Source organism: Bidens hawaiensis, unplaced genomic scaffold (genome assembly GCF_021521415.1).
Source record: "Bidens hawaiensis isolate Kalapana, Puna unplaced genomic scaffold, B.hawaiensis_p1.1 tig00019072_1, whole genome shotgun sequence".
In the NCBI taxonomy this organism is placed as follows: Eukaryota; Viridiplantae; Streptophyta; class Magnoliopsida; order Asterales; family Asteraceae; genus Bidens; species Bidens hawaiensis.
In genome coordinates this window covers 211,791-283,879 of record NW_027492893.1, presented here as the reverse complement: position 1 = coordinate 283,879, position 72,089 = coordinate 211,791, and the positions used below count along the sequence as shown (strand labels likewise).

General features: G+C 36.3%; 4 protein-coding genes across 4 annotated transcripts; 2 read left to right on the top strand and 2 right to left on the bottom strand.

The window, feature by feature from the left end:
* Positions 1-11,321: 11,321 nt before the first annotated feature.
* Positions 11,322-17,727, bottom strand: LOC143557609 (glycosyltransferase BC10-like). The gene is made up of 3 exons (XM_077046646.1): positions 17,460-17,727; positions 16,606-16,862; positions 11,322-11,969 (listed from the first exon to the last, which is right to left on the bottom strand). The coding sequence occupies exons 1-3, from the start codon at positions 17,725-17,727 to the stop codon at positions 11,322-11,324; spliced, it is 1,173 nt and encodes a 390-aa protein (XP_076902761.1).
* A 10,979-nt stretch (positions 17,728-28,706) lies between these two features.
* Positions 28,707-32,244, top strand: LOC143557606 (uncharacterized). Its single transcript, XM_077046643.1, has 4 exons — positions 28,707-28,863; positions 29,056-30,374; positions 31,198-31,324; positions 31,404-32,244. Exons 1-4 carry the CDS (start codon positions 28,707-28,709, stop codon positions 32,108-32,110), a joined length of 2,310 nt encoding a protein of 769 aa, XP_076902758.1. The 3' UTR covers positions 32,111-32,244.
* An 18,829-nt stretch (positions 32,245-51,073) lies between these two features.
* Positions 51,074-54,281, top strand: LOC143557600 (uncharacterized). The gene is made up of 10 exons (XM_077046638.1): positions 51,074-51,092; positions 51,353-51,448; positions 51,522-51,606; positions 51,673-51,794; positions 51,880-51,904; positions 52,650-52,733; positions 52,824-52,853; positions 52,933-53,038; positions 53,115-53,179; positions 54,064-54,281. Exons 3-9 carry the CDS (start codon positions 51,525-51,527, stop codon positions 53,176-53,178), a joined length of 513 nt encoding a protein of 170 aa, XP_076902753.1. The 5' UTR covers positions 51,074-51,092; positions 51,353-51,448; positions 51,522-51,524; the 3' UTR covers position 53,179; positions 54,064-54,281.
* Positions 54,282-54,750: 469 nt separating this feature from the next.
* LOC143557599 (elongator complex protein 5-like) lies at positions 54,751-58,239 on the bottom strand. Its single transcript, XM_077046637.1, has 9 exons — positions 58,058-58,239; positions 57,692-57,784; positions 57,440-57,597; positions 57,324-57,370; positions 57,162-57,231; positions 56,870-57,078; positions 55,225-55,314; positions 55,073-55,148; positions 54,751-55,001 (listed from the first exon to the last, which is right to left on the bottom strand). Exons 1-9 carry the CDS (start codon positions 58,222-58,224, stop codon positions 54,826-54,828), a joined length of 1,086 nt encoding a protein of 361 aa, XP_076902752.1. The 5' UTR covers positions 58,225-58,239; the 3' UTR covers positions 54,751-54,825.
* Positions 58,240-72,089: the final 13,850 nt, after the last annotated feature.

The window sequence follows — 72,089 nt, the reverse complement described above, 5'->3', positions numbered from 1 at the left end:
TAGTTGTCGACGTGACATTGGGAATGGCAGTTTAGAAATTTTGTTCATCATCTTCGTTCTTCATTCTTTATCATAATTATCATCGTCATCATCATCATCATCATCTTAGTTCTTCATTTCATTTCTTTGAATTAGAGAGAGAGAGACAAAGAGAGAGAGAGAGAGAGAGAGAGAGAGAAAGTTAAAGAAAAGTGGGAGAAAAATAAAAGATTATGCAAAAATGGGATTAACTATAGTGAGAGAGAGAGAGAGTCAAAAGTCCATTACAATTCTACCCTCATTGTACTTTATATGATTTTTTAAACAAAAAGTGGTTCAGGATTTTTTTTTATCATCATCTCATCCTTTGGATAACATAGGGTTTCAATGGTTTTCATAACTGGACAAGGTTTTCATTCTATACTTTCTCTCTCTATTAATATATATAGGGTTAAAACATAAAGGACAACAGAAGTGTGAGAATGAATCTAATCCATTGATTTTAGATTTAAATGGTGGAGATTTATTTAAGAATAAAAATTGATGAGAAGGGCATGAAGGTAATAACTCACTTATGATGGCTTTCTCTCTTCACATGTAAAGCACATGTAAAATCTGTGACATTTGTCAATTTTGGGTTATTTTATACTTGTATTCTTAATGTAAACCCGACCCGTTTTGTATCCCGAACCTTTCGATATTATCAAAATGATGAATTGTATGTTTTATAGTTGTTGGATAAAAAAACACCCTTTTCGGTTCTTAAAATTCCCCGAAAACGCTCAAAACGAACTCCAGGGACTAAAACTACCAAAATGGAGACTTGCAGGACCCATTTGTAGTTTGTGCTTTCTTGGGTCTATAACCAACCCATTTTCATGAAACACCCTTTATGAAAGACCCATTCAACTTACCCTATATATACACACCCATCTTCTTCATTTGTGCTTGCTCGTTTCTTCATTTCTCTCTCAAATTCTTGAATTCTAAGGTTGTTCTTCATAAGCTAATCTTTCATTTTAACTAACTTCTCAATACTTAAAGCTTGATGTTACAGCATATATATAATATACACTCCTTGTTTACCTTCGGTCTTTCATTTCTCCGGTCTCGGCCGGTTGAAATGTCGGACTAGTAAGGCAAGGTTACATGGAGGACTTTGTAGTCCTTGTTTATATATTTAACAAATCTAACCATATAACTTGTTATACTTGCTTAAATTCTACATATTTTAGTTTATTTTTCATATTTGTCAAGTTCCATGGTATTGGGTATGTGGTAACCATCCTCGGTCTCATCCCGAGTTGAGAACCGAACCAAAAACCGAACTTTTGTTTAAAAGCTTTATTGTTAACTTTTTGAATGTAAAACTTGAGTATTATTATTTATAAGTTATTTTACAAGTTCCATGGTAATTGGGGGTCTTATTCCGAGTCAAGGACCGAACCAAAAACCGAACTTTTGTTTAAAAGCTTTATTGTTAACTTTTTGAATGTAAAACTTGAGTATTATTATTTATAAGTTATTTTACAAGTTCCATGGTAATTGGGTATGTGGTAACCATCCTCGGTCTTATTCCGAGTCAAGGACCGAACCAAAAACCGAACTAAACCGAGTTCACTCGCTTAAGACACACAAGTGTGTTTTTAGCCACCAAAACTCATATTTTTCTTCAAGATTATATTTTAAATCAATTTTAGTTAATTTCTAAACATACTTGGCATGTCGGTAACCAACTTGATCTTATAACAAGTTCGAACCGATAAGGTCGTATACTCGCTTAACGAACGTTAAGGTTCTTCACAATAGAACTACATACTTGGTTAAGTTTATTTTGATTTTATTGAGTTATCTCATAACATTTATTATTTTGGGAAGTTAACTGTGAGCTTGGTCAATTATCAAGTCTCGAACCGACAAACCCGAACACTCGTTTAAACCTCGTTTTGGTATTCTTATAACCAAAGGTTTTGCAATATCGCATTTTAACCCACATTATTACTTAACATAGGTTGAGTAAAAAAAGAAAAAAACTAATGAATAGAATACATAGACCCGGTTTCGAGTAAACTTATTTTACAAAACTCGTCTCTTTAATTTCTCAAATATTTACATTTTAAATTCCAAACTTTATTTATTTACTTTATTTGTCATGTATTTTATTTTAAACCCTTCCAAGACTACCTACTAACACAAGACCCGTTTAATATAGGTCTTGCTCGTTAAACCGATCTCTCCGATTATTCACGACACTATCTTTCAAGTTACTTGTTAATGTGAGTACTTTTTCATCCCCCGTTTTCCATCTTTCGTTTTGGGGGTGGCATTGCATACTTATTCAAATTCAAACGATTTATACTTGAGTCTTAAACCACAACACGTATTGTATATGTTTACTTAAATAAATGCTCGATTTGGTGTTATATGCTTTACATGATTATGTGCAAATTCTTAAATGCTAAGGCGGGTAGCCTCTTGAATGCTAAAGCGGGTAGCCTCATCAAAGTATGATCATACGTTAATTCCGAGTATATATGGTATCCCCATATAGAAAGGTGTCGTCAATGTATTCTTATTGACGATTTCATTATTGTCGTCAATGTATTCTTATTGACGGTTCGTCAATGTATTCTTATTGACGGTTTTATTTTCTAAATTGTTGCTATTATTTATTGTTTTCATATACTAGTTGTGGATTTCATACTATATACTTATTGTCCAAAACTATGAAAATTGCTCACCAACCTTCGTGTTGACAAACTCTATTTTATGCAATGTTACAGGTTTGATGTTAGCTTGATTGGATTACTTGAAGAAACTTATTATCTTGGCTTTAGGATATTAGAAAATAAAAGAACAAGTTATTTGTTTATCTATCTATTTGGCATTTTGTATGAACAATTGTTGTATTATTTATGATGATATGGATTTAAATGAGTTGTTTAAATATTCTAACTTTATAGTGTCATTGTGCAATGAGCAATCATGTCGCGCCTCGACGTTTCCGCCTTCACTGGTCGGGGTGTGACAAAATCCTCCATCATTATAAAGCGTTTATAATTTTTTCATACGACATTTTTTAGAAAAAAATTTCACCATAATAAAAAGCATTTTTTATCTTTAATATGAATATTATATTGTTATATAAAAATAAAAAATGGTGGGTTTTTTTTATATTGTGTTATTAGTTGTTCATTGTATTTATCTATGCATTATGTTATAGATTTTGGTCATTGTGGTTTTCAATTGGTACTTATATTAAAGATAAAAATTAGAACAAAGACTACGTCACTGTCTTTTTGTTCGTCATTGTGTCTTTGTGCTCAATATTTGTCTTTTACTTATCATTATGTTGTAGTCATTGTGTAATACATTCAATGTCTTTTGCTTGGGATTAACATGTGGCATTCACTTAATTTGAGAAAAATATTATTACGTTCATTGTGTATTACGTTCAAGTTATTGTGTAATATGAAGTTTCAATTATGTTTTACGTTTCAGGTCATTGTATTATATGTATTCATCATTGTGTCTCCCGTTTCAGGTCATTGTGTTATATGTATTCGTCAGCGTGTTTTACGTTTCAGGTTATTGTGTAATATGTATTCATCATTGTATTTTATGTATTAGATAATTTGTTGTTATTTTATCATTATATTTACATATTATTATTACAAAACGGTGCTATTAATATTTTTTTTTTAAAATCAATGAGTTGACAGATACAATGACAAACAGAAAGACACGATGACGAAAAAAAGACGCAATAACGTAATTTTTGTTTTAATTTTTATATAACAAAATCATACTCATATTAAAGATAAAAATGCTTGTTATTATGGTGAATTTTTTAAAAAAAAATCATATGAAAAAGTTATAAATGTTTTAAAATGATTGGGGAATTATTATGTGACTTACATGTGAAAATAGAAAATAAGTACTATTACTTTTATACCATTTTTTCTTTGGTCCTCACTTGACACATGTCAATTAATCATGGTTTCTTGCATTTCTTATTTTTGTTGGCCTTTGTAGAGTATCTCAATAGAGATGAGCTCGGTACCATACCGGTACCGAAAATACCGATCCCGAAAATTGCCAATACCGATCCCGAAAATTGCCAAATCTTGGTACCGGTACCGGTACGGAAATATTCGGTTCGGTACCGGTACGGTACCAGTATTGAAGGTCAAAATTCAGGAAATACCGGTACCATACCGTACCTTACCGGTACCGTACCGATCCCGAAACTCAAGACCTTGGTACCGATTCGGTACCGACGGTACCAAATCGGTACCAGTACCAAATACTAAATGCTCGTCCCTATATCTCAACTCTATACATATATATATAGGGGAGATTAAATTCAAGAACCCTTTTGAGTTTTAAGAACTTGAGAACCAAATACTTGGTTCTCATTACACCACATCATTTTCTAATTTAATATACATAAGAGTATTATAGTATTTTTTCTAAACTCCATCTTTTTTAAATTCTTCTAATCTCTCTCCAATCATTTCACTTTAATTAATGAGTAATGATTGTAGTTATTGAACATTAGAATTTTAATATTTTTAATATTAATGTATTTTAATTATCATTAAATATTAATGTATTAATCACTATTAAAATTTAACAAAAAGATAACTCACATCCATGTCATGACAAACCATTAAATTCATAACAAAATTATAAATTAAAGGTAAAATCAATATCCAACTTTTCTTGTCTCGGAATCATGAATTTGCACTTGGCTACGATGACATGAAGATACTTTGTAATTGGCTACGATGACATGGAGTTAACTTATACATTCTTTATGGGTTATTTTTTTAACAAAAAATTATTAGTTATAATAGCTTTTTATATAAAATAATTAAGGTTTGTTATAAAGTAATTAACTTATACCATTTTAAGATTTTGTAAAGTCGTATATTTTAAATTATGGTTTTTACTTACGCATAAACATTATATTTATACAAACAATGATATTTAATGTAATACGTAAAATTTGTGTACCTTATATAATATATGCAATTTGTGTTGTGTAATTTATGTATCTTTTGTAGCATAAGTAATTGGTAATTTATAAAATTTTGTGTATATCGATATCTTGACTAGGTAGTTAATGTAATTTGGTTAATTTGTGTAACTGATTTATATATAACTCGGTTATCTATGTAATACGTATATAATATGTAACTTGTATAATATGTGTTATTTGTTATTTCATTTATGTAATTTATGCATTTGTATATTGTATGTATTTTTTGTATGTATTTTGTATAATTTGAGTAATTCATGTACTTTATGTAATATGTGTATTTTGTGTTGTGTAGTTTATCTACATTGTGTAGTGTATATAATAGGGGGTTTATGCAATTTTGTTTATTTTGTGGCTGAGTAATTAATGTAATTTTGGTAATTTGTGTAATTAGTGTATATGTAATTTGGGTAATTTATGTCATTTGTGTATTATGTAGTATTTTGGGTAATTTATGTAGTTTGGGTAAGCTATGTTTTTCTGTATGTAATTTCCTACACGTGTATAGAGATAAAAAAAATGGATTGTCTAGAATATTTCAAAACGAGTTCAAACATAAAGATAAAAGATAGCAAGAAAGGTGTCGATTTGAATGGATCGGTTAAAATGAAAAAGAAAGCATTAGTAAAAGAGTTTTTTATGTTTTTTTTTTGTAATAGCTCCTAGGTATTTTTGTTTAAGAAAAATAATATGTTGTTTTAAATTTGACTTTATTAAATATATATTTTACATTTGATTAATTTAATTAAAAAAATCATTTTTTTTTATAAAAAACAAATTTGGTTAAAAAACAATAATTAAATATAAAAAATTAAGTAAGAGAATATGAATTGATATTTTGTCTTCTTTTGTATGTATTTTACTTTAATACCCTTTCCCCAATTAATAATATTTATTCTCTCTTTTTATTTAATTTTTTATTATGCTGTAATTAACAACCACAAATACCATACACAATTAATTAAACATGTGGTTCATATTGAGTACTCAAAGTTCTTACAACTTAAGGAAGTTCTCAAATTATCCCTCCATATATATATATATATATATATATGCTGAGTCTAAAATGAAAATCCACTTGAGTTGTGAAAACTTTAGAAACTCATTCTCAACCACATGTTTTTAATTAATATTTAAATTTTGTGGTCCACAATTAAAGTGAATAAAAATGTAAATATAAATATAACTTTTTCTCTCTCCTGAAAACATATAAAAAAATTAATAAAAAAATGTTAAAAAAAGAAAAACATTTTTTTTTATGTTTCGAGGTTTTGTATTAAATGTTACAACATATATTACATGTAACAAAAAAAACGATGTTACATATGGTTTTCGCGGGTCTTCACAACTCAAATGGGTTTTCATTTTAACCTTACCCTATATATATATATATATATATATATATATATATATATAGGAGAAGTATAGTTTGAAAACCCTCTTGAGTTGAGAAAACCCGTGAAAACCCTATGTAACATTGTTTTTTTTTTGTTACATGTAATATATGTTGTTACATTTAATACAAACATCGAAAACATAAAAAATATGTTTTGCTATTTTTTTTACATTTTTTAGTAATTTTTATATACGTTTTCAGGAAAAAAAATGTAAATAAACTTTTACATTTTTTATTAACTTTAATTGTGGACCACAAGATTTAATATTTAATTAAAACATGTGGTTGAGAATGAGTTTCTAGAGTTTTCACAACTCAGGTAGGTTTTTATTCTAACCTAACCCTATATATATATATATATATATATATATATAAACAAAACCTTTAAAATCCTATGTGTCACGCTCTAGTCGCCCCCATCCTTATGAAGTCACTAGATTCCTAGATTTGTAAATGGTGAGCTCTCATTGATTTATCCCGGTTTGACCCTAAAATAGGATAATTTGAGAACCTTGTTGAGTTTTAATAATATAAGAACTTCATTCTTAACCACACATTTAATTAAATAGATTAGATTATGTGGTTGGGATTAAATTTGATTAAAAAATTAATGTATGAGAGAGAATAAAGATGTATAGTGATTATACTAATTTAAACGTTCGTTACACCTATGTAAATAGTCGACTCGGTGCGAAAAAAATATTGTAATTTTTCTACGTACATGTAACCTACGTATATTACATACATATAAAAAAAATTAAAAAAAAAAATGTTACGTTGAGTTCTTTCGAGTTCTTAAATCTCAAAGTGGTTCTCAAAAGAAATCTCCCCTATATAATGTAAGATAGCCCCCGTAGTACTGAGATAAAAACTAGTATGTATGTCTTAAATATAAATAAACAAAAACATTAAAAGCTTTCTAATTGCTCCCTACATTTTCTCAAGTCGTCAGATTGATTTATTTGTAAATAGAGACTTCTCATACATTTGACTCGAATTCGCGGGTATGTGTCTCACCAAACCCAGATAGCCTTTAAACAGGTTATAATATCTCGTTATATTCAAAAATAATCTTACCATATATTTTATATGAAAATCCTATAAAATATGATATACTAAAAATTAATATTCAATTAAAAAAAAGATATTATTTATAATCAAGAAACAATTTATAGTTTAAAGAAATAATATACACACACACACACACACACACCCATACTAGTTTTTATTCCCTGTACTACGGGGGTTGTCTTACATTATTCGTTTCTAATATTTATATATGTTTTTAGATTTTAATTTTATTTATTGTACGGAATCTAATAATATACTTAGGGTTGATGATGAAAGGGTTACACATATAAATAAGATGCTATAACCCAGTTTAAAATCTATCTGGATTTGGTGAGACTCATGACCGACTTATTTTATTCATTATAAATTGTTTCTCAATAATAAATAATGTCTTTTTTTTAAATCGAATATTAATTTTTAGTATATCTTATTTTATAGGATTTTCATATAAAATATTTGGTAAGATTAGTTTTTAATTTAACAAGATATTATAACTCGTTTAAATGCTATCTTGGTTTAATGAGAGCATACCCGTGAATTCGCGTCAAATGTATGAGAAGACTCTATTTACAAATAAATCAATCTGGTGGCTTGATAGAATGTAGGGAGCAACCAGAGAACTTTTAATGGTTACGTTTATATATATTTAAGATTAAGATTAAAATGTGTGTGTGTGTGCAAGATTTTCTAAGTGTGGTTGTGGTGGTGGTGGTGGTGGTGGTGGTAATGAAGAAAGATTATCTGTATGTGATAGCGATGGTGGTGATGGTAATAATGCTGCGAATGGTAATGAAACGCTAAAAATAGAGGTTTGAACGAAGACAAAGAGACTTTGAATATAGAACGAGCAAGCGAAGTAATTAGGAAGCCGATCAAGAAGATGAACAAATGAAAAGGTGAATTTTTAGAATGGAAAAGATTCAACATTTTTAATGGGGAATGTTATTCTTGTGTGGATAGCAGCCATGATTGTTTGCATAAAAAGAGTACTAACTATTATACGTATGAAATATAATTAAGGGGCTATTGGGAGAGTTGAAATTAGTTAACTTAGGGGTTTTCCCATAAATTTTGGTAGGTAGGTTGCATGTATTTGTATGTATATGCGTACACATATAAGAGAAATATGAAATTTCTTATCTAGGCGGACCATAGCATTTACAAAAATAGGTATGGAAAAATATTTTTCAATATTAGACAAAATCAAATAAATAATAAAATACAGCTGGTTAGGCACCGGCAACGATATTATAGCTAAACGTTGAAATCCAGAAAAGCATATTTGGCATAACAACAATATATGACACATGTCGCGTTTAGGCTATATAGTGAAGCCTAAATGAAACAATCTGTCTAAGATGGAGATCTTGACCCCATCCTGGTCAATTCAAGCCACAAATCAAGTCGACTTAATTCAACTGTAATGGTGCCTGATTATACATTTATACCGTTTTGACTAAAATAATGCCTGAATCATACGGTTGGAAGCATTGGCGCGCCTACCTTTTGGTAAGGGGTTCGTCGTTCTCTGTGAAAAAAAAAATAGTAATATATAATTTGTTAAAATCCTGATCAACCTCTGTGAAATTTTGACACTAACTCCGTGAAATTTCAAGAAAAACACCATGACCACTATGGAATTTCGAGAACGACCCTCATGAAATTTCGAGACTTATCCTAGTTAAAGAAAATTTACATATTTGCAATTATAATTATATAAATGTGTAAAAATAATTTAATCAATTAAATTTAATTCAAATGTAAGCCTAAATGTCCAATGTGTCAATACTCAATGTTTTAACCCAAGTCCAAAACTCTTAAACCAGTTTACATAAATGTTATGACGACATAAGTAATATATCATGTGAGTTCAATAGATTAGAAGCTTAATTTAATATAATAATGTTTCATTTTCTATATATATTGTGTCGCTCACTAACTTCATTTGCATTGATGTATCATTGAAGTTACCTCTGATATTAACCATTGTAACCGTAAGCCTGGAAAGATGCTTTTCGGCGATGAAGTACAAGAAATCTTATTTGCATAATTGAATGGGTTGAGAATTTTAACGATGGTTGTATTCGCTTCAATGAGAAAGACTTACATTTCTAATGAAGTTTCACACACTTTTTTTTTATTTTATGATATTTTGTTTGATTATCTTTTTTTATGATCCAACCCGATTACAGGCCCAACCTAGAGCCTGTGCAGGCTAGGCCACCGCACAAGACCTGATTGCGTGTGTAGAGTGGTAGAAAAAGTGTTAGTTTTTCAAAAGGTTTTTTTCACACAAAGTTAAATTTTAAATTTATAAAATGATTTTTATCTTAACTAGACTACACACAAATATGCAAGTGTATCTATAGTATATGTAGTATAGTATGGGTAAAAACCAACTATCGATTCACGGATACACTTGTTTGATTTTTACTACTAAATAGTTTTATTTATTTTAACCAAAAGTAAACATCATAGTGGTTTTGATTTAACAAATAAATTTCAAAGGAATTTAAAAGCATAAATTAAAGACAATATTTTTGGATTTTTATATTCTTATAAAAATGACCAAGGATTAAAGTGTACAATCTTGGTTAAAACTCTTATTAACTTGGTTTAATAATTAATTAGTAAACATGTGATATAAACTTGCTTGGTAATTAAATGTGAGAATAACACCTTATTCCTAAGTCATGTTATTTCATAATAGTTAAAGAAAGAGATGCATAATTTCATAACCTCTACAAAAACATCATTTTATATAAGCAGGTTGGTTTATATCAAGTATTTATAAAGTAACTTACTTAAAAGATGAGACAATCCCGTAAATTATTAAGTGAAGTGTCCTTGATATTTTAATAAAATAACCTTTATATTATACTTAAAATACCAATTAAGATTAGTTAAGTTTTAAAGGATTAACCTTGAGTTACCAAAAATTAACCCGCACAACTCTTGGACAATTATAGAACTTTGTAATAACCACAAAAGAGTTGTTTAAAATAAATTATGTTGTATACTCACTTGACAAGTAATCAACCAATCCTAGTGGATTAACCTTAACAACCGTTTTCACATCATTGTCAACGTTGCCATTTTAAAGATGATTAATTACTACCAATACTTCGTTTAATATACATTCATATTAGGATTTATGTTTTATCAACCAAGACCTTACAAGAATGGCAGTTCTCAGGCTTATCATCAAGATCGGTACTTGGTGTCTCTTTTAAAGGTGATATAACATTTCTCATCAAGTGATAATTATAAAATAGTCGTTACTTTTTATAAACCAATCACATGTTTAACTAATATTATTAAACCTTAGTTAAGAATCAATATAAACCAAGATGGCACCGACTAGAAGTGTATTATTGTATTTGTTTATCAGCTTGCAAGTAGCTATAAAGTTATGATGAGTCGGCTCTAAAGGGCCTATTTGTTCTACCTTTGATTTGTCGTATGTTTCAATGTATCTGTTCATAATTGATCAGTAGGATTCTAAAAGATAGTTTGCTGTTGGCGTCTTCGACTTTTGTGTTGTTATCGTACCAAATTAATTTCTTTCCCACTTGTTGAAAGTTGTGGTTGTAATTTGCGGTGACTTAATTCCACTCTTTGGTGGCCGACAACCCATTCAAGACCGTTATTGCTTCTTTTAACCTTCGTAGATGTGATTAAAGAATGACGGTTACGCGTTGAGGGTTGAACACACGAGCATAACACAACTAATAGGTTATGATTTGGGTTGTAAAAAAAATTATAAAAATGAGCTCAATTGAATTGGGTTTAAACATTAAGATATAGATTTCATATACTCACAAACTGGTTTTAATTATTAGTACCAAACAACAAACTAGAAAACGTCAACAACGGATTCAAAGTACTTGGTGCAAACTTCCTAGCAAACAACACACACATAGGTGTCGTGTTATCGTTATAAACACATTCGGTAGAACCAAATCTGACCGAGTTCAATAAATCTTTCGTAATCTCACCCCCTCCAAATTTTCTTGGATGTGGACCCACAATAGACCAATCAACATATGTGATAGTTCGGTTTGAATTTAACCTTCCATATAAGATATTCACCAATGTTGATAAATAATGTTCGTCGTTGTAGCATGGTGGATGACAATATTCTTTGAAAAGACTATAGTAGTTTTGGTCAGCAACAATCGCAAGAGCAAGATCACGATTTACTTCAAACCATTGAGACCCTTTTCGCCAATCTTGAATGGTGATGTTGGGTGCCATTTGTGGATTGTAGCGACCACGGCCAGATTTTCGTTTGTCATCAAAAGAAGCTATGTAGCTTAAGTTTGAGTTAACAAGATAATTATAAGTTGTGGTGAAGTTAAATAATGGAATGCATGAGTCGGATAGTAACACGAATCTTTGATTCAACGGATCAAGGAGAGCGTTTGCTAGCATTCTTCGTTCGGCATCTATCATTGAAATATCGCCCCAATACACAGGCTTCAAAGTAAGACAAAAGCATCCATCAATGGATATGTACATGTGTACCCTAAGTATTCTATAAGTATATGTGAACTTGTATATATATACTAGTACATGCAATAGGAAATTTCTAATCCTGTGCGTTGCAACAGAGGGTAATCATACAACGGGTAATTTATAACGCATGTCTTAAAATTAATTTTATATGTAAGTGCAGATAAAAAGTTTTGGAACTTTCTAACAAAAGAATAAATTGTGTTACTTTATTTGGAAAAAGAAAAACCGACACCGTTATATAGATCTGATTACTTGTACGTTTGTGATTTGAATAAATTTTATGTTGAAGTGTGCGACAACTACATGTTAGCATTTAGAAAACCTCCACCCCTCCCCCTAGCTAAAGAAACCTATCCTCACCTCCCACCCCCCCCCCCCCACCTCAGAAACTTGTAACCCTCAAATAATCTAACCCTAAAAGTTAAACTAAACCTGAAGAGTAAACCGATAACATATAGATATTTTTTAAATGAGGGATGCTAGATAAACATTTTGTTTTTTTATTCTTTCATTTTTATAATTCTTTTAATAATTTTTCTTTTACTCTTCTAGGTTTTTTTCCTTAAAAAAATGATGTGCTGTAAATGATCGATGATGCACCATAAGATGGAGGGAGATAATCAAAGGTTGAGTAAGGAGTTCTCCGGTTTCCTACTTTTTTAAAGTTCTCTTTTAAACATGTGTGCATGTACAGGGAAAAAATCAAGAGAGAACTCCTCTTTAGAAAAAGAATTAGAGAACTAATAAATAAATATTTTTAATTTAATTAAAAAACATTTTTTTTCATCCTTCTTATATGTTGTTATTCTCCACTACAAAAAATTATAAAAATTTTATAAAAAAAATTAAATAAAAAACTTGTTATAGTGCAGATTTGCAATACATCGACTTTTTTTAATGTATATATGCAATAGTGTGTATTTTGATGTGCAATAGTGTTGAATAACGTATATACAATTGTTTTTATTATATATGTACAATAGTGTTATATTATATGAAAAAATAAAAAAAAAATCGATATAGTGCGTATGTGAAGTAGTGTTGTATTACATATATGTGATAGTGTGTATTGCATACAATTGTTAATACTGTATTTGTATATATTCAACAGTGTGTATTGTACAATGCAATTATATTGTACTACATGCAATAAAACACTATTGTATATATGCAATACATATTAGTGCACATATGTACTGCAACGACAGTCCTTTTTTTTAAAGGAAGGTGGAAAGGAAAAAAAATCACAAAATATATATTTTTTTAAAAGTTAAAAATAATATTTTATTAGTTTCTAGTTCTTTTTAAAAGATGAGTTTTCTCTCTGTCCCACCTAAAGAGGAGTTTTCTCTATCCCACCTATATATATATGTGATCAGGATCATGTGAGAATTTTTTAAGAATTGAAAACTATGAGAACAATTTTTGACCACAAAAAAACCCAAAAAAAAATCATAAAATAAAAAAAGTAAAAAAACTAAAGTTCTTATTTATCATTCCGGTTTCTAAAAAAAAAGAAAATTTTTTTTTCTCGGCTTAGCTAAATTATACATATATGGATAATATGTGTATATATGTACACATGTGTTTTTTTATACACATATGTATAATTTAAGGTAAATGATAATGCACATATGTGTACATTACTAGTGGTGTTCTTCGGGTTCGTTTTTCAGGTTTCGGGTTTTTCGGGTCAGGTTCTTCGGGTTTCAAATTTTTAAATCTTAACCCGAAATCCAACCCAAATCTCTCACGGGTTTTTCGGGTTCGGGTTTTTTCGGGTTGGGATAATCGGGTTTCGAGTATCCTAGAAAGAAAATGAAACAAAAAGCAAAAAAATTTAAACAACTTCAATGGTAAAATTAAAATAACATATTCTTCTTTGCTCGTAACACAATAATCAAATAATAAACCATCATAACTTGATAAAGTCATAAACAATTCAAAAGAAGAGTAAAACTAAGTAACTAACTCGAACCATAGTCGTCTTTAATCAGACGTGATTTGTTTGTTCGATTATGGTTTCTATTAGTAATAAACGAAAAACATAAATTAACAATAAACAATCGATCCATAATAGTTGTAACGACAACAGTCGATTAGGCTCAGAGTCTGATAACTTTAGTGACCAAGGGTAAGCTTATTATACCTAAAAATATATTTCATTTCAAAACTAAAAGTTTATTCGGGTTTTTCGGGTTGACCAAAAACTTATGAATCAAACCCGAGAACCAACCCAAATTACTTCGGTTCGGGTTCGGGTTAGTCTTTTCTCGGGTTCGGGTTTTTTGGGCCGGGTTAGTTCGGGTTCGGGTACGGGTTTTTTCGGGTTGGGTTTCGGGTTTCGGGTAAAAGTAACAGCCCTATACATTACGTAAACTAGAGATTAAATGAAAGTATACATATGTGTATATGCATAGTATGAATTAAAAAAAACGAAAATTTTTTTTTCTCGGTTTAGATAAATTATACATATATGTATAATATGTACATATATGTACGCTGTATAATTTAAGGTAAATGATAATGTATATATATGTACATTACGTAAACTAGAGATTAAATGAAAGTATACATATGTGTATAGGTATAATACGAATAATAAAAAAATTCATTTTTTTTTATTTTTAATGAAACCGGTATGAAATATATAAATTTGGTTTTTTTACTTTTTTAAAATTTTCGTTTTTTTTGTTTTATAATTTTTTAAATATTTTTTAGAGATTTTTTAGTGGTTCAAAATGGTTCTCAAAGTTCTCAATTTACCAAAGATTCTTTTAGGATCCTTACCCTATGTATGTATGTATGTATGTATGTATGGGAGGGATATTTGAGAACCTTGATGAGTTTTAAAAACTTAAGATCTTCATTTTTAACCACACATTTAATTAAATAGATTAGATTATGTGGTTGAGATTAAATTTGATTAAAAAATTAACGTAGGAGAGAGAATAAATATGTACAGTGATTACACTAATTTAAACGTCAGTTACACCTATGTAAAAAGTCGGCTCGGTGCGTAAAATATTCTGTAATTTTTTTTACGTATACGCAACCTACATATATTACATATGTGTAAAACAAATTCAAAAAAAATTGTTACGTTGAGTTCTTTCGAGTTATTAAAACTCAAAGTGGTCCTCAAAAGAAAATCTCTCATATATATATATATATATAGGGTTAGGTTAGAATAAAAACTGATTTGAGTTGTGAAAATTCTAAAAACCCATTTTCAACCACATGTTTTTAATTAAAGATTAAATCTTGTGGTCCACAATTAAAGTTAATAAAAAATGTTAAAGTTAATTTACACTTTCTCTTTCATGAAAACATAAATAAAAATTAGTAAAAAATGTAAAAAAAATAGCAAAACATTTTTTTTATGTTTTCGATGTTTTGTATTAAATGTAATAACATATATTACATTTAACAAAAAAAATAAATGATGTTACATAGGGTTTTTACGGGTTTTCACAACTTAAGTGAGTTTTCATTTTATACTTTACCTCTATATATATATATATATATATATATATATATATATATATATATATATATCTTAAATCTTAAATATATATATAAATAAAACATTTAAAATCTTTCGGGTTGATTTCTAATATGAAATATGAAATATATTAATTATTTTGTGTACGGTACATTCTTTTTTAAGTCAATTTATAATATGTTGCCCAATGCCCATATTCATATTAGATCTTGGGCTATCTTTAATTGTTAGACTAATAATGGCTTTGAATGTTCCATTAGTTTAAGACTTTTACTATTAGGATGATTTTCTATGGTTGACTGGTTCTATGTTTAAAATTATTTAACAGTTTAGATGCTTTATTATGGCCTTTAAATTTCGATTTTAGGATGCATATATTGTGTTTGTTTATTATGGCCTTTAAGGACTGTTTAGATCCGGAGCACAAATGGGAATAAAATTCAGCCCAAATTGTTTCGATTAATATGGTTTGAATCAATTTGCTTGGTTTAACCAAAACCACACCTAATTGAATACGGTTCGATTACGCTTTGATTACCCCATTTCCGAATTCGATTAGGTTTAGTTTTCGATTAAAGGTACAAATAGCTTATAACTGAACAAATCAAACTAAACGATGAAATAAGTTGTTAGCCAAACCGTTGAACAACCATAAAATAATGGCCTTATTGTCCCCAATTCTCTCTTTCTTACCGGAATCTTACAAATATGGCCCCGCTTGTCCATGCATGTTCAATATAACAATTAATATCTCCATTCTAAAATCTTGGTATGTAATTTAGAAAAGAATTAAAAGATAAAATTAAGTTATAGACACTGTATTATTATTATTATTATTATTATTATTATTATTATTATTATTATTATTATTATTATTCACACATATAGGTAATAGCACAAAAAAATGTTGGGAAATTTTCCAAAATGTCCCATTTTCCGTGCATGGTTTCATCGAATTAGTGACAGTGTGTGTTAAAAAAAACAAAACAAATAATAGAAGAAACATTCTAATCAATATTAGCCAGTAAACCATTTATTGTCAAATTAGCAAACTGAATTCATGAAATAAACTCATCTAAAATTACAGCTCACCTGGCTTGTAATTCTTGTGCCGTAGAAGACGGAGTCTTGAGGGAAGGTGTCATTGTAAGATGGATGGGGGTGGACATAGATAGAGAAAAGGCCTTCATGCCCTTTAAAGAACAGTTCCCACAAGGGTGAGAGTGGCAATGGCCCTGGTGTCAAGAACATAAATGCAACCTTATAACTAGTGGTGGTCGTCGTTGAAACTTCCATCACACTCTTCACCAGCTCTTCATCACTCATATTGTGCATCATGGGTGTTTTTTGGTCTATAGAAACCCTAGGTGGTGATAGTAACGATGGCGGTGTCGCCGGAGAAATAGATTCAGACAAAAGTGGTGGTGGTGCGGCAGGTGGTTGTGATGATCGAGATAAGGATAGAGTATTTGCATGTGGTACTGATAGCGGCGATTGTGGTAGACTTGGATTTAGTGGTGTTAATGAAGAAAGATTATCTGCATTTGCCAGCAATGGTGGTGGTGCTGATGTTAATGAAGAAAGACTATCTGCATGTGGTAGTGGTTGTGTTAATAAAGAAAGATTATTCGATTGTGGTAGTGGTGGTGGTTGTGTTAGTGAAGAAAGATTATATGCTTGTGGTAGCGGTGGTGGTTGTGTTAGTGAAGAAAGATTATATGCTTGTGGTAGCGGTGGTGGTTGTGTTAATGAAGAAAGATTATCTGCATTTGGTTGCAATGGTGGTGGTGGAGTTAATGAAGAAAGATTATTCGTTTGTGGTAGCGGTGGTGGTTGTGTTAGTGAAGAAAGATTATATGCTTGTGGTAGCAGTGGTGGTTGTGTTAATGAAGAAAGATTATCTGCATTTGGTTGCAATGGTTGTGTTAATGAAGAAAGATTATCTGCATTTGGTTGCAATGGTTGTGGTGGTGTTAATGAAGAAAGATTGTCCGCATGTGGTAGCAGTGGTGGTGATGATGCTAATGACAATGAATGAAAAACACTTAAAATAGAGGCCTGAACAACCGTACAAAAACTTTGAAGGTAAAATGAACAAATGAAGCCGATTGGCAGGCCAATCAAGAAGATAAACAAGTGAAAAAGAGAGTTTTTAGAATGGAAAAGATTTAAGATTTTGATGAGGAATGTTATTCTTGTGTGGCGATCAGCCATGATTATTTGCATGGAAAGAATAGCAATTATTATACATGCAATATATAATGAAGTGGCCACTTGGAGAGAGTTGAAATTAGTTTTACATGGAGCTTAAGTTATGCTATGCTGCATGTGTCTTAAGCATCCTATTGCAACCTACGACTGACCTTTTAAGGCTACAAAAGACAATGTATTTGTATGTTTATGCACACAATGATAATAATACAGTGTACCGTTCACGTCAATATCTGAACTCTTTGTGGATAATGTGAACACTTCAAAACTAATGAACTATTATTTATTTATTTATGTAAGTAGGTTGATATTTTACGTGATCGGTTTATATTGTATAGGTTTCTTATTTCAGATTCACCCAAGTGTGCTTTCGTGGGCTTAAAACATAAGTTGATTTTGATTTTTGAGTGAAGTTTTCTGAACTATTTTCAAACAACGAGTGATTGGACTTTTAAAGAGCTTCAAATCTTAAGGTATAATTGTTATTTAAATCTAACTTATTAGAAAATTTAACGGAAGCTAACCTAAGACAACATATTACAAAATCGAAAGTGCAAAGGAGATTTGCTACTTTCAAATCTTCGATTACTTTGCTCAAATCATGTGTAGCATATGTATAATTAACTCAATAAATAAAGAAGGAAGTATAATATATTGGTTAAATAATAATTAGTAAATACAAAATAAATATACCTAACACCATTTTATTAGGTATTTTTCAACTGCTATACAGTCTTGGCTTTCGATTCTTGTCAATGTCATCATGACATAGCGTATTTGACCCAGTCAAAATTTTGCAATGGGATAGTGACAGCATGATCATATGAGGTGATGCATTCCGAGGATTTAGTGTTGTCCTAACTAACTTTAAACGCACCTCAACTTTTGAGTACCAAGTCAATTCTCTATCGCAAACTTTATTATATTCTTCGAAATTAAAATATTTTCGCCCTTTGAATATCTACTGAATAATGTAGCCTTTTTTTTTAATTAAAAACATCCGAGTACGATTACCCATTAATCTCTTTAGAGAAGTGTTGGAACACATAGTATTTTAGTGTTTAGGCTTGATCAATGTGATCGGTTCATCTCTATTTATTGTAATTACTGTTCAATGAAAGCCTTTATCATTTTACATAGATCAACGACTAAATGATTCTGACAGGTCGTCTGGGAGGGAATGCAAGATCTGACTGCCGTATACGGCTCGCAATCGGTTGTGATATCCTAAATTTATATATATAGATAAATGATCCAGCACAATAATTGTTTGTCATACATTATATACACGACTACCAACACACTTGATTTAAGAAAACACGCACTGGTAAAATTGTAATTGTTTCAATTCGTTTTCATCCCAATTAACCGTTAAGACCATTCAACCGTTATTTTTATTCACCTTTATTTTTAAATGTAGTTTTTCTATTAGTTAATATATTATTTATTTTTGTTTTATATTTCTTATACATTTTTTATTCGATAAATCTAATAACTTATTTTTTATCAATCAACCATTTCTTATTTTTTTTACTAACTGGTTTTGAATCCATTCTTTTGATTTTTTTCTCATATATATATATATATATATATATATATATATATATGGGATGAATATTTTGATAACATTGTTGAGTTTTAAGAACTTAAGAACTCCATTTTTGGCCACATATTTAATTAAATGGATTAGATTATGTGGTTGAGATTAAATATGATTAAAAAATCAAAGTATGAGAGAGAATAAAGATGTAAGTGATTACACTAACTTTTACGTCCGTTACACATGTGTAAAAAGTCGACTCGGTGCGTAAAAAATTATGTAATTTTTTTACGTATATTTAATCTACATATATTACGAATGTGTAAAAAAAATAAAAAAAAAACGTTGCAAAGAGTGAATTCGAGTTCTTAAAACTCAAAGTGGTTCTTATTTGAAATCTCTCCTATATATATATATATATATATATATATATATATATATATATATGAGAGATTTCAAATGAAAACCACTTTGAGTTTTAAGAACTCGAATTCACTCTTTGCAACGTTTTTTTTTACACATTCGTAATATATGTAGGTTAAATATACGTAAAAAATTTACATAATTTTTTACGCACCGAGTCGACTTTTTACACATGTGTAACGGACGTAAAAGTTAGTGTAACCACTTACATCTTTATTCTCTCTCCTACTTTGACTTTTTTGCCAAATTTAATCTCAACCACATATTCCAATCCATTTAATTAAATGTGTGGCCAAAAATTGAGTTCTTAAGTTCTTACAACTCAACATGGTTCTCAAAATATCCCTCCCCTATATATATATATATATATATATATATATATATATCTTTTTGTTTAATTATATTCATTTTACGAATCAACATATTATTTAATTTTCATATGGATTTGGTTAATCTACTATCTAATTTTATATCATATTTCTTACATATTTTTATATCCAATCAATCCAAAATGTTTTTATTTTTACTTTTTAAACAGCCAACATTTATATATTTTTGGTAACTCGTTCTAAATTTTTTCTTGTAATTAAAAAAGAAATATGTAATTAAATTATGTTGAAGAAAAACCAACAAAAAATCGATGAAACCTGGACGTTAGTAAAACACAGGCGTTGCAGCGACTATTCGACGAGAATTCGTAAAAATTATCATATTTAATATAAAAAAATCGCTAAAGCCAGGGCTTTGGTAACAACTAGGAGTTGTTGTGGCTATTCGACGAGAATTTGGTCAATATCAGTTAGGTTTGCTACGGTATTGGATCTAAACCAAAAATATAAACTTGTGAAATGCTCATATTTAAAACAAAATAAAACAACAATTTAAATCGGTAAAATACGAGCGTGGTAAAACGTAGACATTATGGCGGCTATTTAACACGAACTCGATCGATATTGATGTGGTTCATTACGATACAAAATAAACCCAAAATAAATTTCGTAAAATGAAATATTTAAATAGAATTAAAAAAAATATTTGAAAAAAAATCATATAAGAAAAGAAATAAAAAAAAATTCTAGAACGAGTTATTTAAAAAATAATAAAAGATTGATTGACAAAAAAAATATAAAAATAAGTTGTTAAAAAATTATAAGAAATATGATAAAAAAAATAAAAAGAAATTAAATTTAAAAGTTTAAAATGAATGAAAAACACTAAAATAGTAAATATTTTTCCCATGAAAAATTCATATTAATTATTTCATTTCATTTCATAGTGACCAAAGGTTAAAAAGGAAACACTTTGTCCAGGTGACCACTGACCAGACGTACGCCGGATCACTGCACCATTTGGATGAATGTTTTTGTCTTCTTGCATAAGATTCCTCTGTCTTGTCTTGCCCTCATTCCTCCCGTGAGATATGTTCTTTAACATGGGAATGGAATCAAATTTATATTTATTGAAGAAACACTAACCGGACCCCGGGCAGATTACTGGTAACCTGGGGTTAGATAGATGTTTCCCACGAGGGGTTAGACCCTGAGAAGATGGTTCTTCTGATAACCTGCAAAACAGACACCGTGAGCTTGTCACTGAGAAGGGGGGGGGGTTCCTCCTTGTGACCACCCTCCGGCGTGAGAATCAGACTAGATTTCTCTTTAAATATAAGTGTATATTAAGAGATTGCTAGAGCAGATATCAGGTATAATATGATGATACAAGATAAGATATGATGAGATGAGATGATCATACCATTTGTGGTATTTATAGCCGAAGGTAGGTTTCCAAGGAGGTGTGGCCGGCTGCAACAGTGTTCCTGTTCTACCAACAGTGGCCTACGCACGTGCCCTGCTGGTAGTTGGTGGGTAGGCAGCGGCTGATAGTGACCAGGCCTGCTGTGTACTATTCCTTTTCCACCAACTGCCGGCTACGCACGTGGTATGGCAGTAGTTAGTGAGTAGGCAGCGGCTAATAGTGACACAGTACAGGAGCATGCTGCTCGCCATACTGTTGTCAATAAGCTGTCGTATCTTTAGTCAGATCTTTTTCCCATACCTCGTCAGGTACAGTACAGAAGATCTTCCCGTATCGTACGGACTGGCTTATTTGGGCGGGAGTATTCCCCCTCCCGCCCTTGTGCGGGATTGTTCCCGGCTTTGCTCATTCCTTCAGGTGACACTGAATGATTGAGAGCTAAGTGCCTTGTGCGTGTAGCCTTGCTGCGCGGGTGGCCTTCCCTGATGGCTTGTATCCGAAGCTGCGGGAACAGGCGGAGTCCTTCACCATCGGGAGGCCTTTCCTGCGGGAACAGCTTGCGTACTGTGCGTAAGGACGTCACGTCTCTGAGCATGGTTGGTCCTGCGGATCCAGTTGGTTTCTGCGCAGACGTCCTTCTTCAAGGTGAGTCTTGCGGGTCCAACTGGGCTCTGCTGGGACCTACCTCTTCAAGTCCCCCCAGTCCAATGTTCTTCTCATGAGTGTTTAATAAAGTGAGGTGAACTTTTGGACTTAAGCAAAGGGTTGTTGAAAAGGGTTTTTTAAGGTTTTCCATGGGGATTCCTCCCGCGGAAGTCCTTGTCACTTGCAGAAATTCCCGAGTTTCCTGCTTGGTCTTTGGGTATGATGCGGGTAGGTCTGTATCCTCCTCGTTTGTCAGGAGCGTTGAGTCCCGCTTGTGTGGATTCTCCAGGAGGTTTTGGTCGTTTTGAACATAGTGATCAATTATGTTAAAACCACCAATTCCATCCTGGAGCTTCAAACAACGTAGTTCTCGATGTTCCCGCTATGCGGGGATGTTATTTCCGTTTCCGCAAGCATTGCCCAGAAGATCCTTCTTGGTTTCAATTCCCAGCGGAGCGCTAGGTATGTGAAGGGTTTTGCCTTAACACTGTACCTGCGCTCGTCTTACAGTTACTTTACTTCCAAGATATTCCTGGCGTCAATTCCCTGCGGGTGCTAGGTATGTGAAGGGTTTTGCCTTTACACTGTACCCGCATCCGTCTTACGGTTACTTGTTTGCCAAGGTTTACTTGGCTTCAATTCCCTGCGGGTGCTAGGTATGTGAAGGGTTTTGCCTTAACACTGTACCCGCATCCGTCTTACGGTTACTTGTTTGCCAAGGTTTACTTGGCTTCAATTCCCTGCGGGTGCTAGGTATGTGAAGGGTTTTGCCTTAACACTGTACCCGCATCCGTCTTACGGTTACTTGTTTGCCAATGTAAGGGGTATTTTCCCGCTTACTTTTTAATCTTTTTGAATTTTGAATTTTGAAATTCGAAGAGTTGGTGGAAGGATAAGAACAGTCCAAACTTCTGAAACGTCGTGCGACGGTTTCTTCTGACTGTGTCAGGACGTGCAGGAAGTTATGGTGACGTGACAGTACATGGTCGTTCCAGACGCTTTTTCAGGCGCGTGGGCGCGATTTTTCGGGCGCGTGGCCGCGGAATTAATGGTATGCGTCCTGTCAACAGCTGTTGCCAGCTTGCTTTTTGTCACGTGTCATAGTTTCATTGCACCTTCGTTTTCTCTCTCTTCCGCATTAATTTCATCGCATTTATTGCGATTAGTATATAAAGGGGGAGAGGGTTCTTTGTAATCCACACTTTCATTCTTCTCTTCATATTCTTTGCGATTTCCGGCGAATACTCACCTTTTCAGGCAAGCATTCTCCCGAAATCGTTTTCTTCTTCTTTTACAAGATGTCTCGTGATCTCGAATCCACGACCGATGACAAGAGTACTGCTGGCGAGTGCCAGTGTGCTCTGCCTGGCTATCTGTATCGGTACGTCGTCAGGAAGTTCATGCTCGAGTCTCTCGAGCCTGAGTTTCCTGAACCCCACCAGACGGTGTACGATGCCCCCAGAGGCAAGATCGGGGTTTATGCCGCATTCTTTGTTTATGGGAATCTTAGGTTCCCATTGACAAAGTTTGTTTACCGTGTCCTTGAGAGACACGGTGTTCATTTGACCGAGTTGCACCCCATGGCGATCGCCAAGATTCGCCACTTCGAGTGGGTGTGCCGGATTTTGGGCATTGAGCCCTATGTTGACCGCCTGATGACCTTCTACACTTGGAGGTGCATCCAGGGGTGGTATACCCTGACAACCCGAATCAAGGGTTTGAAGATTTGCGCGACCGAGCGCAGTCTTCGCGCGTGGAAGCGGGAGTTCTTCTTCATCTCCGCTCGAGCCATCCCCCTTGCCATGAAGTTTAAGAATGGGCAAGCTCTCCCAAGCCTTCACGCCTCCAACTACCAGGAGGCGGAATGGTTCTCGAAGATATCTCGGGTCCAATCTCCGGTTTACCGGTTTGCGGAGTCCGGGATGGTGATGCTGGGGATGAGCCGGGTGTGGAAGGCTGCCGATGCGCAAAAGATCCCAATCGTCCTCGAATACGGTTCGAACTCTGTTCCTTACGGTATGCTTTGTTTCTTTTTGTTGATTTTGAATTTCTTCTAACTTCTTTCCTGTTTATTTCAGAGGGGAACGACTTGCAGTCGCTCCTGAACCCGCGGGAGGCTGACGGTCCCGCTCGGATGGGTACTCGCGCTCTAGACGAGAACGAGTTGCCCATCCTAGAACAAACGGCGGATCGGTTCGTGGAGGTCTATCCGCTAGGCCATGAGATCCTTAGCGCCCGTCGGCCAGGTAAGGCGCTATTCGACCCTCGACCCCTCAATGTTGAAACCTCTGCTGGAATTCCTTTAATCGTATGTTCTGATGAGGAATCCGCAGATGGTCCTCCGTTGGTGCGGAAGAAGAAGGCCGCCGGCGTGAAGGGGAAGGAGAAGGTGGCCTCCACTGCCGATCCTGCGCCTCGGTCTGATTCGGAGACCGAGAGCGAAGAGGTGGTGGGGAATCCCGGTGGTGATAAGACCGCCGCTCCGGAGGCTGCGACGATTGTCACCTCCGGAGAGCCAAGGATGACAACGGTAACCGGCGCGAAGAGGCCGGCTCCATCGGGTTCATCCCCGCCCGTCCGTACTTTCAAGCTCAAGAAAACCCGTAAGTACATACTTTATCTTTAACTTTTATCTTCATAGTTTAATATCGTTAACACTTATCTTCTTTACGCATGCGTGGATGTTGACGCATTCCAGGGTGGAGCGCAGAGGAGTACCTCTCCGCCAATGACGGCAGGCTTGGTCAGCCTACCTGAGGCGTCGACCCAGGCGCCTGCGCCTGCTTCCGCTGGTTCAGTTGCTCATTCCTTTGAGCCGACTGTTCCAGCTGAGATGACGTCACCGCCGGCCGTGAGTGCTATTTTTACAGCATCCTTCACTGAGCCGGCGGTTACTATTGCTGCGGATTCTGCGGCTGCGACCGCGGCGGCTGCTACCATGCCCCCGCCATCGGCAACGACGGCCGATCCATCAGGTACGCATGGGGGTTCTCGCCAATCTCTGCCACCTTCCCATCTGCCTGACCTCTTGGATGGATTTCCTCTTGGTTCAGGTGATGGGTTTGGCGGCTATCGGCCTGTTATTGACCCTACAGGTGCGTAGGGTTCCTTTGGCCCATTTTATATATATATCTTATTTATAATCTTTTTCCTAACTGCTTTATGTTTTTTGCAGTGTCGGATTCCAATGAAGTGTATGTTCCACGATGGAACATTCGCCGAGGAACAACCCTTCGCACCCCTGTGGAGTGCGTGGAATGGGCTCGTCACGCTGCTCCCAGTGGTGCGTTGGGGGAAGCCATGGCTAGCTACCAGAAGGGTAGGCTAACCAATGAGCTTCGGGTTCTCCTGGCTCGGATGCAGCCGCGCGTCGAGCTGCTTTGTCGTGAAAACGACAAGTTAAAAGCAGCTCGCCTTAAAGAAGTGGCTCAGGCGCGGGCTATCCGGGATGAGAACCAAAGGCTTTCCGCATTGGCTGCGGAAAAGGAGAAGGCCTTCAAGGCCCTCGAGGTTGAAGTTCAGGCACGACTCGAGGCCCGTTCCAAGGCTGCCCAAGCTGTTAATGAACAGCTTCGGCTGGCTAAGGAAACTGCAAGGAACGCAACCGAGAGGGCCACCAAGGCTGAAGCTGTTGCTGAGCCTCTACGCGTGGAGAATGAAGAACTTAAAGCCAAATTAGAGGCTCTCCAGCAGGCTCATGATGCCTTGGCGATGGAAGACGCCAAAAAGCTCCAGGAGATCTTGGACCAGAGGGGGGTGCTTGACCATACTGAGCGGAAGCTAAAAGGCGTCGAAGAGGCTGCGGCTAAAGAAGTGTTGCTTGCCAACCTCAACAAGAGTGAAGCCGAACGCGCCCGTAACGAAGCTCAAGCTGCCCTCCAAGAAGCTCTGGTTGCCAAGGAATGGCTTCTTCGAGAAGCGTTGTCTCAGGTATGTTTTTCTTGTCTTTACGCTTTTCTTTGTAAATAGAAAAGGTTTTGACACTTGTATATTTTCTTGTAGGTTGTGCATCGGGTCTTTGCTGAGACCTCTTATGATGATGCTATGAGCGCAGCCCTCAACGCTTCTCACGAGGATGGTGAAAAGGTCGGCTTCCTGCTTGGTCTAGGGTTCGTTGAGAAAGGCATCCCGCCCTCCAACTTCCCTTTGTACAATGTTGATACTGAAGCTGTTTACGACCAAGCAGTGAATCAGTACGCCGCCTTTCCGCATCCGGTGGTGGAGAAGGTGAATGAAGTTGCTGCTGCTGATGATGGGCTAGCTATCCTTAAGGCTTTCCTTGAACTGCCACGCTCTACTGGCGGTGCTGGTCCAAGTGGAAGTGGCCTTGAAGCCTGATCCTGAAGATCCCTTCCCACTGCTAGGATAGATTTAGCTTGTATAGATATATTTTCTTGTAGGCGGGTAGTTACCCGGCCATTCTTGTAATGAATCATTGTGAAATATAAATCTTTGTGCGGGTAAGACCGCTTCTTTTATTGGATTCCTTGCTTTATAAACGTTATGACTTGAATACTTTAGTTTAAATTAGCAATTTTCCAAGTGTAGAATAAGTTAACCTTTGAACGTGGTAGATAATAGGTTAAAGTTTTGCTTCCTCTTTCGTAATTGTGCGGGTAGGACCGTCACTTGCACTTAGTAGGATGGCTAAACTTTACCTACGTCTGACCTGCGTGTAGGTTTTCCTCATCCTTTTCTGATGATAAGTTAACCTTTGAACGTGGTAGATAATAGGTGTGAAGTTTTGCTTCCTCTTTCGTGATTGTGCGGGTAGGACCGTCACTTGCACTTAGTAGGATGGCTAAACTTTACCTTTATCTGACCTGCGTGTAAGTTTTCCTCATCCTTTTCTGAGGATAAGTTAACCTTTGAACGTGGTAGATAATAGGTGTGAAGTTTTGCTTCCTCTTTCGTGATTGTGCTGGTAGGACCGTCACTTGCACTTAGTAGGATGGCTAAACTTTACCTTTATCTGACCTGCGTGTAGGTTTTCCTCATCCTTTTGTTAGAAATTCTGTTTTGAACCGTTCGACGCGCGGTTGTCAATAGGTTAGTGTTCAGTTCCCTTTTTCATGATTCATGCGGATAGACCGGCACTTTCATTTAATGGGAGGACTGAACTTTTCCCCTTCAACTGATCTGCGTGAAGGTTTGTCGTTTTTTGGATTTATGCGGGTTTTGCCGCCTTCCCCACGCCACGACTTTCCACGTATTTATGCGGTGAAAACCGGCATATCCGTGTTGAATAAATTAACCGTTCGACGCGCGGTTGTCAATAAGTTAGTGTTCAGTTCCCTTTTTCATGATTCATGCGGACTGACCGGCACTTTCATTTAATGTGACTGAACTTTTCCCCTTTAACTGACATGCGTGAAGGTTTGTCGTTTTTTGGGTTTATGCGGGTTTTGCCGCCTTCCCCATGCAACGACTTTTCACGTAATTATGCGGTGAAAACCGGCATATCCGTGTTGATAGTTCATAAAAATGTAAAATCATCAGCGTCAATGTTTTAAGGAGAATCGTTTCCATTAGAAGTGGCTCTTGGCCTTTTCTTTACAATTTTGGAATTGATTTACATGCAAACTGTGTAAATGAGCTCCCTTCCATGTTGTTGGGATGGGAGTGCCATCGAGCCGATACGCACCTGGTTCGGGATCTCGTTCTTTACGCAGCATGTAGTCTCCACATTGAAGCTGGAATTTTATTCTTTTCCCCATATGGGGTTCTACACGCATCAGCCTGTTCAGCGTTCATTGCGCCACGAGGTGCGCGAGCGTCCCATCTCTGACAAATGCTTCGACCATGTCCTTTACGTCTATGCATTCTTCGGTGTTGTGGCCTTTTGTCATGTGAAAGTCACAGTATTTGCTCCGATCAGCATTGTGACGATGTCGGATTATTTGAGGCTTTGGCCATGGGAGCTCCTCGGTGGCGAATATCTCGGTGACGCTTTTGGTGAGCGGCGTCCATCTGGAGTTCTTGTTTGTATGTACATTATCCCTTCCGCCCAACCGATGTTGCAAGCCGGATGAGGTGTCAAAGTATACCCTCGACTGCCAAATGCCTAGCTTTCGCTTTTTGTTTAATCGGGCGGTAAGAACGTTGTCTTCTCTTGTTTTCTGGGTGTAGAGGTTCGTGCTCTGTGGGAGATCTCTACCCAGTTGCTTCTCCGTTTCCGCAAAGCGTTTAGCTGCTGTCATGATGGCATCCCATGTGGATGGCATGCCATCTTTACCCGTCAAGATGTGGATGAGCTCTGGGTCGTTTGCGCTCTGAATAAAAGCAGCGCGAACAAGATCTTCGCTAATGTTACCCAGACTTAGCTTCTTCGAGTTGAAGCGAGTTATGAAGTCTAGCAAAGATTCATCTTTCTCTCGAATGCATTTGAGGATTGTCCATTGCTCCTCGGTATAATTTCATAGTGACCAAAGGTTAAAAAGGAAACACTTTGTCCAGGTGACCACTGACCAGACGTACGCCGGATCACTGCACCATTTGGATGAATGTTTTTGTCTTCTTGCATAAGATTCCTCTGTCTTGTCTTGCCCTCATTCCTCCCGTGAGATATGTTCTTTAACATGGGAATGGAATCAAATTTATATTTATGAAGGCAGGTAAGATGGATGACAGTGTGAGCGTAACGACGTCGTGCTTAGCTGTTGGGGAGAAACGACCTCGGAGAACCGGTGGTTGTGTCGGAATATTCTTTCAGTTATTCGATTGGAACAAAAGATTCTCCAAGAAGAAACTCTTCTCTAGGCGATTGCTTCCACCAGGTAGGTTACCCCTCCCCTCCAACTTAATATTTTTATTTGCAAATGCAAGGGCTTGTTATTATTCCCAATTACTCACCGATTTTTACAACAGTGCCAGTGTTAAGAAAAACAAAGTAATGTACTTGTATGATAACAATACACCATAACTAATATGAAAAGTGTTACATTCATTTTGTTGTTTTGATTTCATAGATAGAGCAAAAGAACCTTCAAAGCTGTTGCAGATTGAATATGGAAACAGTGGAAGCTTTCCGAATAATAACAACAATGCCGGTGACAGTTCCACCCGAAACAAGGATGGTCAAATGCCTACTCTGGTTGCCAGACTCATGGGGTTGGAATCTATGCCTTCATCCGGTGAGTTAACCAGCGGTAGACGACACAAACTTGGCAGTGAACCTGGCGAGCTCGACAAGAAAATCATGAAGCCAGAATTCAGGCCCCAAAAGGTTCAAAAAACAGGAATTAGTGACAGAAGAACTGTCACTAGATTTGGATCAGAGGCATTACAATTGAAGAACGCTTTTTCACGATCTCGAAAGCATCACCACCCGAGACTCGCATCCCCGGTTCCGAAAACTAATAACCAACCGAAGAGGAATTCATCACGGTTAATCGGGGCTGCCACTCGGGTATTAGAATCGGGGTTACAGAACAAGTCGAAACGCGCGATTACTTACTGCGCAAGAAACCGAGTTAAGGGTGGAAATCTTGATTCACGGAGCAAACAGACATCTTGCAAAAACTGTGGCAATTTGATTAATGTTTCGGAGTCTAAATCAAAGATTAATATCGGTCCGTCTGTGTTGAATTTTTCATATGATCAAGAACAAGAGTTGCAGCCTCGAAATCTTGCATCTCCGGGTTACATGATGGGGAATAACCGAAGGGTTGACGACGTTCGGATTTCATCTCAGTCAAGGGTAACGGGCCACACACGGAGTGTAACGGGTCAAACACAGTCAAGGGTATCGGGTAAAGTTGAGGACATGAAGCTTGACAAGAGGGGCAGGCTTGAAAACGGGCCCAGTCAATGGCAGAAAAGACCAATAACACATAAAGGGCCACATAACGAGCCAAGAATGGTCAGTAATATTCAATATACAGGAAAACAAACACGGTCAGAAGCTTGCAAACCAGACTATCAGGGGCAAAAAGGGAACAAAACCAGGTGTGAAATCCCTGCAAGATTAGAGAGAAGAAAGAATAACCAACATGCCTCTTCATGCAACCCGATCGGTTTGCAGAGTCCGTTCGGGTTAACAGGCGATTGTTTGGGTGCACTGGTTGGAGAAAAGTTGCAGGAGTTAGCGAGCAGAGTTGGGTATGATTCAAGAATAAATTGGAATCAACCAAAGAGGATGCCTGCAGCTAGCTTTCAAGATATGTTGTGTGCTTTAAGCGTGGAGAGACAAGTTACACAAAATACTATGGAATTTAGACCAAAAAGGAACCGTGTTTGCAACCATAGCGGATGTAGGTATGATCATAACACCAGATTCTGTTTGCAGGTTTGTTTTCTTTCATTGTTTTAAGTACTGCCACACTTTTTGAATCTTAGTGTTGATTGATATTTGTTTCCATGATGATATATCCTAAATTGTAATTACACAAGGTAAATTTAGTTTTTGGAAAAGCACGAAAATGGCCATTTTGACCAACTTTTTATAAATATAACAAGTAATAATAACAATAACAAAAAAAAAAAAAGAGAGAGAGAGAAAAAGAAAACATTGTTCAAATGATTACACGTAAGTGTAACACAATCAAAAGACATCGCGCTGTTTTATATAGTAAAATTGTCCCATTTTTGGTCTTAGGGGGTGTTTGGGATTGCTTATTTTAAGCAACTATTGAAAAAGTTAAAAGCTGTATGGTATTGTGTGTTATTGTGAGGGGATAAATTAACAAGTTACAAAGTTGTAACTTATTAACTTATGAAAAAAGTTATAAGAAGGCAAAATAAGGAATCCCAAACACCCCCTTAAAAATCGAAAATGGTGTAGCCGAGAATCAAGTGATGACATGTCACCCCTAAACCAAAATGGCATGGTTTTGGGCTTAAAAGAGAAAATAGCACACATATCCTGTTTAACCAATGAGATTCTGACACCTAAGCCCCAAATATTGTTTTTTCGTCCACCCAAACACATTTTTTAAAATTAAGTTAAAATTGGGCTATTTGTGGAAAATAAATAAACAAATAACAAACTGGTCAAAATGGCGATTTTCGTGATTTCTTCTCTGGTTTTTCTTATGCTAGTCGTGTAATATTCTGTTTGGTAAACATCTTGATATAAGTTTTCTTTTTTTCATGTTTATTATAATAACCAGACAAAATTAAAAAAAGCAGCAGGGTTGATCGCGTGCAAAAACAGTGATCATCTTAGCCCGGGATCGGTTCTAGAATCCCCCTTTTCAAATGTAAGCTGTTGCTCCAGCAGTTTGGAAGATAACTCAGGTAACACATTTACAGTCAAACTTTTGTTAAAGATATAAAAAAATTCATTTTAATTTATTGTTTCATTTTCTGATTCTAGGACTAACAACACAACACGCACGTTCCCTAACGTATTCATATGAGGAATCACAATTTCAAGAATCTGAAGCAAACCCGTTCTATTCTGATATGTTATTCAGTAAAGTTGACACGCGTAACGAGTTGGCACTCCATCTTCTGACTTACATTTCACAAGTATTATCCACCATAGACATTGTTCATTCCAAAATAACTAGAAACACGCGGGCCCACATTAAATATATGATCTTCAACTCCGAGCTAGTACTAAGCAACCAAATGCCACATAACTCAAATGAAATCAACTCCTCCTTCATATGTGACCTTCTTCTCGATCTTGATGTGCTTGCTGATGTTATACGGAGCACATTTGGCAACTTTCTTGGTTCTCATAACAAGGTTGCAAGAAATCAACTTAAACGGTTTGTGTTTGATGCAGTAATTGAGTATTTGGAATCAAAATATGTGAAATATTCCGAATGTGGGTTTAGATCATGGACCAGTCTTCCTTTGTTTAGAGGTATTGATGGCTTGATTGACGAAGTTGTGTCAGAAGTGAAGGGGTGGATGGGTTTGGTTGGTGGGACATTAGAAGATTTGTTAGCGGATGATATGAAGCATGGTTTAGGGGAATGGATAGATTTTGAGGTTGAAGTTTATGAGACGGTTGCTCGAATCGAGTCGGATATCATGCAGATGTTAGTTGATGAAATTGTTGTTGATGTTTAAGGCATTATGTTGGTATGGCGATTTAATGATGATGGCTAGTGTTTTGTTGCTTTTGGTTTGGTGAACAAAATGTAATGTGTTTTCTTGGAAACCTTTGTAACGGTGTAATGCAAGCAATTGTAGGAAGTTTAGTGACATGAGGTTCCTTTTAAAGCCGGAAAAAATGTTTTATATAATTTTTGAATCGTCATGGTGGAACTAGAAATAATTCTAAGGGGTGTATGCTGTACAAGAAGAAGCTAATTAAGGTGGTGTTTTTTTAGGTAAAATGTTTGCAGTTTACGGATCATATTTATGGGCATCTGTAACAGAAGAGGTGGACCAAACCTCTGCAGTCTTTATGAAGACTGTTTGTTTTTTAACGTCTGCGGACTGTTAAAATAAACTGAAAACTTTTAAATAAAAAAGTCATTCAACATCGAAATTTAAATAATAGTCAAACAACACTAAAATAATATTTATAGAACCACAATAACATTTTTTTTAAATCATTTGTTCCGTACTTGCATTAACTGCTCAGGAATTATATCTCGTAATCGCGTCATATATTCCCGAACTGATGCAGTGCCATGTGCTTCAGCCTCGTCTTCATCAGCATCAACGTGCACATGAGTATTTTCGAATGACATATTGGGTTGATCGTATTGTGTGAACAACTCATTGCTCAAACCTCATTCCTAATAAAATTATGTAGCACGAAACATGCAAAGGTAATGTTCCTTTGTGTTTCCAACGGAGATGGTGCAATCCTCTTCAATATAGGGAATCGTGCTTTCAAGACACTAAAAGCACGCTCAATGACGTTCCGAAGTGTTGCATGTGCATGGTTACATTTTTCTTTATTGGCCAATGCACGTCTACGACGAAAATCTCCAAGTCGATACCTCACATTACAATATGGAGCCGTAAATACTCGTATGCGTGCATATGTGGCATCACAGATATAATATTTCTATGTAAAGATATACAAGCTAATTAGAATATTAAACTAAGATATAAATAATTAACAAACAATAAGCATACATGGTGGTGGAAATGGGAATGGCGCATGTGGATCTGATAATGCCTTTGATAATATTCTTGAATCGTGCGCTACCCCTTCCCAGCCGGCTACAATGAAGGTAAAAATCATGTTGAAGTCACAAATTGCAAATATGTTTTGATAACAACCCCCTTTTCTCCTTCCTCTATATAAATCTTGTTGTCTAGTAGGGACAACAACATGTATCAAGGTCCTATCTAGTGCATCAACCGCTCATTTAAAAACCCGTTGTAGCCTCTTATTATGTCCCGGAATGTTCGGATTCGGATTGAAAGAAGTTGGTACGATCATATCTTTGGCGAAAGGCATCATTTTATCCAACACTTCATAAAAAAATTTATGAATTGTTTGCTTTGAGTGTTGAAATCTATGCTTGATAACCACGTAACGCTAATTATAACTGTAAGGCCCCGATCCCCGGGAACCCCACAATTGGTAATCATTCAAAACACTTGTAAAAATATTTAAAATTAAAAATGATTCATTTCATTAAAATAACCAATTCAGAGTATAATTCAGCAGAAAACATAAATAATAAAATAAGTTCTCAAAACCCGGGAATTTTGCCCAAAATCAACATAGTTATCTTTAAATAAAAACTTTCAAAAATAAATGTTTAATAGTAAAACTTCAATTCCCGTATGCCCTTCACCGTCCATGTAGCTTCGTGCACGTCCAAGCGATAAGGCATCCTTTTCCTAACCTGAAACTCACACTAACATGCACACAAAGTCAGCTTGAGCTGAGTGAGTTCAAGTTTTAAGTAAATAAAATCAGTAAATAATAGTTATGATAGTCATACCAAAAGTTTAAAAAAATAAAAGGGTGCATCCATCAAATCATCATTACCGAAAACTAAACATCCTCATACATACATATACAAAATGTATATGTAAACATCCTTTCAATTACATCTCTATATATATATCACAGTATGTATATATAACATCCACGTATAACATCAAGGTCGAGCAAACGTACAACCCAAACACGTAACATCAGTGCATGCAAACACAAAGTAGGCATACACAACATCAGTAGTCGAAACGACTACAACATCGCCAGATATAGGCCAAGAAATAATGTATATACATACATATATATATATATATAAGAAATAATGTATATACATACATATATATATATATATATATATATATATTTAACATCCCAAGGCCTACCATATGCTAGAAAGCCTATATAAATTCGTTTAAAACCTTTCATCATGTAAGGAAACATTTAGGTGTGCATGCTAGCCCAAAAGTAAAAGAGTAAAAAGGGTATCATGAACTCACCTGAAATCAATCGAACACCTGCAACGAGCTAGGAATCCCTAAGTGCACAATCACAAGCAAGGGCCTATAAATTATACACAACACGTTACTAAACTAGACCGTACGAACACTCTTGCCTAATGGGCCGCCCAAAGCCCAACACTTGGCCCAAGGCCCAACAACTTGGCCCAAGGCCCAACACTTGGCCCAAGGCCCAACAGCTTGACCCAAGGCCCAAGGATAGTCAAATCGGGTCGAATGCGCGTGTAATAAACCTTAAAACCATTTGTTAAACGAATCAGCCCCGAATGAACCAAATTCCATTTTAAATCTTTTCATTCTTCAAGATTATGTCACCCGAGTTGATAGGGTTGACGGTTTCTTTTTACAACTCTTACTTTAACGTTTAAACGAAAATTCGCGCACCGCCGACTCGATTGACGAAGCACTAACCACAACAGCCCCGAGCATCAAAAAAAAGTAATTTTTCCACAGCCCTTAAACCCCCCTAGGGCTATACAAACTGATTTGGTCGGTCACCCAATCAATTAACGCATCAAACTCAACAATTTGCAATTCTATACCCGATAAACCCTAGTTTTCGAACTAAAATCGATTGACCGACCTAAACACCTCCATTGGCCATGAAATTATAATATGATGTACATGTCATACCTAGTGGGATGTTGATGCAAAAACCTCACTCGAAACAGCCCCGAAAAATCTCAATTGGGCAGCCACCCGGTTAGCCTACAACACAACGTTTTTTCGATCAATACGCGCAATATGAGGACCAATTAACGTGAAAAAGACTTGGGGAATCGTTGTACATACCTTGAATTGAAGTTCTAAGGTTTAGAATTGGCTGCAAAAAAGAAAAATCACGGGTCTTGGCCTTGATGTTCCTGCCGATCGCAAACAGCCAAGGGGGCTAGGGTTTTGTTGTGTTATAACATAAGATATTACACTCTAGTCCCTCCAGATTGAGGTGTAAGGCAAAACGGAAGGAATATTTAGGTTCTTTAACGTACCGGGATGACGTAAAGGCGTCCGAGAAACGTCGGTTAAGTCCCGAGAGTTATACATACTCTACAAGCTTTAGTACTTGAAACCGGAATTAACGGGTGTTACAAGTCCACTCCCTTACAATGGGATTCGTCCCCGAATCCCGATGCGACAGGAACAACTGCGGATAATGCTTCATCATTTCGTCTTCCGACTCCCAAGTGGTCTCAGAACCCCTACGGTTTTTCCACTGCACTTTCACCTGTCTAACCACCTTATCAAACGCCTCTCCTGACGGTCAAGAATAGCAATCGGTTGTTCAACGTAGTTTAGCTTACTATCGAGTTCAATATCATCGAGAGGCACATGGGCCTCTTCATCCACTAAGCATTTCCTCAGATGGGACACATGAAAAGTAGGATGAATCCCCGCGAGCTCCTCGGGCAATTCCAGCCTATATGCTACCTCACCGACTCGGGCCAATACACGAAACGGGCCAATAAACCTCGGGCTGAGCTTCCCCCTCTTACGAAAACGAATAATGCCCTTCCACGAAGAAACTTTTAACATAACCCGATCCCCGGCCTCAAACACAATAGGCCTTCGCCTTTTATCTGCATAAGACTTCTGACGATCCTGCGCGGCCTTCATAAATGCTTTAATCTTGTCGAGTTTCTCAGTTATAGTCTCAACCACCTCCAAACTACCCAACTGCTTCTGACCAATGGAACCCCAACAGATTGGAGTCCTGCACCTCCTACCATACAACATCTCAAACGGTGGCATCCCAATCGTGGCGTGATAACTGTTATTATACGAGAACTCTACCAACGGTAAGTGACGGTCCCAACTACCACCAAAATCGATAACACAAGCCCGCAACATATCCTCGAGAGTCTGAATGGTCCTCTTGGACTGACCATCCGTCTGCGGGTGATAAGCAGTACTGATGAGGAGTTTGGTGCCCATCTCCTCTTGAAACCTTTTCCAAAATCTGGAGGTGAAACGCGTATCCCTATCAGAAACAATAGATACCGGAACCCCGTGCCTAGAGACGATCTCACGAACAAACACATCGGCCAGCTGCTCAGAATTAAAAGTCTCTCGAATCGGCAAGAAGTGAGCGCTCTTGGTCAGTCTGTCCACGATTACCCAAATGGTGTCGTAATTACCCCTAGGAGTACGAGGCAGTTTAGTCACGAAATCCATGGTAAGATGCTCCCATTTCCATTCAGGTATTTCCAACGGCTGAAGTTTCCCAAACGGCTTCTGATGCTCGGCCTTAACTTGCAGACATGTCAAACACTTACTTACATACTGAGCCACCTCAAACTTCATCGCAGGCCACCAATAATTCTTTTTCAAGTCTTGGTACATCTTGGTCGCGCCCGGATGAATGGAATAGCGCGACTTGTGTGCCTCATCCAAAATTTTATCTCTGAATCCCCCATACTTCGGTACCCATAAACGACCATCCTTATACTTCACCCCGTCACCGATGTCTTCCAACAATTTCTCCTGACCCCAAACACGCTCTGACATAATCCATTCCACCTGCGAAGCCTCATTCTGAACGTTGGCTATTTGTTTCAAAATATCGGGTTTAAGAATAAGCTGATAGGATTTCACACGAATAGGTTTTGGTCTCTCCTTCCGGCTTAACGCGTCGGCTATCATGTTAGCCTTACCCGGATGGTATATAATCTCCAGATCGTAGTCCTTAATCAACTCCAACCATCGACGCTGTCGCATATTCAGTTCCTTTTGCTCGAAGAAATATTTTAAGCTCTTATGATCGGTATAGATAACGCAAGGAACATCGTACAAATAATGTCTCCACAACTTGAGCGCAAACACCACCGCCGCCAGCTCCAAATCGTGGGTAGGATAATTCGCCTCATGAGGCTTCAACTGCCGTGAGGCATAAGCGATGACTCGAACTCGCTGCATCAAAACACACCCAAGCCCCTGATAAGAGGCATCAGAATAAACCACCAGATCATTGGTGCCATCAGGTAGAGCTAAAATCGGGGCATGCGCTAACCTGTTCTTCAACTCGAGAAAAGCCTCCTCCTGCTCAGTACCCCAAACGAACTTAACACTCTTCTTAGTCAACTTGGTCAGCGAAGAAGCAATTTTCGAAAAGTCGGGAATAAAGTGGCGGTAATACCCCGCCAAGCCCATAAAGCTACGGATTTCAGATGGAGACTTAGGAGACTCCCAATCATTCACGGCTTCCACCGTTGTAGGATCAACCAAAATACCACTTGGGTTAATAACATGACCCAAGAACTGAACCTCACGCAACCAGAAGGAACACTTAGAAAATTTTGCATACAACTTGTTCTTTCGCAGAGCTTCCAAAACTTCCAAGAGATGACCGGCGTGATCGGATTCGCTTTTGGAATACACAAGGATGTCGTCGATGAACACAATAACCAAACGATCGAGCATCGGCCTACACACCCGGTTCATAAGATCCATGAATGCAGCCGGTGCATCGGTCAAACCGAAAGACATCACAAGAAATTCATAATGCCCATAACGAGTGCGGAAGGCAGTCTTAGGAATATCTTCCTCCCGAATCTTCAACTGATGATACCCGGACCTAAGGTCGATCTTCGAGAACCAACTAGCTCCTTGGAGCTGATCAAATAAATCGTCGATCCTTGGGAGAGGGTACCGATTTTTGACAGTGAGCTTGTTTAATTCACGATAGTCAATGCACATCCGCATGCTACCGTCCTTCTTTTTAACGAACAGGACCGGGGCACCCCAAGGTGAGATGCTCGGTCGAATAAAGCCCTTATCGAGCAAGTCTTCCAACTGAGCCATAAGCTCCTTCATTTCATTCGGCGCTAGGCGGTAGGGAGCTCGGGCAACGGGCTTGGCGCCCGGTACAAGGTCTATCTGGAACTCGACCTCGCGATCCGGCGGCACGTCTGACAAATCATCTGGAAATACATCCGGGAAATCCCGAACAATAGGAACATCACCGACGGTAGCCACCTCGGTATTCACATTCATAGCATACGCCAGATAAGCCCCGCACCCCCGCTGCATCAACTTTCCCGCCTTAAGCATGGATATAATATGTGGCGTCGCAACATTCCGATCACCGAAGACTGTAATTCAAGTCCCATCCGGGGCCCTTAGACGAACGAGTTTCTGACCACAAATGATCTGAGCATCAACATTCGCGAGCCAATCCATCCCGAGCACCACATCGAAATAACCAAGCTGCATCAAATACAATCGCACCGGAAACCTATAACCAGACAACTCGATGGAACAACCCTGAATAGCCCTAGATACGGACACGGATTTTCCTACGACGACCTCAACCTCAAACCCATCGACTACGCGCTAGGGTGATTTATTCAACGAGGAACAGAAAGCGGTAGACAGAAAACTTCTACTGGCGCCCGAATCAAATAAGACTGACGCCGGTAATTCATCAAGTAGAAAGGTATCTGGGATAACATCACGCTCCTACTTAGCTAAACTGTTGCACATACATTCTTGAAGGAGCGAGGAATTTAAGCGGTCAAGTACCAAGGAACCCAGAGTGACAGTATGCTACGCCTCAGCTAAACAATTACGCACAAAGCGTTCGAGAGGATGGGAAACGAACAGGAGAATTTAGGGAATAAGATAAACTTTAGCGCTAACGACTCGAGAATTAGCAAAATCCTATCCCTACAAAGACGGAACCCTAACATAGTCAGACACAAGTGGTATTTAAAACATGGAAGGTAAGGGTAAACTGCTAATAACGTTGATCAAGTGTTATTAGTCGTTTACTTCACCGGCCCGTTATAAGCACCCCCTGCCCCTAACCACATTAGCATTCTATCTAACACTTTGCAATTAATCACATACAGGAAACTTTCAAATTCAAAGGAATGACTAAATACTTTAAAGTTACCTCTTGGCGTGCAGCTACTCGCGGTGGGCATACTGGTCTCTTTTCTTACAGTTCGAGTCCAAACATTCGGGGATGCTTGGATCCCTCGAACCATGGCTCTAATACCAACTTGTAAGGCCCCGAACCCCGGGAACCCCACAGTTAGTAATCATTCAAAACACTTGTAAAAATATTTAAACTTAAAAATGATTTATTTCATTAAAATAACCAATTCAGAGTATAATTCAGCGGAAAACATAAATAATAAAATAAGTTCCCAAAACCCGGGAATTTTTCCCAAAATCAACATAGTTATCTTTAAATAAAAACTTTCAAAAATAAATGTTTAATAGTAAAACTTCAATTCCCGTATGCCCTTCACCGTCCAAGTAGCTTCGTGCACGTCCAAGCGATAAGGCATCCTTTTCCTAACCTGAAACTCACACTAACATGCACACAAAGTCAGCTTGAGCTGAGTGAGTTCAAGTTTTAAGTAAATAAAATCAGTAAATAATAGTTATGATAGTCATACCAAAAGTTTAAAAAAATAAAAGGGTGCATCCATCAAATCATCATTACCGAAAACTAAACATCCTCATACATACATATACAAAATGTATATGTAAACATCCTTTCAATTACATCTCTATATATATATCACAGTATGTATATATAACATCCATCTATAACATCAAGGTCGAGCAAACGTATAACCCAAACACGTAACATCAGTGCATGCAAACACAAAGTAGGCATACACAACATCAGTAGTCGAAACGACTACAACATCGCCAGATATAGGCCAAGAAATAATGTATATACATATATATATATATATATATATATATATTTAACATCCCAAGGCCTACCATATGCTAGAAAGCCTATATAAATTCGTTTAAAACCTTTCATCATGTAAGGAAACATTTAGGTGTGCATGCTAGCCCAAAAGTAAAAGAGTAAAAAGGGTATCATGAACTCACCTGAAATCAATCGAACACGTTACTAAACTAGACCGTAAGAACACTCTTGCCTAATGGGCCGCCCAAAGCCCAACACTTGGCCCAAGGCCCAACAACTTGGCCCAAGGCCCAACAGCTTGACCCAAGGCCCAAGGATAGTCAAATCGGGTCGAATGCGCGTGTAATAAACCTTAAAACCATTTGTTAAACGAATCAGCCCCGAATGGACCAAATTCCATTTTAAATCTTTTCATTCATCAAGATTATGTCACCCGAGTTGATAGGGTTGAAGGTTCCTTTTTACAACTCTTACTTTAACGTTTAAACGAAAATTCTCGCACCACCGACTCGATTGACGAAGCACTAACCACAACAGCCCCGAGCATCAAAAAAATAATTTTTCCACAGCCCTTAAACCCCCCCTAGGGTTGTACAAACTGATTCGGTCGGTCACCCGATCAATTAACGCATCAAACTCAACAATTTGCAATTCTATACCCGATAAACCCTAGTTTTCGAACTAAAATCGATTGACCGACCTAAACACCTCCATTGGCCATGAAATTATAATATGATGTACATGTCATACCTAGTGGGATGTTTATGCAAAAACCTCACTCAAAACAGCCCCGGAAAAGATCAATTGGGCAGCCACCCGGTTAGCCTACAACACAACGTTTTTTCGATCAATACGCGCAATATGAGGACCAATTAACATGAAAAAGACTTGGGGAATCGTAGTACATACCTTGAATTGAAGTTCTAAGGTTTAGAATTGGCTGAAAAAAAGAAAAATCACGGGTCTTGGCCTTGATGTTCCTGCCGATCGCAAACAGCCAAGGGGGCTAGGGTTTTGTTGTGTTATAACATAAGATATTACACTCTAGTCCCTCCAGATTGAGGTGTAAGGCAAAACGGAAGGAATATTTAGGTTCTTTAACGTAACGGGATGACGTAAAGGCTTCCGAGAAACGTCGGTTAAGTCCCGAGAGTTATACATACTCTACAAGCTTTAGTTCTTGAAACCGGAATTAACGGATGTTTCAATAACCGATTATCATAAAAAACATAGCTATCTTCTCCTCAACCGATACATGTTTAGTATTGTTTAACGAATAATTTGTTCCAAAATGTGCACACAATCGGACAAATGATTCATGAGACATACACAGCAATTCAATGCATTGTTTGGGATTTCCTTGTAATAACTCTAACGTGTATTTATGTCCCGTCATATCCGAATCATTGTCTCGAATTCGTTTCAAACCTCTCCTCCAGAAAAAGCGAACATACAAGTACATAAGAATTACTAGAAGTAATTTCCGATCATATTCCATTATAATCCTATGGTAATAAAACATAAACAACCATTAAACATAAACATCCATTAAACATAAACAACCATTAAACATTAACATCAAAACAACCATTAACATAAACATAAAAAAAAACCATTCTACATAGACATCGAAACAACCATTCTACATAAACCAAACAGTGACGGATCCAGGAAAAAAATTCACAGGGGTCGGAAGAGGGTCGGTGTCCAAATTTCATATGGTCGACCGGGATTTTAACATATATACCTTTAAAATTATTTTTTCACAGGGGTCGCCCGACACCTACACCTTAGGCGTAGCTCCGCCACTGAAACCAAATAAATAAAAGCATATAATGTCATTGATGCATACTATGGCAACATAAACCAAACAACCATTTAGTATAAATCAAATAAACCAAAAGCATATAATGTCAACATAGCAAAAAAAATAAAATAAATAAATAAAATAAAAAACAAAACACAAAAACCAAGTTTTTCACTACTTCAATACTCCTAAACTTGTACCCGACATCGAAATCCACCCTTTTAACACTTCAGGAATATTTGGCAATTCCATCTATACCTCTCTCATTTCCAATGACACTCCAAATATATGAAAAGCAGCTAAATATAGAGGGTCTATCGAGTCTAACAAAACCAAGTTTAACTTGTCCTTACATTCACGAATAGTTGGCACATCTTTACGTTTAATTAAATATTGTAAGGCCTTTTGCATATCAATTGCTAAATCATCAACAGTAACATGTGATGACTTTGAGGTTTTTGCCTTTTTATTTGGATTAGACTCGGGGGTAGGCTCAGGTGTAGGGTCAAGAGTAGGGCCAGGAATAAGGTCACGAATAGTGTCGGCGTCATCATCTTCTGTGTCACGAAAAACGTTGTCCATAATCATAAGTGGTTGGACCCATGACAAGAAGATGACCCAACCACTGATGTTGGGGTTGAGGTCCACTTGCGATTCCCAGTGGTAGTATTACCATCAAATAACTATGCACAAAGATCTGGAAAGGCAATGGAACTGTTTTTAATAATGTAGCATTCGGATGTCCCTAAATGCAAAGTAAAATAACGGTATAAGTTTTTGTTTGTAGCTAGATGCTAAAAACTAAAATATATGAACGTACCTTCCTAATTCCTCCCATTCCTCATTTTTTTAAGTTGAACGTATTTGTTTGAGCATTGTATATGTTATCAGTTTTGTTTTTCAAATACACCCATCCTATGTATTTGGCTTTAAGATTATCAAAGGCATTTTTCATTTGTTTTTGACTCAAATCCAACCCAAACTTTTCCTTAAGAACACTTCCCAACTTGTTCCATGAGTCTCTATGCAAACTCAACCATTTTCTACCGACATTGTTTGTCTCTTCAATGCAAGTCTCTATTAAGCATTTAAGATGCTCATTTGACCATTGTTGTTTTTCTTCCATTTCTATTAATCAACAAACAAACCTAAACATAAACAATTTTTCAAGGCACAAATCAAACCTAAGCATAAACAATTTTTCAAGGCACAATCAAACCTAAACATAAACAAAATTGATCAAAAAGTAAAAATAAAATGAAAGGGGTCAAAAATCAAGAATTAAGAATCCATCCTCATAGGTTTCACTTTAATACACTAATGCCACTTGTGACTCGAGCCATTATTAACCAAGTATTTGAAAATTAATTTAGTGAAAATCGAGAATCAAGATTGTAATATAAAGCAAATCACTTTAATACAATATTGGTACATTAATCAAGTATTTTACAATTAATATATAGAAAATCAAGAATCAAAATTGTAATCTAAAAAAATCACTTTATTCAAGATTGTAATAAAAATCAAACTTTAACAAATCATAGAGGAGAAGAGAGAGGTTGGCGGCAGTTTGTTGGAGAGAGATAGGCCGATTGCGGTTCTGGAGGAGGAGAGCAGCGGCAGTGAGGGTTGGAGGGGAAGGAGAAGGCAGTTTCTTGTTTCTAGTGTTGAGGGAGGAGATAACGTAATGTTGTAATGTTATGTCTGATGAATGAAAAAAAAGAAGAGGAAAAAAGGTTAGAAGTCATAGGTCCATGTCTTCTAGAAAAAGAGGACACATAGACCTTTTATAATAAAAGGTATTCTAAAGAAAAAACAAACTACAGACTACAACGTCTGCACGACGTAGAAAAAAGAGACCAGAAAGAGCTTTTGAGAAAAAACAAACAGCCTCTAACTGACTTCTTGTGAAATTTAACAACTTTGGGTTGACGAATTCATCATGAATGTGCTCTCAATAAGTGTTGCTCCTATCAGTTGAAACTTTTCTTTAGCACGAAAACACTTTCTAACATCTTTTGTGTAAGTACCTAAACGATAAGACACGCTTTTGAACATTTTTGGTAATTATCAACATAAACTATTAAAATTCTCTACCACGCATAAGTTACTTAGTTTGATAACATCAATTCAAAAGATCAATGACAACATTCTTTTCATGAATTTAGTGTAAGTATGAGTAATAAATCATGGGAATTCTCTGAAAACGTAAAAATTTCACACGTTTTACAAAGGAAACAAAATAAATTAAAATGGCGACAAATATGTATTAGATAGCCGGTCAAACCATTGCGCCATAACATCCGACCCGTATAAGTCCCTTTCACTACAGACATTAAAACTTATTATATGTTGTTTTCCTCATACCCTATGTTGCTAATTGCTGCAATAAAAAGAATCATTAACATATAACAACTTCAACCTCGTATGTATCCACCCTGACTGCCAGAGTCAATTTCTTCATTTCATCTATGTTTGCATAGCTCTTCTAGAAGACCTAAATGCCATTAAAATATCCGTTTTTCTCATCTTTTCCGGCGCCTATGACTTACAAACATTCAATTTTGAACAGCCCTTGGTCACCAGCAGATTGAGTGTACAAACTCTTCTGACCCTTTGACTCGATTACCGACATGAAAACTCTTCTGACCCTGAAACTTTATCGGAATCTTGATTCTCCGGTGATGGGTTTTTGGTTTGTTTCATTATGAGTCTTGATTCTCGGAGATTCACGTAGGCTTCGTACTTGAATCCTCTCTCCATGATTAAATTATCTGCTAAGAAATTGGGGTGTGAAGAAACACTACTTCCACTCTCGGCCTAGATAACTAGTCCTTATGTTAGATTTAGTATTTTCCATGGAGGTTATAAATAATCCGGTCAATCTTTAGGCACATAAACATTTCTTAATGCTATTGTTACAATGGCAATAATGGCAATAATTATTTTCATCTAAGTTTCGGTATAAATTTTATTCAAAAATGAACCCGTCTACGTTTCAACATAAATGCTACTTAAAACCGACAAAATATTTTTACTCTTTTCTTATAAACACATTAGTGTTCCTTAACGCTCATTTTTACAATGACAATACTTATTTTAATCTATGTTTCAATATAAGTTTTACTCAAAACTAAACCCGTCTACGTCTCAACGTAAATGTTACTTAAAACCACAATATATTTTTACTTCTTTTCTTAGAAACACATTAACATTTCTTGAGGCTCATTTTTACAATGACACAAGTTTTTATTGGTTCCGAAGATATACTGTAGCGACGTGTTTTTTCTATCTACATTTTCATGTTCAGAACTGAGCAGTCAAAACTTAACAGGCTTCTTTTCACGTACTTAACCATGTGAATGTCACCGTCGCAATTCGTGATCTTCTTTGTTTGCTAAACCGCATAGCAGTGGGAGTGAGGTTTTGTACTAGTGTGTGTGTGCGCGCGCGCATGTATATATTAAGAATACTTTCGAGCCCAATCAACTATCATTCTATAATCTTGGTTTAAGAAAAATTATTTACAATTTTGCAATTAGAGTTCCATCTTAGACTTAAGGCCATGCTCGAGTTGTTTAAGTTAGACACGGATCTACTTTTAACAACAAATTTTGAATAGCTTGGTTTGTTTACGCGTTAATTTTCATTCAAGGCTGGCAATTGCGTGCCTATTTAATACATGATAAGGCATCTAAGCAAAAAAAGTGCACTGTCCAATATTATATTTTTTTAAAAAATAATTAAAATTAGGAGGTTAAGGTCATTTCTCCTTGATATACAAAACATATAGCTGTCACGCTTAAATCACCAAAACCAAGTATTAAACGAGTCGTTTTCATGTTTAATACTTGTATTAATCGCGTCGTCTCTAAGCTGTTAAAACATGATTTAGGCCCTATTATCATTAATGTATAATTGTTTTTAATTTTTGTTGAGAGGTATCATTAATTTTTGTTTTTAATTTTTGACCTTTTCAAAATAGGATTCCCTTAACCCTTTATGCTTGTAGTCTCGAGGTGGTCCACTTCCCTTTGTTTCATTTGGTGTCCCTCTCAAAGCATCTAATCTAAATATCTAAATCCAAATATTATATTAAAGCAATATGATTTTTATATGGCATTTAGTTAAGTTATCAACATAAGATTTCATATTAATAATTTTTAAAATTATAATTTACACCTAATAAGTTATTTAATTTTAATTTATTTATTTATATTATTAAAACAAAATAGAAAATTGGTTTTTATTGGTCCAAATTATTTCATTTTTGTCGACGCTAGTCCCAACTTTCATTTTGACTGGCAACGGTCCCAACTTTCCCATACGTTTCTTCTACCAGTCCGCGACTAACGGAGTACTAACTCCGTTATGTTTTTGCTGATGTATCCATCTGAGTTGTCAAAAAAAAACTTTACGTGGCAGCCATCTGAGTTATCAAAGACTGGAGAATCAGAAACCCCTACCGGACTCCGACCTCCCACCCATCGCCGCCATCAAACTTAAACCCACCAACGCGTCAAACCTCCAATTTGGGATTTTCATATCAACATCGCTAGCCATCCTCCAAGATCTGAACTCTTCACCACCAACGCGTCAAACCCCCCAATTTATCATATATGAATGGGGTTCCTGAATCGGAACACGGGGGTGGGTCGCCGGAAAAACGGGACAAGACGATTGGATACGAACTGATGAGATGAATAACGAATATTGGAGAGACGGCTTGATGCACAAAGATGATGGTGGTCGGCCGCCCGGACGGATATGGTGAACGTGACGGTGGCCGATGTGGGGTGACGGTGGGTGGAAATGGTGAACATGACGGTGGCCGATGCGGCGTTGGGCGGTGGTGGTGGGGGTGGCGGGAGTGGCGGTGGGATGATGGTGTGGGGAGGTGGGTTTGAGTTTGATGGCGGCGATGGGTGGGAGGTCATGGAGTCCGGTAGGGGTTTCTGATTCTCCAGTCTTTGACAACCACGGTGGCTGCCACGTAACGTTTTTTTGACAACTCAGATGGACACATCAGCAAAAACATAACGGAGTTAGTACTGCGTTAGTCGCGAACTGGTGGAAGAAACGTATGTGAAAGTTGGGACCGCTACCAGCCAAAATAAAAGTTGGGACCAGCGCCGACAAAAATGAAATAGTTGGGACCATTAAAAACCAATTTTCCAAACAAAATCATTCTTCCATAAAATATGTTATTATGAATCCATAAGATAAAAATATGTTATATTAAACATATTTTTAGACATATAAATATATGTTAATATGCTTTTGAGACGGCAAAATATGCTATTATGTATATTATTAAATTTAACTTTTTTGTTGTATATTTTTTAACCACCCGTATATTACATGGGCTATATCCTGGTAAGATAATAAAGTAACACCCAACTATGGATATAATTTTTAACCGAAACTCAAAACCTGATCCGAGAAAACCTGAACTTTATCCCAAATTAACATGAAGTGAAAAATCCAACCCCGAGTAAAGGCTAACCCAAACCCGACCCTAAGTAATTCATATTGGTTCTTAGGTCTAATTTCTAGGTTTTATTTCAACCCAAAAAACACGAATAAAGTTTTATTTCTAAAATCAAATATACTTTTAGGTATAATATATTACCTGTTAACATAGAAAATTTGAATACTAAAAGTTATTAGGAGATTTATATTATTAATGTTGCACATTAAGTTACACTAATGTATATAGTTTACGGGGACGCAAGAGCTAATTTCACATTCGATTCAAAAAATAAAATAAAATTGTATTGTATTGGATACGAATTTTATTAATTAAAGCATAGTCAAATAAGCAAAGCCTAAGCCACTAAAATTTACGAATTTAACCCTAAATAATAAAAAGCAAACCTCTTGTTGTTTATTAACTAATCACTACAGTGACCTAGCTAGCAAGTTCCAATCAGGGACATGATTATAGAGGGTTTAGCATTGGTAGTTTGTTTTTATTTTTATTTATTTTTTGTTTTTTGGTTTTTTGTTTTCTTATACTACTTTTTTTCCCAACCCAACCCAACCCAACCCAACTCAACTTCTTAATAAAAAATTAATTTCTCTCTCTTCCACTTACACAACCTAACCCAACCCAGCTTTTCTCTTCTATTCACAACCCAACCCAAATCAATTATTTTAATACATATATCTTATTAGCTTTTAATTTATTCTATAAAATTTAGTAAAATTAATAAAAATATTTATTTTTAAACAATATTATTTAAGTATAAAAATCATTAAAAAAGATAATATCAAAATTCTATTAAAAAAACCTTGAATTTTTACAACTATTAAAAAAAACAAAATTTTATATATAATAATATTAAAAAATACATATTTTTAAAAGTGCTCCGTTTCTAATAAAAATGATATCGAAATATTCATAAAAAAAAAACTAAACAAGACTATGTTTTTAGATTTTTGAAATAAGTCAAATAATATAAATTATTAAATAAAACTCAAATTATATAAAAAAACAAATTGTTGGAAAGAAAAAAACAAAAGAATATTTAATTAAAATATGGGTTGTGACCTAGGTTGGGGTTGCAACCCGGGTTGTAGTGTGAACATGATTTAATCTTTTTATTTATTTCTCAAATAGTGTCATAATCTCCTAAGAGGTCACCAATAAAAATAGTCTTAAATACTCAAAAGTCAATAAACCTGACCCAAAAAACCCAAACTTGAAAAAACATTGAGAGATTTGGGTTGGGGTTCTGGTCAAAATTTAAAATTTTAAAACTAGAAAAATTCCAATCCGAAAAACCTGAAACCTGAAGAACACCCCTAATACATACATTTCTGTATATATATACTAGTATAAATCAAATAATAAGTTATTAAACGTTTTCGAGTTTTAGTGTTAATATTTTACAGAATGTGCCCCATATTTCTTGAAAACCACTTAAAAGGCCCATACTAAAACTTAAATTCTTTTATTGATTATTATCTTTATATTTTTATTGTAAGGAAAAAATGAAGTTGTTCATATAAACTCAAATAGATACACTAGTACAGCTAAAACTCTGGTCTATATTATTACTTAAAACTTTTGTCATCACTCTCAAATTTATAATTTATTTACTATAAGTCTATAATTTAATGTAATTTGTTGACCCCAACTTGATTAGTTGTAATATGACTCATTTTACCCACTAACGAAAAGTTAAAAATCCTTCACAGTATGCTTGATATTGTAAACTTGATGTAGCATTCCTAAACAAACACCATTTCATTTTTCTATTCTTATAGCTTTTTGGTGGGGCTCATCGTCTTGCATATCCCGCCCATGATATGGGCTGGACCGGTACAAAACAAGGCAATGATCCGTCTTCATTAACTTGTTTTACTTAACTTCTTTTTTTATTTTCTTGTTTGATACTTTGTAAATCTGATTTTTGTTTTAATCATTCTAAGTTCTATTTTATAAGATTGTTTTTTGCTAAATACTTATACATTTATTATACTATATGCTAGACTTTTTTAAAGGTGTTTTGGAAAACTTATTTAACAAATGATGTCTTCAGAATAATATTTAGTATTTTCAAGATCAACTTTGTTTTAGGCTCCTATTATCCTCAATTATTCGCTAATGTGGGGCTAGCCGACTTGAAAGGGTCATTTGCTTCTTAGACGGTCTCAGTTTCAAGCCTGGACAAAAACATAGTTTAGTATATTGGTGTAAAATAATACAAAGCCCCTTCCATATTCTTTAAAGCCCCTAGCCTCCCACAATAACATCCATTTTCTTTATTGACCCATTACTTTATTATTTCTACAGGCCCAAATATCTGATACTGCATCTCCATGATCCACTGGTGCCAAGAGCCAACTACATCTGAATTAGAGCACTTACAAGGGAATCCATATAATTCGAGTAAAATACATATTATTCTTAAATTGTTCACATTTAAAATGCTTTAGACGCGATTACTTATGGTGCTAGCACAACACGACAACTAAGTATATCGTTTTTTCCAAACACGAACATGTTTAGAAACATGTTAACATGACATGGCCCGTTTAAGAAACAAGCTAGATATATCCAAAAATTTCAACAAAGATGCTCAATCAAGAACATGTCAATTTCAATAATCAAACTTTAAATCAAATACATGACAATTAGACATGATGAAGATATGTCGTGGACTCTAGAAGGATGACATGAACTTTGATTATGCCTATTTTATCCTTATTTGTTGTTAATAATTCTTTAATTTCTTCTATCTTTTCAATTTCATGTTCTTGTTTCTCTCTTGCTAGTTCACCAGCACAGATGGATTTGAAGGATTATAGCGGTGGTGGTGGTTATCGACAGAGAAGATAACGCAAACCAAAAGAATTACGTCACCTCACTACATTATAATTTTAATTTTTAAGTTCCACCAAGCTCCCAATGTATTTAATTAAAATTACATAATGATAAAAAAACCCATTTTAGTTAATTAAAAAAAAAAAAAACAGTTGCAACAATTAAAACTAAAATACGTAAAACAGCCTTGGAATAAAAATAAAACTATTTGAAAGTGTCAACCCCAACCGTTCACGTTGGAGCACAATTGACAAATATGGAGCGTGCCAATGTTGGTGGAACTCCATAAACATTTATCATTTTTTTTGCTGCATGGCATTGATCATGATTTCGTCCTTTTAATTTTTGTTTCAGTGGTCGGTTGCTTTACGGTATGGCCTTCTTGGTAGTTCGGAAAGTTGTTTGTTCAGCCAAGCAAGCATTAAGGCTGAGGGGTGCGGAGCGCGAGAAGGTTGTATAATTTCCCAACTCAGCGGTTACTCGGCTAGTCGCAATGAGAGAAGAGTAAAAGGCGGAATTTGGTGGTGTAGAAGTAAAATGAGAATTATTAATAATATAATTTAAAAAATCTGAAAATGAGGGTGACTGGGCAGGGAAGGGAAGGCGTTGATTGGTATACGATGAAACTTCCAACGTTGACAAAGAAAACTAGTTTCAAATTCAATTATTCTTCTGCCTGCCAGTTGTTCAACGGAACACAATCATATCCATCAAGTGTTGCAGATGGCCTAATTGGGAGCTGAAGAACTACTGCGATCGCGACCAGAAGCTCTTCCTCGCCACCGTCGGCATCTTCACTCTCCTCATTCTCGCCGTATGTTTTTGAAATCAATCTGCTTACAATTTTACTACTTATTTAACCTAGATTCATCCTATTCTGCTTTTTTAATTAATTTGTTAGGGCTTTAATGTTTTACTGTTTTCAATTTCAATTAGCTATTGCTATACTAGTCTCCTCACCACGTTATTATTAGGGTTTTATTCTTCTCATTTGTGTATGTATCACTAGACCTATGAAGATGCTACAATTCAATCATTGCTTGCTTTGATTCTCTATCTGAATGCATTTTACAGTTATGGAGGACGTTTCTGCTTACCCCATTCAAGCTCATCACTGTCTTTCTTCATGAAGCTAGTCATGCAATCGCCTGCAAACTCACATGTGGAGAGGTATCCTCATCCTCTTTATTTCTTATTTTGTTTCTTGCTTTTCTATAATAATCAACTATTCACCTGTCTGTAGGTTATGGGCATGGAGGTTCATGCCAATGAGGGTGGTGTCACACAAACGCGCGGTGGAATATATTGGTTGATATTGCCAGCTGGATGTATTTTTCTAACCCTTTCACTAATTTATGCTTTACCTTTTTTAACATGAAATTCATAACATTCAGATCTCGGTTCATCGTTTTGGGGCATGCTTTTGATCCTCGCATCCACCGACCTTCTAACTGCAAGAATCGCTGCTGGTTGTTTAGCAGCCGCCTTGCTTATCGTGCTCTTCATCGCCAAAAATGTAATTAATTTTTTGATAAATTGAATATTAAATCCAAATGTGGTGATATATTTACTATCTCATATGTTTTGTTCTTTTGAAACAGTGGACTCTTCGAGGACTCTGCATTGGTATGTAACCACAAATCTTGATAACATATTATCTTTCGGGGCAATTGTGTATATGATATCTCCTGTTGTAAACTTCATTAATTGCGTATTTGCCTAATTCATAATCAAAATTGCATCTATCCCCTCTCTTAATGAAAAAAAAAATCAAGTTTACGCATTTTTATTTTATTAAAAATAAGTTTTAGAATTACTATTTTACCATTGTTTTACTTAGGAGGTGTTTGGGATTGCTTATTTTCACCAACTTATAACTTATTAACTTTTGAAAAGTAATAAGGTGTTTGGGATTGTTTATATTGTGAGGAAAAGTTCCATAAGTTACACTTTTGTAACTTATTAACTTAATGAAAAGTTATAAGGAGGTAAAATAAGGAATCCCAAACACCCCCTAAAACTTTGAAATTTCCCAGGTTTTTCATATTTGCAGTTTTTTTGTGTGTTTTTCTCTGTTTTTTTTTATCATTTTTTTCTTTCTAATTTTAACCTTATAGAATGACTATTATATATATATATATATATATTGCAAGCTTTTCTATTTATTCATATAGAATGAGTACTTTACCCTGATCTTTTCTTTGACATTTTTCTCATTAAGGGAGGGGATACATGCAATTTTAGTTTTGTGCTGTGTTTGCAATTAATGAAGTTTACAAAGGGGATATATGTAATCCTCCGTTATCTTTTTTAATAATTTTAATCCAAAAAGGTTGGAATTTTGCTAAATAAATGTTGTATTTTTCACCAGGATTCATTATATTCATTGCTATTGTGTGGGTCCTACAAGAAAAAACCACAGTTCGAATCCTTCGTTATGTCATTTTATTCATCGGTATCATCTTTTTCCATATTTCAATAATTCTGTTTCATCTGTTTTAACTAAACAGCATTTTGATAATTAATTTCTGTTTTCTGTTCACAGGTGTCATGAACAGTTTGTTTTCAGTTTATGGTAACAATCTATAATCAGATAAACTAACTTCATTAAAGCTTGATGTTACAAATGATACGAAACTGAAATATTTTGGCAGATATTTATGATGATTTAATTTCTCGGCGAGTTAATTCTAGTGATGCTGAAAAGTTTGCAGAAATTTGTCCTTGCCCGTGTAATGGTGTTGCATGGGGAGTTATTTGGTTAGATTCTGTGAAGAAAAGCTAATAATTTGTGTGAATCATTTTATTTGATTTTAATCTTTATTACTTTTTGCAGGGGAATGATATCTTTCACTTTTCTCAGTGCATCAGTTTACCTGGGACTTGTAATTTTGTCATGAGGTATTCTTCTGTTGTGTGAGAATTCATTACATAAGACTAAATTGTTGTGTGAACAGAAAGAACTAACCTAAAAGTTTTTCTATCAATGGTTCATATGTTTAAAAAAGTTTTACTTATATAAGAATGTCTATGTTACATACATAAACAAGCCATTAAACTAACTTTTTAATATGTTTTATTTTATCATTTTAAAACGTTTAATATATACCTACACATGTGTAGGTTGCATACATAAACAATTTTTTTATGTGTTGTTTTAGAATGTTAAAAAAGATATATAAACATTGCATCTATCTTGTATTTAGAAGTTCTTTAAATTGAAAAGTTGAATGTATATTATATATATATATATTCATGTCAAAGACATCAAAACACTTTAAATCGTGTACCAAGAACACGACCCGTGTACCCATTATAACAATGAGTCAAATGGGTTTCGGGTTGTAATCAAGTTAACATGTCATAAATGGGCTGGTTGGTTGTAAAGAGGTTGTATTAAACGGATCGTACAGGGGTTGACCTTGTAAATAATATTTTATTCCTATTTTCAACGGGTTTACTGATCAACTTGTTTATTCAGATGAGTCAACATGTTAATCCAAACAAGACCTGTTTAGATAACGGTTAAATACATTAACCCACACACTTTGTTTAGTAGCAAGTACTTTGTTTATTAGCAAGTTACAAATAGCAACTCAGATGCAACGTTCGGGCCGTGCCGCTAGTTATCACGCCTAGATTCGCTTCAAATGAGTCGATATGCAATCAACTTAAGTTTTACCTAAACTCGAGTGCTAGCATGAACTCGAAATTATAACGTGATGATTTCAAGGTTATAAATGTTCAACTGAAAATCTGATTTTCGTTTTTTTTCTCAATTACAGATTCATGGACTTGGACTTCATTCATGTGGCTGCCTTAATGTGATCTGGATTTTTCGTGCACTAACTTTTGGTCTCATTCTTTCACCCCTTGATTGGGTTACATACATATGATTGCTTTTGTGTGCATACAGTTTCAGTGTAGCTAAATATTTTACTTTATACTATTTTTTGTGGATATGCAACTTTAAATCTAAGTTTTGAATTTTTTGACCAACTTGTTTGTTGTTATATACTTATATTTATCCCCTATACCAACCAATATCGACCATTTCCCCACAGTTGTCACAAGGTGTTTACAGCTTTGTTTTTAGTTCCCCAAGGGCCCGAGTGAGGAATTTCTAGAAAGTTGACCAACCCAAATTACTCTCGCCTCAGTATATTTACCTAAGGCTGAGCACGGTGTGCATCAAGTTTATTAAAAAAAATAATTATAGCTTATGAAAATTACTAGTGTTTTTTTATGATTATAAAGAAATTGCTTGACTACAAACGCAATCATATGATCATACTAGAAAATATAATTTGAACTTATAAAACTACTTAATTTGATAAAATTATAGGTTCTTTTTTAAATTTAATTATTTAACTTCTACAGCTTAATTGTATTTTTTCTAAACATCCCGTACAACACACACGTTCTAAAGCCAGTAATGGTATATATGAAATGCCTACAAAAACCATGATTTTGTTTGTCAGCCCTAAGATCAGATAAAAGAAAACACAAATAATTTTAACTTTCTAATGTCACAGAGATGTATATAATTATATATCCAAATCATCATCAGGGTCCTCATCAGAATCAGGCATCTCGTCATCTGAATCACGAAAGTATATGATCTCTCCCCTACCAGAATCTTCATGTTTTTTCACTTTCTCATCAGGCGCAACATTCAATTCTGATTTACGCCCGTCATATATTTGAACCGATTTCCCCGTTTCTAAAACAAAACAAAGTTAACTGAGAATCACAATCAATATAAAACAGAGAACATGATATTAATACTCATACCCTGGTGCTCAAACGGAAGTACAACTTTTGCTCTATCACTTTTTTCTTTATCTGACAGCTGCAAATTGAATTGCACCTACCAAAACAAATAACACAAATTATACTCTTTTTTAAATATATTAAAAATAAATTATATAGCAATAGAATCTAACTTTAGGAACAAGGGCTTGTGCAACCACACTCTCCCCAGATGCCATTGAAGTGAACTTGATCATTGAGTTCTCAATGGAGAACTCTTCACGCTGCAAATAGAAAGTCCTTTAATAATCAAAGTGCGTGTAGAGCTTAAACAAGCCCGAGCCCAAGCTTCACTTATCAACTTGACTAGTAGGGGTGTCAACGAGCCAAGCCGGCTTGTGACCCACTCGAGATCAGCTCGTAAAAACCTCAAAATGAGAGGAGTTTAAACGAGCTTGAATCCTTGACATAAGCTTGTGTAATAAACGAGCCTGAGTTCGAACTTCACTTATCGAGCTCGAGCAGGCTCACGAGCCTAAACAAGCCTATTATTTATATATCTTTTATTTAATGCATTATTATATATATAATAGAAAGTATATAAAAATTATAATTAAATATATACAAAAGTAATTAAAAATGTTATATATTAATTATTGCATAATAAACAAGCTGACCTGAGCTAGGCTCAAGCTTAAAAAAGCGGCCCGCAAGCCAAGCTTGAGCTTTAGAAAAAAACTCAAAATGAGCTGAATTCAGGCTCGTCTCGGCTAGTTTACACCCTTATCGACTAGCCTCACAAGCCTAAACAAGGCTTTATTTGAGAGTATTTCATATATACCCTTAGAAACTTCTTAGATATGATATTTTATCTTTTAATATTCAACGCTCAATAGTTTTCTATTAAAAGAAGTCAACAATCAAATTATACATATGCATAAAATATATGATTTTGAAACGGTAAAATACATCCTTTATTTTATGAAGGTTTTGAGGTTAAAAATAGCTAAATATAAACTTTTATAGTTTTAAGGAAAATAAGGGTAAATTGATTATATTCTAAGTTGAAGGTTGTTTTTAATAAAATTAGTAAATATGATATTTTAATTAGTTTCTAATGGTACATATAATATTTTAAAAATCTTGAGAAACATATATGAAATTCCATCTTTTTGTTCATGTATTAAACATGTATGTACACATTAATCATTATTATATAAAATTATGATAGAACTATTTAAATAATATACATCATGTTATGTATAAAATTTAATAGTTATAAATATCATCATCATCATCATCATCGTACTCAGTAAATCCCACCGATAGCAAAGCTATGGTAGGGTTTGAGGAGGGTAAGATGTAGACAGCCTTACCTCTACCCCGAAGGAATAGAGAGGCTGCTTCCGGTGAGACCCCCGGCTCGATAGTAGTTTTGCATCAAGCCTTGGACATAAGGCACATAACACTCAACCACCGAGACATCAGCCGATTGGTGCGTGTACCCTTGTCTTTCGACTATCAGCGCCACCACATGATGCCTGATTAACCTTCCGCCACTTTTAACGTTATTTTCACGAGATTAGTAAAATAACGTCAAAATTAGTGCAATTTCACTTTTGCCCACCCGAGGATTCACACATATATACATTATATGGGCGCATCGCAAGCAGCGCGTTAATAGTTATAAATATATAGAAACTAATTACAGCTTGAACTTGAAAACAACTCACGAACCGTGGTTGACATTAGTATTAGAGTTCAAAATGAGCCGAGACTGGGCTCGACTCATTTACACCCCTATGTGGATGTGTGTTTAAGAGAGAACACAGGACCTACCATAATCCTAACACGGCCATTTCTTCGTTTAAGAGACGCATGAAATTCACCTTTTTTGTAATTTTGTTCAAGTAAATAAAACTTATCAGTGTTCTCAGTAGTAAGCGGTTTTACATTAGCCACCATTGAAGACATGTATTCAAAAGCAGCAGAAGCTTTAATGTCATGGAGATCAGAATGCAGTAGCCAAAAGATACTCGATACTTGAGCTACAAGTAATCCAAAATGTAACCGTCTTAACATAAGTTTCCTCAAATAGCTGAAAGACCCAAATTAAATGACATAAACATACCATGGCTCCGAAGATTGCTTAAAAGGCAAGCAACTGAAGACACAGACGTGTGTCTTATCATCTCGCTCAACTAAAAAAACAAAAAAAAAAAAAACAAAAAAAACCAACAAACGCAATCAATCATACATACATGAAATACAACATAGTTTAATGGTAGATTACTGAGTCAATGGCAAGTGAGAACCGATTTTTACAGTCTCCAACAAGTTCTGCAAAAGAAAATAATCAGTATAAAACGAATTTGAAATAAACAAGGTGTATTTATTCATTCTACCAACCTTTTCCTAGTGCAAGAATCAGAGAGAACAAACCATCCAAGTTTCTAACATCTTTGCAGATGTTAACATTAAGTTTAGCTTCTGTTAATGGGGCCCCATGATCCTTAAGTCGCTGTTTCCAACCAAGAGGATCCGTATAACAATCCAAAACTCTCAACCTGTCACAGATTTCATCTGTTTAATCAACATACACAATCATCTAATCCAAAATGATGAATATTAATCAATTTTAGCAAGTGATAATGTCCTCACCATTCATGTGATGTGGCGACATCAATTCCTCTGGTTTTAAGCAATTCGGCTGCGAAGGAAGGACTCCTGGAAAACGTCAGGAGCACAATACCTCTGAAACACGAAACCCTTGATGCTATTAGATAGAAAGCATGAGGTACATAGGTAAACCTCTACGCCATAATAATTATTAATTACACATGAAGTAGTAAATAACTAGGCAGCATATGTAAGTAATCACGCATGAACTTATGCATAAAGAATTAAACAGCTTGTAAAAATAAAAATAATTACCCAATCAATATGAACTAACTAACTAACTGCTAGACTTCGATTAATATTTGGGAAGCTGAATGAATTCATAAGGATTTGAGATGATAATAATACCGAGAGTGAGATTTATTGTTGGAAGTGAAGTTGGATAGGTGAGTGAAGATGTAATCGAAGACGATGGGACCCAACGGTGAGTCGATGGAATCGTTGATGGTGAGAGACGTCGCGTGTTCGCCTTCTAGTGCTCCGTCGCGTAGGACCCGGCAAATGGCGTCCGCCATTGTCACACTAAACCCTAACTCCTCGATTGGGAATGAAGGTTATTATTAATTATTATCTATAATATATATAATAGAAAACCTTAGCATCCTATGTGTGGTGTGTCTCTCCCCCGCTGTTTTTATGAAAGAAACTGATTTTTCAATTTTTAAATGGAGATTTCTTATTGATTTAACATAAATTTATGGGTATAGGTCTTATCAAAACCAGATAGCTCTTAAATGGGTTATAATATCTCATTAAATTAAAAATTAATCTTACCAATTATTTGATATGAAAATCCTATAAAATAGAGATATACTAAAATTTAATATCTAATTTAAAAAGCAAAAGATATTATTTATAATTAATAAACAATTTTATAGTAAAAATATAAGCGGGTCATGGGTCACCAAATCCAGATAGCTTTTAAATGGGTTATAACCAAGGTTGTAAAAGTCGTTAGGCGATCCTAGGCGGTTGACTGGGGAGTTGCGAGTACTCGAGAGTAGTCGGGGATTACTCGGAAAATACCTAAGGAGTACTCGGCCGATGCGGGGAGTACTCCATCTAGGCGGGGAGTAGTCGGGGAGTACTCGGCCGCCTACTCGGGAGTTTTACAACATTGGTACTTATAACGTATCATTTATTTATGAAAGCCTTTCATCATCAAATACTAAGTATATTATTAACTTTCTTACAATAAAGAAAATTAAAATTCAAAAAATAAATATTAAAAAACAAAAAGTGTAAAACAACCATTCTCTCAAGCCATCGGATTACTTTATTTGTAAATGAAGGTTTTACAATTTTATAATAAAGAAAATAAGCGGGTAATGGGTATCACCAAACCCAGATAGCTTTTAAACCGTATTATAACATATCATTTATTTGTGAAACCATTTCATCATCAAACCTCAAGTATATTAATTATTAACTTTCTTACAATAAATAAAATTAAAATCCAAATATACATATATAAATATAAAATGAATAATGTAAAACAACCCCCGTAATACGGGGGATAAAATCTAGTTTCTAAATAAATTAAGTCCTAGTGTTCCCAAATTTATTTACCGACTACTTGGCTACTTTAGATCACAGTTAACTCGTAAGTCGGAAATTTGTTTTGAACTTGCTATGGTACATTTTTCCTATCCTTACTCACTTTTTATTTCTTTTCTTATTGTCATTTGAATCCCGTTACTGAGTTAAACATTGGAAGGGTGTTAATCGAGCTCACGTCCACCCTAACAAAGGTTTAAGTGTTTTGCAGATTGGGATCCCAACAAAAGTGAACGCATTCCTTGAGGTTTGGCTACCTCTCTAAGTTTAAGGTATAAATCCCTTCAAAGGTTTAAAGGTTTTCACATTTATAATTGAGTTTAAACATTCCGTCCGGGCACACGATATCCAAGTATAGATCAAGATAGTGGGACCAATCTATGTTTTGGTAGCTGGCAATTTCAATATTGTTGGCTATATGTTGGATCCTCAAGTATATTATCAATAACCACGGGCTTGATCCAATCCTTAACCCTTATTTGTTAAACTAAGGTTTTGACATTTTCATGTCCTATAAAGTTATCGACATATTTGGGATATTCCCCAGGATCCCCGGATCACTTAATTACTATAAGTGATTTCTAATGCTAGGTTGTCGTGATATAGTAAAAAACAATAATACTCAGGGATCCTAATCACCTTAAACTAGTTAGGGCAAGTAGGGTGTCGAACAACGAAGAGTATGTCGCTAGTTTAACGTGCAATCAAATTCTAACATTATGATGCAAACAATTCGGAGTATTGATCACACTAGTAATGATTTAAGTTTAATATTAAGAAAGCGATTAATCAATTTCAAACATTTAACAAGAGTATGGTTCAAGCATGTAACAAACAGCAATCTCATGTCATTTAATAGATTAATTATTAATAATCGAATTTGGTTAATGTAACATCCGGCTTTAAATTAATAAATAAAGGAATTTTTATTATTTAATTCTGTGTTATTATTTCATTGCGATTAAGTAAAATAATAATGAACGAGTAGTAGGTTTAGAGTAAAAATGAACTTAGAATTTATTATGGACTTGGGGTGCATATAGGCCTAAGGTCTATGGGCTTGGAGTATCTAACCTCCTTAAACCATTCTCTAAACCCTAAACCTCACATTTCCATCTTTGCCTCTACACACACAAACACTCCTCCTTCCATTTCGGTCCAGATCCGAAGTAGATTTGAGGCTGGTTGTGTCTGATTTCCTCAAGCAAACAAGAAACATAACAATATTTACATGTTGGTTTAGAATTCAAAACAAACCGAGTCCAAAGAGGTGTGTTTTTTAGTTAAAAAGGTTATGTAGTGATGCCGGTTCTTTATAGGAATCGGTAGGATGTTAAATTAGACTATATTAAGTAGGAAAAACACAAATTTTGTTAAACAAGTTAAAGGGTGCGATTCAGGTTAATCGGTTAATGTTCGGACATGAGAAAGGTAGTAAAACAAAGTCGTTTTGACACGAAACTCGTTATGACAGTAAATCGAGTCATAAGGAACCGAAAGTTAATAAAAAGGGTTGGTAGAAATGATTGAAACAGAGAACTGAGCCCAGCACAAGTCGCATAGGCTTGAATGCGATTTCGATTAGTGGCTCAATGCAATTGCGATTGGGGGATCAATGTGATTTCCATTGAGGGGCTCAATGCGATTGCAATTTGGGGGGGGGGGGATCAATGAGATTGTGATTGGGAACTTTATTCGATTGCGATTGGGGGCTCAATGCCATTGTGGTTCAGGGCTCAATGCGATTGGAAACTCCATGCGATTGGGGGGGGGGGGGTGTAAATGCGATTGCGATGGGATTTGGCCAGTTAACTCCAACAACAAGATGGATTGGATTGACTAACTTAGGAAGTAAGACTTGGTTAGAAAAGTAGTTAATTAACACCTATACTTGTTATATAGTTAGTCATGCCTAGTTGAAGAAATGTGCTACTATTAGCTCAGAGAGAAACAGGATCCAGGTAATTTTCTAGCCCCTTTTCTCTGTTTATGTTTTTGGGTTTGTGTGCATAATCTTATGTGATAAGTTAATACACTTACTTTAACTAATAAGTGTATGGTATGTGAATGTTGCATGTATATAGAAAGGTTAATTTTCTAGTTGAAGAAAGGTGTTATTATTAGCTCAGAGAGAAACAGGATCCAGGTAATTTTCTAGCCCTTTTTTTCTGTTTATGTTTTTGGGGTTGTGAGCACACTCCCATGTGATAAGTTAATACACTTACTTTAACTAGTAAGTGTATGGTATGTGAATATTGCATGTATATAGAAAGGTTAAGAATGTATGATTGTAAATATATATATATATATATAGATATATAGGAATGCATGTATGGTTTTATGGTTGTATGGTTGTATGGTTAATAAGGTTGCAGACCCTAATAATATCTGCGAAGGTTTAAGGGTTGCAGACCCTAATAATATTTGTGAAGGTTAAAGGTTGCAGGCCCTAATAATATCTGCGGAAGTTAAAGGGTTGCAGACCCTAATAATATCTGCAATGGTTAAAGGGTTGCAGACCCTAATAATACCTGTGAAGGTTAAAGGGTTGTAGGCCCTAATAATACCTGTGAAGGTTAAAGGGTTGTAGGCCCTAATAATATCTGCAAAGATTATAGGTCGAAAGGCTCTTTAAAACATAGAATGATTATGTATGCATTAAATAAGGTAAGTAAAGATAAAAAATATGTATGTATGTATGTATGTTTGTATGTATTAAACAGGTTAAGTATGTAGTGTGTATCTCATGATACGTATGTGTAATTACGTGAATGTATGGTATATTGCTTGTTAAACTAGAACTAACTCAGCGTAGTTGACTTTTAGTATGCACGTAGGCAAATAGGATGAAGCAGCTGGCTTAAGGAGCACACATGACAGAAGAATAAAGAAGCTGGCATCTGATGCAGGAACTATGATGTTTTGTGATGTTTGAACTTAAAAGACCTGCCTGAATGTTTGTTTGAATTTAAGATTATGTAACGAATGGCTGAAGTTTTAATTATTCCACGAAAGTTTTAATTAACTCTGATATTTAGAATTGTGTTTATGAGTAAATCCAATGCCAAAGTAGGGTACCCAGGCCCGGGGCCTTACAAGTTGGTATTAGAGCATAAGTTTGAGAGAAATAAGCATCCTATATGCTTACACTCGAATAGAGAATGGGACTAAAAGAATAAAAGAAGAAGATGTCAGTTCAAGAAAGCCATGTGTCGCTCAAGCAAGCTCGGTAACGGTAAAGTACCTACATAATTTTATGAGTACGGTAGAATTGAGTAAGGAAGTTAGCTTAATTACTAGAAATAGAAGTATGTGACTATATGTGATTATGTAAATTTTTTGATTGGTTGTCTAACTGTTTAAAAGTAGAACCTAGCACAAGTGGAATCACGAAGGGAAGTGTATAGGACACAGAGAATAGCATGACTGGTTAATCATAACTGGCCACTTTTATTAAGTTTTTACCAAACTGTCCTTGTACATGGTTCTTATAGTGATGACGTTTATGCTTTTTTATAGAATACGAATGGTTGGCGCAAGGAAAGTTCTTGGGCAGTGAGGTCGCACAGGACGCAGTGGTAGGCCACGTGTTAACCCGTTACTCTCTGAGGAACCGGTTACTAACACAAGAGAGGAAGATGATGTGTTTGCGTGAAACCCGAGTAAGAACGAAGGGTATTGGGCTTGATCCTATTATTCAAGATACCATTGCTCAAGCTATGCTTACTACGATAAAGAATCTGCCGCCAGAAAAGTCTGTTGGATGTCACGTCGAAACCACCGAGCAGATTAGAGAATTCTAAGAAAGATGACGAGACTGAAAAAGGCGTCTCGAGTGAAGTTTGGTCCGTGAAGGTTAGTAATAAGGGATAGAGGTAAGTGCACTTACAGGATGTTCAAGGGTTGTGACCCATCGAAGCTGCTGGTATGGGTGATGCAATAGCTAATCTCCAATGGATAACTACTATAGAAAAAGTTACCCGAATCAGTGAGTAACATCTCAATCAATCGTTGGGATTTGCTATCCAGTCGTTTGATGATGAGGCCCTTTTCTGGTGGGAGAATGCTGAATAGAGAAAGACTTCGGGGGAGATCAAGGCTATGAGGTGGGAGGATCTAAAGGAGATGGTAATGAAGCGTTTTTGTGCTGATGTAGAGGTAGAATGGGCTGAGTTAAAATTGCTGAATCTAAAGGCGGGTAAGAAGACACACCGCGAGTATACCACTGAATTCAATCGCATGCCCAGACTGGTGCCTGATATGGTGAATACAGAGGTGAAGCGAATCGGGTGTTACTTAAGGGGACTTCAACAAAATATCCACACCTTAGTCAGGGCTAGTAAACCTGCAGCATTTGACTCTGCTGTGGAATTAGCAGAGATGGTTTACGATGACCTTGCCGTGGATGATGTAGAATTGGAGGAGAAGAAAGAGAAGAAATGGGTCTCTCCTGCTAATGACTATTGGGATACATTTTAATGGTTTATGCTTGTGGTTTTGTGCTTACGGTTTTGTTAGAATAACCGAAATCCTTTTGTGGATTTTGGTGGGTTTATGGGTTTGGTGTTGTTATGGGTTTGGCCGACTTTGGCTTGTGTACACCCTATATATTGTTTAGTTTATCATTATTAGGGTTAGACGGTTTTTTCAATCATTGTAATCGGTTCTCTGGAGAAAACTTAAATACCCAACGTTTTGGTAATAATAAACGTATGCATTGAAGTTCATCTTGTTCTTATTGTTCATTCATATTGTTCTTGAAACACCATGGTGTTTGGATTCCGCAGACATCGTGTTTACTTGATATCATATTGTATATATCCGAATTTGGGACTTACACTTAGTACCAGAGCATCACGAATCATTCGTGGCTTGGGTTATTGATATCATCAGATTCAGGAATTGTTTTACTGTTTTGGGTTCTTGATTCTTGTGTTTATAGAATAAAAAAAGGAAGACAGATCATTTCACGATTTTGGGAAAAAGGTTGTGATTTATTGTTGGTTAGTTCGTTTTTGCTGGAAATTATAAAAGGAGTTGATTATGGTAAGGAGAGGACGCAATCAAGAAGGGTTTTTTATGGCTGAATTGTGAAGCTTGTAGGTAGAGACATCAAAAGGTCCTTTGAGCTGATTTATTAAAAACAAACAAGCACCTAGCATAAATTGAAATTGACATTTGGAAAGCAAGCAACCTAGCATGTAAAAAATAGTATTCGGTGAAAGAATTAGAAAAGCAAGCTAGCTGGCTGGTGAAGAAAGCAAGCACTTAGGCAAGCACGTCACAAAAGTCCACTACCGAAAATCTATAATGTATAAAAGAAAACCCAAAAATCCTATGTGTCGCGATGGTCGCTCTTTTTTTTTATGAAAGTCACCAGATTTCTTGATTTTTAAATGGAGGCTTCTCATTGATTTAACCCAAATTCATGGGTATAGGTCTCACCAAACCCAGATAGCTCTTAAACGGGTTATAACATCTCATTAAATTAAAAAATAATCTCATCAAATATTTGATATGAAAATCCTATAAAATAGGAGTATACTAAAAATTAATATCCTATTTTATTTTAAAGAAAGGATATTATTGTAGGTTCCCAGCCGGATCTACACGAGATATCGCGTACTACGTAGGTGCGGAATCCCTACGTAAGACGTTACGAGTATAGAAAACAATACGAGCTAACACACGAAACGATAACCAAACACACGTTGTATTCCAACCGTAAACACGTGATACAATAACCACTGAATACAAAACTCTCTAACTCTTGATTATTCTAACTATGCCGTAATAATCAGCTTATATAGACACGACAACTTCGCCTGGCATGTTCAGGCGAAGTTGTCACTAACTTCGCTTGTCTAACAAGTTCGCCTCTATCAGCGAACTTGTTAGCAACTTCGCTTACATACAAAACTCAAATATAACTAACACGATTACAGACACTCGACACTGAACTACTGACATCATGCACCAACAGACTGCCCCTTGGCAGTAGCTTCATCTCTTTAGCTTCAGACACGTGTCTTGTAATCTTCAATCTTCTATCTTCAAGCATGCACTTCTTCTCGAACACAAACCGAGACAACTCTTTGATATTTCTTCGCTTCGTCTTTCCAAGCAGGAATATAAAATATCTTCTTATCATTCAACACCTGCAAATCAGCTTGCGATAAGTTTAACAAGTGCATCGGATCGTAAACTCTTAGCACCTCTTGTTCATCCTCGTCTTCCATCACTGCCTCAGCTGTCTCACAATCCACATACCACCACTTTAGGTCTCTAAGCACATCCTTGGGCATTAATTTCATCGGTACTTCTTTCAAACACCGGATCGGTTTATACTTCATAATCATCCAAGGCTTTCCATCAGCTCTCAAACCTCTATCCTTGTCTTCAACAAGTTTTCCCTTTTGTGGCTTCAACAGCTCAAATTTCTTCTCTTTTATACTCTCTTTCCACACAATTTTCCCAATGACTCTAGCCATATTATTGTCACTTCTGTTTATCAATCCCAACCTGGCTAAGTCTTTCACTTCACATTCTGGCAGTGTATTCAACGATCTTAACATCCTTCTAAAGTACTGAACACCGTCATACCTTTTAATCACGAAGAGCCTCAACTGCTCATCATATATCCAGCATATAATCCCTTTCTTCGCTTCAGCATAGCCTTTAATGTTATAACTCTTCTTAAACATTGTAGGGACCGCCGGTTTCTTCGTTTTGACGAACCACTGAGCATAGCCTTCCTTCCATCTAGGCTGCTCTTCCTATTTAGACTCATCATTCCCAATCTGTTGACTCATATCTATGTTCTCGACTTGCGGTATCTCATGCTCCACATTCTCCTCTACTATCTCTCCTTCTTCTATCTCTGTATCCATCACAATCTCTTCACCAATCTTCTCTATCACATCACTCGGTAGTACATCATCATCACCAACCAAAACATCATCCATCTCCTCTACATCCACCACCACCACATCATCACCACCAGCTGCAGTTGTCGACTCCCCCTGAGTTGTGGAAGTTCCAAGAGCTTGATCAGTTATTGGCAACTCACCACCTGCATCTTTCGATGCATTGGGATCATCGTCTCTATCATTTCGTCTCTTGGTCCTCAACTCGTCGCCTTTACAGCTCGTCTCCCCCTGAGATGCCAAGAACTCCTTGAAAGCATCTATGATTTTTCCATGTTGTACCAGAAGGGACGACTGCATCTGATTCTCTGTAACTAGGCGCTGAATAGCCTGGGTCTGGATAAGATTAATCCTTGACTGCTCTGCCACGACCCGTTCCAGTGCTGCTATTCGTTCAGAGTCTGATAGGGTTGCATCGAAATCGAACCTCATATGTGATATATCTTGAGTGTACTGAGGAGGGATTTCCGATGTCACCGGGACCTCATAAGTAGAAATAGACGTAACCGCAGGTGGTATCGTCACCGATAGCCCTGCAGTGGCCACAACAGTCGACTCTATAAATTGTGCCACGACCTCCGATGGAGTAACGGTCGGAGGCGGCAATGAAACGATCTCAGGAGTCGAAAGTTGGAAAGTAGTGGGTGGGAGGCCAAAAGTAGATGAGGTAGCCACCACGGGAACACCCGTAGCGCTTGGCCTTGTAACCTGTAGTGATGAGGGAACCATTGTCATACCGGATAGTGCTGGTGGAGTGAAACGTACCACCCTAGAGCTCTCACCGGCTCCTGATCCTGCACCTATCCGTTCCCTTCTTGACCTCCGGATCAACTGTTGTACCTCTTCCTCATAATCAGACTCGCTATCGTCATCTGTTCTCTTTCTTTTCCCATGTAGTCTTTCTCGAGTAACCAACATCCTTCTTGCCTCTGCCACTTCATCATCAGAATCTGAGCCAGCCACCGTTGTAGCTGCCCTAGTAACATTCACAGTCTAAGCACGTTCAACCGGAACCTGAACGTTCTCCTCTGGATCCACCCGATCCATATCAAAGAAGCCTTGACCACCAAATTCTGCATCAAGGTCCACGTTCTCCTCCGGTGACACAACAGGAGCAGCAGGTATAGCTTGAGGTGCTTCTGCCTGTTGTGGTGCCGGGTCCCTAAACTCGTCCCCTCGAGCAGGCACATACCCTGGGTTGATTAAGTACCCAAAAAGTGGAGTATGGCGAGGACGGAGCTCAGGTTTGCTCCTCGCACTGGAGGATCTACATTGGGCGAAGATCCGTTTGTTCACACTCTCAACGTATCGGATCGGACGGCGCTGAAGAAGCGTTGGAGCAACATGATTCAAGATCATTTGTAGGAATCTTGGATACATGATGAATCGCTCACGCGCCATCGCTCTTCGTTGACGATCAATCTCATAAAAGACCATCTGACTAAAGCTGAATCGCTTGTTGTAAGTCAGAGCAGTCATTGCTGACTGCATGGTCGCGCCCATGCCATCAGTGCCCGCCTTTCTCCCTGACATGCAAACGATCATAACATGCATGAGAAAGCGCCACTGGTCAAGTAAAAAGCCTTTCCTCCTCCGCGTATCCCCCAAAGGACCAGAGTATCCCATCCTCAAAAATGCTCCGTCACGGAAAGGAGCTACAAACTCTGTTGGGTCATCCCTTGTTTCATTCCCAAATCGTAAAGCCGCCCGGATTTGTTCAGAAGAGAACTGAACAATCTGATTGTTGACTGTTGCGCGCATCACCGGGGGCTCGACTCTACAGTCATATTCCACAGTCTGCCAAAAATCCTCAATATTGGGCAAGGATATTGGTAGAGTTGTTGTAATCGCGTGGAATATCCTCGAGCGTAGAAGAAATGTGATGATTTCACGGAAATCATCAACTCCGCTCGCCTCCGGGTCTAATGTTATGTACATGTTGTGACCCGGGAAGAACTGTCTCTGGTGATCACCTCCGTCATCACCGCCTGCACCACCTGCTCCAGCAACAGCAGCCATATCTGCAACAAACAGGTTAAGTTAGATAAACGTCAAAGCGAATCACAAGTTCGCCTGTTACCATGAGCGAAGTTGTGATCAAATCTGTATAGGCGAAGTTAAAGGTGGGGCGAAGTTGGGAAACAACTTCGCTTCAACTTGAACTTCGTCTGATAATAGTTAAGTAAAATGGTCCAGGCGAAGTTACTGATAACTTCGCCTACTCACAACATCGCCTCATAAACTGTTTCAAAATCAATAATCAGGCGAAGTTAAACCTCAGGCGAAGTTACGGATAACTTCGCCTAAACTGTAACTTCGCTGAATTTGAATCGGCAACAGTTAAGGATTTTGAACGACGTGTAGATGATGATATCGGAGATCGAGGACTCCGAAATACATGAATTTATGAAGTTTTAGACGTTCAAGTAGTTTACTATCACGTAAAAACAAGTTTGAAATCGGGTGTTTATGGTTTCGAAAGACGAGGTCTAGAATCGAGTCGAAACGACCGATGATTAACCTCAAAAGACATTGATAATATGATAACGAACCCTACACACCTATAATCGGATTAGAATCGAAGAAGGTTAAACACAGAAGATCGAAAATAAATGATCGATAAGTTCGCTTAGGTGACAGAGAGTAAGTTCGCTGGTTTTTGAAAATAATAAATCGTTTGACCTTAAAACTTCTTTATTTAGGGTCAAAGTTAGTACAGGCGAAGTTGTCGATAACTTCGCCTATTCCAGGCGAAGTTATGAACAAGTTCGCCTGTATTTACAAAACAAACCCCTACACTTTTAACAATTTTCAATAAAGTTTTACAAACATCCTTTAAAGCGTTAAATGATACGATCAAGACCAAGTAACCAGGTATAAAATCAAACAATTAAAAAAGTAACAAAAATTTGAAAAATTAAAGTACACGGGATCAAATTTCAGTCTCGTCAGGAACTAACATGTTTTAGAAAAGATCCGAACAGGAATCATACTAATTTCGTGACTGTCACATAGATCCGTGTTCAGCTGTATTATGACATAAAGAAACAGGTTGTAAGCAGGTAATATACTTAAAATGGTTTTCATTGTTTCTGTGATACGAGTTAGGTTCAATTAAGCTCAAAACTTAAGTGGGCAACAACTCAGAGATTATGATGCCTCCTATCTATTCTCAAGGCGTATTTGGCTTTCCCCAAGTCACCCCGAATTGACCTCGACCCGTAGTGTCTGATTAAATAGAAATTACTCTTCGATTTTCAGACTCATCTTCCCGTTCACCTTCTTGCGTCTTGATTGATAATCATTAACATTATGAACTCAAAATTTTTTTTTTTATTTTTTTTATTTTTTTATTTAACATGTATATTCACAACTTCAAGTAGAAAATAACTGCAAGTCCCGAATCTGGATCACTGCAGCGTCTTGACACGCTATCTTTACGGGAATCAGAAAACTCACGGGCTCGTGTATGACTGGGTAATCGCTTTTCTGCCTATCATACGGAAAGATACGTATGAAGACATGCACAACTCTTAAGGAGTTTCCACATAAAATCGAGTAGATTTAGTTAGTATCACTCTACTTTTACGCACCATAAAAAGCTACCATGACATACAAAAGTCTTTTAAGCCTAATAACTTCACTAGTTAAGCACACAGAATTAGTATATCTATCACTTTCCAAGGTTAGATCAATTTTCTGTTAAACATAGTAAAGGTACTTCTTAAGAAGTAGTAGACTTGAAAAATAATTTCATCTCCCCAAAAGAAAAAATTTTAACATCAATCGCCCCGACCAAATCAAAGTCTTCAGGTGAACGGCTATCCCGAAGATCCAAAGGATCAGCTGGACCGACCACATACAAGTATGTGTCCTTCTAACCAAGTATGATCGACTAATTTTCAGCGAAAGAATAAAAACACTTCATAAACCGCCCCGGTCACTTTCAGTCATCTGGTTAATGGCTATCCTCATATTCTACAAGTAGAAATGAGGACCAAACATATCCGAAGACATGTCATTCAAACTGAAGTAACCGACATAATTCTAAGCGATAGTGACATTTTTTTTTAAACAAAAACACACGACATGGTTACTCGGGATTGATCATCCCATTTAGCTCAACAAGGTTTTGAAATCTAGTTTTGTCAAACGCTTTCGTGAACAAGTCAGCGAAATTATCTAACGTGTCAACCTTTTCGAGCACAATCAGTTTCTTCTCAGCACAATCCCGTATAAAATGATGACGAATATCAATATGTTTAGTTTTACTGTGCTTTACGGGATTGTTAGTTACTGAGATAGCAGCAGTGTTATCAATGCAAATAGGAGTAAGTGAGAAATTCAGACCATAATCGCGCAACTGTTGTTGAATCCAAAGAACCTGGGAGCAGCAGTTGGATGCTGCCATGTATTCTGCTTCACAGGTTGAAATTGCGACTGAAGTCTGCTTCTTGCATTGCCACGACACCAATCTGCCACCAAGAAACTGACATCCACCAGTTGTAGACTTCCGACTCTGATTGCACCCTCCATAATCAGAATCTGTGTAAGCGACTAGCTCCAAGTCTCCTCCTCTCGAGTACCACAATCCCAGCTTCGGCTTGCCTTTGAGATACCGTAGTATCCTCTTTGCACCCTTCAAATGAGATTCTTTTGGGTTTGCCTGAAAGCGTGCACAAAGACAAACAGCAAACATTATATCAGGCCTAGAAGCAGTTAAGTACATTAAAGAACCTATAATTGCCCGATATTGGGTTGGGTCCACGTCTGCATCGTTGTCTGAATCAGCACCCAATTTGTGATTGACGCAGACTGGAGTATCATATGGAGTGCTGTCCTCCATCTTAAAGCGTTTGAGAACATCATGAACATACTTCGTCTGATGAATGAACATCCCGTCTTTCTTCTGATCAACCTGCAATCCTAAAAAGAAAGTTAGTTCACCCATAGCACTCATTTCAAATCTGTTCTTCATGACGGCCACAAACTCCTGACACATGGAGACATGGTTTTGGTGATTTGTAACTTGTGATATCAGTGTTACACACCACCTCAACCTTGCTGTTCGATGTATTAAAGACCCGTCTGTTGGGAGTCCCAACAACGTATCCGACTAAGATTCCTTCGTCGGCTACTTCACCAAATTTAGAATTGGTCTTTAATATCGAACATGGGGACCCGAATGGTTCAAGACCACACAAGTTGGGCTTTCTCCCATGCATAAGTTCATAACAGGTTTTATTTAAACTTTTAACAGTTAACACTCTATTAAGGATATAACAGGCTGTAGCAACAGCTTCAGCCCAGAACACCACGGGAAGTTTCGAATCAGCCAGCATGGTTCTGGCTCCTTCAATTAAGGTTCTGTTCTTCCTCTCAGCCACTCCATTTTGTTGCGGTGTATACGGCGCGCTGTATTGGTGTTCTATCCCCTTCTGTAAGCAGAAGATCTTCATCTCATAGTTCTTGAACTCAGTTCCATTGTCACTCCTGATGAATTTAACCCGTTTCCCCATGATATTCTCAACCTTGGTAATCAAATTCTTTACCAACTGCACTGTTTCATCCTTTGACTTCAGGAAATATACCCAGGAATATCGAGAGAAATCATCAGTGACCACCAAGCAGTAAGATGTTCCTCCTAGACTTCTTACATTCACGGGACCGAAGAGATCCATGTGAAGTAATTCTAGGGTACTGACAATTGAATTGACTTTCTTGGTGAGATGGGATTTCTTGTGTTGCTTTCCCTTTTTGCATGATAAGCATTTGTCTTCAAAGTTGAAATTCTTCAAGGGAACACCCAGCACAAGCCCATTTTTGACAAGGTAGTTCATTTTCCGAAGATGAATATGGCCCATTCTCCTATGCCACAACTCGGACTCCGATTCAGT

What these genes read in the sequence shown, in the direction of transcription:
- LOC143557609 (XM_077046646.1), bottom strand. Translation starts at nt 17,727, where the DNA reads ATGGCTGATCGCCACACAAGAATAACATTCCTCATCAAAATCTTAAAT. An exon ending in ACAACCATTGCAACCAAATG is followed by an intron (nt 16,863 to 17,459) that starts CAGATAATCTTT and finishes TTTCTATAGACC; the next exon opens with AAAAAACACCCATGATGCAC. An exon ending in GCACAAGAATTACAAGCCAG is followed by an intron (nt 11,970 to 16,605) that starts GTGAGCTGTAAT and finishes CTTACTTTGAAG; the next exon opens with CCTGTGTATTGGGGCGATAT.
- LOC143557606 (XM_077046643.1), top strand. Translation starts at nt 28,707, where the DNA reads ATGGATGACAGTGTGAGCGTAACGACGTCGTGCTTAGCTGTTGGGGAG. An exon ending in ACACCAGATTCTGTTTGCAG is followed by an intron (nt 30,375 to 31,197) that starts GTTTGTTTTCTT and finishes TATAATAACCAG; the next exon opens with ACAAAATTAAAAAAAGCAGC. An exon ending in CAGTTTGGAAGATAACTCAG is followed by an intron (nt 31,325 to 31,403) that starts GTAACACATTTA and finishes TTCTGATTCTAG; the next exon opens with GACTAACAACACAACACGCA.
- LOC143557600 (XM_077046638.1), top strand. Translation starts at nt 51,525, where the DNA reads ATGGGCATGGAGGTTCATGCCAATGAGGGTGGTGTCACACAAACGCGC. An exon ending in GTTGATATTGCCAGCTGGAT is followed by an intron (nt 51,607 to 51,672) that starts GTATTTTTCTAA and finishes CATAACATTCAG; the next exon opens with ATCTCGGTTCATCGTTTTGG. An exon ending in TTATGTCATTTTATTCATCG is followed by an intron (nt 52,734 to 52,823) that starts GTATCATCTTTT and finishes TTCTGTTCACAG; the next exon opens with GTGTCATGAACAGTTTGTTT.
- LOC143557599 (XM_077046637.1), bottom strand. Translation starts at nt 58,224, where the DNA reads ATGGCGGACGCCATTTGCCGGGTCCTACGCGACGGAGCACTAGAAGGC. An exon ending in GATTCTTGCACTAGGAAAAG is followed by an intron (nt 57,371 to 57,439) that starts GTTGGTAGAATG and finishes TTTCTTTTGCAG; the next exon opens with AACTTGTTGGAGACTGTAAA. An exon ending in TCTCACTTGCCATTGACTCA is followed by an intron (nt 57,232 to 57,323) that starts GTAATCTACCAT and finishes TTGTTTTTTTAG; the next exon opens with TTGAGCGAGATGATAAGACA.